General features: G+C 45.5%; 3 protein-coding genes across 5 annotated transcripts in view; all 3 read left to right on the top strand.

The window, feature by feature from the left end:
• LIN28A (lin-28 homolog A) overlaps positions 1 to 4,913 on the top strand; it is a gene marked incomplete at its 5' end in the record, with an annotated part of 12,020 nt that extends 7,107 nt beyond the window's left edge. The window contains 2 exons of the mRNA XM_081218552.1: positions 3,717 to 3,901; positions 4,632 to 4,913. Of these exons, the coding sequence (XP_081074678.1) occupies positions 3,717 to 3,901; positions 4,632 to 4,848 (402 nt within the window). The 3' untranslated portion in view covers positions 4,849 to 4,913. The remainder of the gene's footprint in view (positions 1 to 3,716; positions 3,902 to 4,631) is intronic.
• Positions 4,914 to 9,338: 4,425 nt separating this feature from the next.
• DHDDS (dehydrodolichyl diphosphate synthase subunit) lies at positions 9,339 to 38,131 on the top strand. 3 transcript variants are annotated; one of them, XM_081224146.1, is made up of 9 exons: positions 9,339 to 9,418; positions 10,128 to 10,243; positions 12,295 to 12,411; positions 14,793 to 14,935; positions 17,688 to 17,804; positions 18,678 to 18,779; positions 25,217 to 25,331; positions 28,098 to 28,205; positions 35,822 to 38,131. In XM_081224146.1, exons 2-9 carry the CDS (start codon positions 10,181 to 10,183, stop codon positions 36,056 to 36,058), a joined length of 1,002 nt encoding a protein of 333 aa, XP_081080272.1. In that variant the 5' UTR covers positions 9,339 to 9,418; positions 10,128 to 10,180; the 3' UTR covers positions 36,059 to 38,131. The 3 variants fall into 3 exon arrangements, with proteins under 3 accessions (XP_081080272.1, XP_081080270.1, XP_081080271.1); XM_081224144.1 differs by having other exon boundaries at positions 35,819 to 38,131; XM_081224145.1 differs by lacking the exon at positions 9,339 to 9,418 and adding an exon at positions 9,444 to 9,495 and having other exon boundaries at positions 35,819 to 38,131.
• Positions 38,132 to 39,265: 1,134 nt separating this feature from the next.
• Positions 39,266 to 43,063, top strand: HMGN2 (high mobility group nucleosomal binding domain 2). The gene is made up of 6 exons (XM_081224147.1): positions 39,266 to 39,474; positions 40,496 to 40,540; positions 40,743 to 40,772; positions 41,138 to 41,188; positions 41,616 to 41,711; positions 42,206 to 43,063. Exons 1-6 carry the CDS (start codon positions 39,460 to 39,462, stop codon positions 42,239 to 42,241), a joined length of 273 nt encoding a protein of 90 aa, XP_081080273.1. The 5' UTR covers positions 39,266 to 39,459; the 3' UTR covers positions 42,242 to 43,063.
• Positions 43,064 to 61,354: the final 18,291 nt, after the last annotated feature.

The following is a 61,354-nucleotide window of genomic DNA, read 5'->3' as shown; positions in this document are numbered from 1 at the left end:
AATTTCAGGCTCCTTTCGGATGCAGGCCCTGTGAGGCAGGCTCCGTGGGGCTGCACGCCGATTACCTACCTGATAAGAGAGGAATTCAAACTATGTGTTTTAGAAAGGGGCGGGGTAGGCCCCCACCCCCATCCCCGGGAGCCACCCCTGGAGACCACCAGTCTAAATCTTGACCGGTTATGGTGAGGTGCCTGCAGGGTTGGGGTTTTTTTGTTTTTGTTTTTGGTTTTTTTTCACCCTTTTAAAGTCTTAAGCAGACCTCAAATCCTCCAGTGATGGAGTGGGTGAGCTGAGAGGGCTGGTCAATTTCATATGTCCCCATTTGTACTATCCTCTGGTTCTCATAGTAAGCCTAGGAGGTGTGGATGGAGGAGAGTGCTGTCCTCAGTAAACTGGAGCTCAGAGAGGAGATGTTTTTCTGAGTTTCCACTGCCAGTTAGTGATAAAAACTAGAGTTAAAATTCCCAGTCTCTTAACACTTCTTTCTCACTGTTACCCCGCCCTCATCCAGTCTGAAGAGGTTGATGATAATTGCCATTCAGGATTTATGTGTGGCAGGCTATGTGTTAACTACTTTTCATGCATAAACCCTCAGCACCACCATAAAATTATTATTTACTCCATTTTGTAGGGTAGCACAGAAAGCGGGGACAGGCTGTCAGACTCTAAACCCTGGCTCTTAGTCACTTATCTATCTGCTGAATCACAGCGAGGACTGGGAGTGTTCCAGCCTAAGAGCCCACTAGGCAAATGGGAAAAGCTGGGTTTGCCTGGGTCAAGAATGCTCTTGGTCTGGCTCCTCCAGCACCTCCTGACTCACTGGCTTGTCCCAGCTCAATAAGAGACAAGTCAGATTTAACATCAAATTCAGTGTGGTTGTTATACAACAGGGAGGGGGAAAGAGATTTCACCTTTCTGAAATGTTTTTATTTTCTGCTTTAATGCTCCACATCAAGATTGGTGGGGGGAGTCATCACAATTCTGGCTGTTCCTGTGGGAATAAGAAGAAAGGATCCCCAAACTTTGGAATATTTCATTGATATTTATTGAGCACATATTCTTGATGTTTCCCTACCCGCGTAATCTTCATGAAAATCTTAGGTAGGGACTTCCCTGGTGGTGCAGTGGATGGGACTCCGCACTCCCAGCGCAGTGGGACCAGCTTCGATCCCTGGTCTCAGAACTAGATCCCACATGCATGCTGCAACTGAGAGTTCGCATGCCACAGCTAAGGAAACCTGGAGCCGCAGCTAAGGGGGCCCGCCTGCTGCGACTGGAGAGCCCACGCGGTGCTGCAACAGGGAAGCTGGCGGGCCACAACTGAGGAGCCCGCCTGCCACAACTAGGACCCAGTGCAACCAAAAAAAAAAAAACCAAAAAACACCCTAAGGTAGGTTTTTATCCTGTTCTCTGAGGCCCAGAGGTGAGTGACTGACCAAGGTCACACATGATGCTGGAAATTGGTAGAAACAGCATTTCATGAACCAGGTTGTGTCTGGCACCTGAGCCTATGCTCTTAACCAATGACCTCAATGGAAGTTTTGTCTTAAGCAGTACCATCTAAATTAAAACAAAAATGTAAATGACTGAGGAATTGGGGATCGCATCTGGCAAAAGAGCATGTTTCACCTAAGTCCCAGTTTGAAATATTCACCCTGCCCCATCACTACCACCAGCAGCATAACATGCCTCAAGCCAGGACTGGGTGCATGATGATCCCTTTTGCTTCTGAACCGCATTTTCAATGAGGACTGCACCTTGTTGACATATATGACGTGCTCTTTGGATGTTTTGGAAGCTATCTATAATGAAGCCTGTTCTGGGCAGGGTCTGGGAGAGGCTGTCGCTCCACTAATGTGTTGTTGACGCAGTAAGTGGCAAGGTGAAATGGGCTGTGAGCTTCAAATCGGAAACCCTGGGTTCTTCTGACCCTGGTTTTGCCACTCAACTAGCTGTGTGAATAACTCCTTTTTTTTTGGTTCAAACATGCAGTGTTTTAGTGAGATCATTCCACACATTATTCGAAGTCCTTTCCTTTAACAATTTGCTCATCTTCCCAAGTTAAATAATTAAAACCTACCTCCTTGTTCATTCATCCAAAATGTTCTAGGCATTATTTAGGTGTCAAAATGCAGCAGTGAACAAAACAGGGACTTTACAACTTTACATTCTTTTTAATGGCTTCATGGTATTTTTGTTTTCTGTTGTTTTTTTGAACAAGTGAGATACTGAACATAGGTGTCATGCTAAGTCCTCCTGCAAATTACCTGCTTATATTCTGTTCTGTGATTCTTTTTTCTTAGTGACTTATAGTAGCTTTTTGTAGTTTTATCAGTTTAGTTATCTGTCTTGATTTTTAAAAAAACTGTCTCAAAGTTTTTTCCTCTTAACACTGAAATATTTAATTCTTCCGAAATATGTTTTGAATACATATGATGCAAAGTGTAGATTTCTGGCTTCATTTTCAAATGGATAACTGTTTTCTCAATAGTATTTATGGAATTGTTTTCCTCACCTGTTGATTTCTCCACTTAATCTTGGATCTCCCAGTAGACTTTCCCTTCTAATCCACTTATCTGTCTGCTTGGGTCATACTGTCTTTTCCCTTCAACTTTCAGAAACATTGTTTTGATATAATTTCAAACTTGGGAAAAGGTTGCAAGAATAGTACTAAAAACTCCCATATAACCTTTGCCCAGATTTATCAGTCCTTAATATTTTGTCCCGTTTGCTTTATTATTCTTTTTCTTTGTACAGATAGACAGATATCAAGCATCTTTAAATATTTCAGTGTGTTTTTTCTAAAATAGGGCCATTCTCTTAACCTACTCTCGATCAAAATTAGGGAACTTAACATTGAAACATTTACCTACATTCCATATGCAAATTTTGTCAGTTCTAATTTTTTTTTCTTTTTTTTGTCTAATATTTTTTCCTGTTCTAAGATCCAATCCAGAGTCACGTGTTGCATTCAGTTTCTTTACTTCTCTGGGGTTTGTCTTTCATGACTGACATTTTTTAAGTGTATAGGCCTGTTACTTTATTTGTTTTTTATTTTTATTTATGTTTATTTATTTATTTATATTTAATTTTGGCTGCATTTCGGTCTTCACTGCTGCACACGGGCTTTCTCTAGTTGCAGCGAGCAGGGCTACTCTTCCTTGTGATGCTCGGGCTTCTCACTGCGGTGGCTTCTCATGTTGTGGAGCATGGGTTCTATGCAAGCGGGCTCAATAGTTGTGACTCACCGGCTCTAGAGCACAGGCTCAGTAGTTGTGGCGCACAGGCTTAGTTGCTCTGCGGCATGTGGGATCTTACCGGAGAAGGGCTCGAACCCATGTCCCCTGCATTGGCAGGCAGATTTTTAACCACTTCGCCACCAGGGAAGCCCCAGGCCTGTTACTTTATATTTTACAATTTTACATTGGTTGATTTCTTGTAAATGCTATGTTTAAGAATTTTTCTTCTGTTTTATTTTTCTTAGAACTTTGAGAATAGCTGCAAAAAATGCTATGGCATCTGTTTTCCTAATGATTGTTCCTAATGTGATGTAGATATTTTGTTCTTAATCGTGATGACTCTTTGAGTCACAGTTTCTTTACCGATAAGATGGAAGTGTTCTTCCAACCTTAGAGGAACATGTGCATGCAGGGTTTTTTGGTTTTGGTGTCATCATGGAGACTAACATTAAAATCTACCATGCTTCCCTCCCCCAGAGTAAGCTGCACATGGAGGGCTTCCGGAGCCTGAAGGAGGGTGAGGCCGTAGAGTTCACCTTTAAGAAGTCTGCCAAGGGCCTGGAATCTATCCGAGTCACCGGCCCTGGTGGGGTATTCTGTATTGGGAGTGAGAGGCGGCCCAAAGGGAAGAACATGCAGAAACGCAGATCAAAGGGAGACAGGTATGGATTGCAAGGCAGCTTGTGTGGGTTGGGAGGGACATGCGGAGGATGAGGAAAACTCTCCTAATTTTGCCCCTTTCTTGGACCAGATTGCCAAAGGTAAAAGGAAGCCTGCGGCCCCTGGATGTGGGAGGTGAAGAGAGGGCAGTGTGTGAGGAGGGTACTTCATGACCTAGCTCTTCTACTTGACAAGTAATTATGTTCTGTGAGCACTAGCCTCGATTGCTAAACGGGGATCACGATACTAACCTCACATGATTATTTTAGAACTAAAAGAGACCATGGATGTGAAAGTGGATGTGGTCAGTACAAGATGGTGTATCTGTACCTGTTGCTTCTTCACGTCTCCAAATGGCTGGTTTCTTCCATCTTAGTTCTGTGCTCAAACAGATCACATAGTCTGGCTCCTTTAATTTCTTCTGTATTTTTAATGAATGACAGGTACTCTTTTTAAGGGTATGGTAGTTCCCAATTGGGGTACAGGGTTTCTGTTCTTGGTATTTTCAAGTTGACACGAATCTGAAGATATCATCTAGACAATTACGTATCTGGAAAGGACTCAGAGTCATCTAGTCATGTTCCTCCTTTTGTAAGTGGGGAAATTGGTTTCTAGGAAGGCAAGTGGGTATAGTAACAACTTGAACCAGAGCCCAGGTGTCCTCTCTCAGAGGAAGGCTTGTGGTCTCTTCTCACTCCTTTCTCTCAACTTTACCATCTTGCTTGGTGCTAGGTGCTACAACTGTGGAGGTCTAGACCATCATGCCAAGGAATGCAAACTGCCACCCCAGCCCAAGAAGTGCCACTTCTGCCAGAGCATCAACCATATGGTAGCCTCGTGTCCACTGAAGGCCCAGCAAGCTCCCAGCTCACAGGGAAAGCCAGCCTACTTTCGGGAGGAGGAAGAAGAGATCCATAGCCCTGCCATGCTCCCAGAGGCCCAGAATTGAGCCACAGTGGGTGGGGGCTAATCCGTTTGTGATCAGAAAGTTTTGAGGAAGAGGCATCAATCGGCAGAGTGGAGAAAGTGGGGATAGGGTGGGTAGGGGGCAGATGGCACTGCCATATATCTCAGGCCGGGAGCCAAAGCGTCACCCCCTCTTCCCTCTTGGTGGGGGGAAGGGGTGAGGCAAAGAAACTCCAATCATGTTCTATCCAAATGCACATGAGGGCTTTGGGGGGTAACCCTTCCTGCATGCTTTATCTGAGTCTCCACCCCCAGAATCTCCAGCTTTTGAAAGTGGCCTGCATAGGGAAGTTGTTTTACTCTTCAAGAAGGATATGGGATAATATTTCCCGTGCCAGAGTGAAAAGATTAAGCATGAGACCAGATTGATGGACCCAACCCACAAACCACTACATTCTGTGGGAGGAAATATCTCAGGGGTAAGGCAGGGTTTTCCACATCTTGTCTGCTCACAACCTCCTCCTGGGAGAGAGTGCTGAGAGAACTGTCCCAAGCAGTGGGTTGTGATGATAGGCAAAAGGGGGGTTGAGGGAACAGCTGCAGACCTGCTGCTTCTAAGCTCACTCCCACCCCATTCTGGGCCAATACAATTTTATTTATTTGCTCCCTTGGATGACTGTACCTTGGGTCCCACTTTCTTCAGGATGCCAACTGCACTAGCTGTGTGCGAATGACGTATCTTGTGCATTTTAACTTTTTTTTTTCATAATATAAATATTCTGGTTTTGTATTTTTGTGTATTTTAATCTAAGGCCCTCATTCCTGCACTGTGTTCTCAGGTACGTGAGCAATCTCAGGGATAAGTCGGCAGCAGCTCCGGGTCTGCACAGCAGGAATACTTTTTGTTGCTCTATCACCAGAGAGAACAACTATTTGGAGCGTATAGCCTATTGAACTACCTCATTTTTGCCAATTAGAGCTGGCTTTTCTGCCACAGTGTCCTCTTGAAACCCCTCCATCTTCAATGTTTCATGGGAGACTAGGTTTTAACTGGGTTGCCTCATGACTTGGTCTCCTTCTACTGAAAGATTGGAAATTGGTCTGAACAGGTAAAGGTGGTACAGAGAGGTTAGGAGAGGCTGGGCCAGGTAAAAGGTGCAGAGAGGGGAAGCCAAGATTAGGCAGAGGTCATCTGTATGCGTGATAAAGGATTCCTGTTCCAGACCTCTAATCCCAGGGAATAGGACTCGCTTTACATACCAGGTCCATCCTTCAGTGGATTGGGCTAGGCCTAACATACACAACAGGGTGTATTGTATGCGTTTTTGTAAAAACTGTGAGTTGGTAAGGACAGGTTTTAAGAATGATGCCTCTGTACCCATCTTGAGCTGCCCAGAGATGGATATATGAAGCAAGGACAAGATCCTTAATCTTTAACAATTCTGGACTTTTCCTCCTTGGTTTCCAGAGAGACCATCAGTGATGGCTTCTTTGTGGTTTCCAGAGCCAGTGTCCTGCCCTGCTGCAGCAGTAATTAGTGTCATGGTAGCTAAAGGAGAAAAGGGGGTTTCGTTTACATGCTGTGAGATCACTGCAAACCTACCTCACTGTGTTGTAACGGGGCAAATGCAATAGAACGCATTGGGTGATGTGTGTCTGATCCTGGGTTCTTGTCTCCCCCAGTTGCTGCCCCCCTCTAGTTATTGTATTTGTCTGGACTTCGTAGGACTTCACAAGTAGCTGATTTGGTGATTGCTAGGTGGCCTAGTTTGTGTAAATATAATGTGTTGGTCTTCTCCGTGTTCTTTTGGGGTTTTATTGTTTACAAACTTCTTTTTATATTGAGAAAAATAGCCAAAGCATCTTTGACAAAAGGTCTGCACCAGCCAAAAAGATCGAAACATAAACTTGGGGGCCCCTCTTCCTGAAGTGGGAGGTCTTGAACTACACTTTCTTTTGTGTTCCCCTTCCCCTGCCTATTTCGAACAAGATTTTCTGTCCTAAAAACTGTATTCCTACCCCTTCTTTTTTCCCCCTTCGTGCCCTCCCCCAAAATAGTCCATACACCTATACGTTTAATTTGTGGGGTGTCTGTGATTAAACAGTTTGTGCAAAAATCCTGAAGAAGCTAAGAACTCACCATCCCTTGTTCTCAGTCTCCTGAGTCATGACCATTCCTTGATTTGATTCATGCCAAACAGACTGCTGTCTTTGGATGGATTAAAACCTACTTTAATCTCTAATCCTAGGGTTGAGAGGAGCAACGAGGGGGCCTTCCATGTAGAAAGTGGGGTTGGGAGACCATGAAGGGAAAGATGAATGTATAGCCAAGTCACTCAGGAACTTTTATGCAGGTGCAGGAAACTTATGTCAAAGTGGCCACAAAATTGTTTAATAGGAGACGGACGAATGTAACTCCATGTTTACTGCTAGAAACCAAAGCTTTGTGTGAAATCTTGAATTTATGGGGAGGGAGGGAGGGTAGAAAAGCATGTACCTGTTCTTCATCCCTTCCCCTCATTACTGAACTGCAGGAGACTGAGCCCCCTTGGGCTTTGGCGACCCCATCTGGGCAGTGTTTATTTGTTGGTTGATTTTGCTGTGCCAGGTACTTCCTTTCCCATTTGCTATCACTTTGTAACACACATGCTGACCCTTTTCCCTTCCCCTTCTTTTCCTTGGGAAAATACAATGAATAAAGACTTATTGGTACTGAAACTGTCATCTCCTTGGTTGATATTTAAGGTGCTTTCTTCCTACCATTATTTCCACTTTCTTGGATTGGGACTCAGAAGTCACAAGAAGAACCATTAAGTTTTCTGTTCAGCCATTTTGTTAGGAGTGAATCTTGAAAGTTCAGTCTTTTTAGCACCTCATTACGGTGGATTTTTGTTTCTAGTTAAGGCCTCTTGTCCTTTCCTTGGAAGCTGCCACATTCAAGAGGGGATTAAGGGCTTGGCATGCATAAGAATGGGGTTGCCTGTGCCACTGACTGGGATGAAAGGATGGGGCCATGGCTTGGGGCATGAGACCCTAATAATACTTTGTCCCTTGCTCCTCAAAGCCCTTTACAAATCTTAATTAATTAACCCCCTGCAGCAACCCAGGGATGGAAATACACGGGAAACTGGAGAAATTGAGGCCAGAGGAGATACACTGACCAGCTATAAACACATGTTAACAAGTTCACTGGCCTTCTGATGAACACTGTATTTTTAAATTTAAACATCTAGCTCCCCCTAAGGGAAGGACGGTTTAGAAAAGAAAGACTTGATTGGAGGCATACCAACTATCACACAAAGTGCATGGAAACGTTAACAGAACAAGGATAAGAAGTTTCATATATCCCTCTAGGGACTTCCTACCAAAAGTCAAAGCTGACATTGGAAGATGTTAAAAGTAGCAACCTACTACTGGACTTCAGTAAATGGTTTTCCTGCAAAATTGAAGTAATCAGCTAGGCAGAAACTTACTAACCTACATGCAAAGCAGGAAGGATGGAAAAGCTTAAGAGACTATTCATGGGTGGGTTACTCATCTCTGGAGGGCATTCTTTGATCATTTCACTCTGTTAAAAGTAACCCTTTCATCAGAAAGAGTGGAAGACAAACGTAATGAATCGGGAGTCATGACTGCAGTATCTCTTCCTTGCCTTGTTTCCTTGACACTGCAACCCAAAGTAAGAAACTACAAGAAGGTTCTCTGAAAATGATAAAGTTTTTTTTTTTTTCTTTTCCCTTCTCTAATTTTGAGAAAACTAAACTCCCAATATCTTTTGTGAGTTAGTGCCTCAAATTCCTGCAACCCTTTTCTTTAAAGGTTTGGTATAGAATGAATGCCCTTGATTTTTCTGTCAGGGTTAGTTGATGGCCTTTCTTAAACTTTAGAAGTCATTCTTAAGTTGTTTCTGGCCTAACCCTTTTTTGAGTTCTTTGGGTAGGTCCTGAGAATGCAAATCCTAAAATCTTGAGTGCCTTAAATCAGCACAAAATGGACTGATATTAAGTGCCCTGTGAGGCTAACTACGGCTAGGAACTTCGCAAACGATTAAATTCACTAAATTAGACAAAACAGTATAAAAACAGGATTTTTAAGACTTGTACCAAAAAAAAACCCAAACAAAAAGCACTTGTACCAGAGCTCTAAAGCCAGTGCTGCGGCCTTCCAGTTAGCAGGACGCTGCCTTACCCCTTTTCTCAACAGTCCAAACTGCCACCAGTGGCTAAGAAGTCCCAGCATTTCTGAGGTGGGGCTCCCCTAATTCTTGCCCCGTAACCTAGCCCGCCTGACTGTCTACAGACTTCTCGGCTCTCCCAGGTGGTCTGAACCCCGCCTTCCCCAGCCGGGTCCCTCGCACGTGGCCCGGAGCCGCGTATCCCGCGCGGTTATCCCCTTCACCCAACCCCGCCCCGCCCCAGGAGTGCGAACAGCCGAGAACTCTCGCTCATCTCCGTTCCTCCTCCGAGCGCGCAGGCGCAGGCCAGGGCCCCGCCCATTAGGTGACGGCAGAAGCGTGTCCCAGCGCCCAACGATGACGTGTTCTTCCAGCGCCACGTCGTGAGGAAGTGTCGGTCCCCTCGAGCGGTTGAAAGGTGCTGGCGGAGACTGTCAAGGTGCTGGATTCAGGGGGTGGATTAGAGAAGAGGAGAGAGATGACTGAGCGGGAGGCAGCTGTGGGAGAGACAAAGGGGTCAGTGGAAGATACAAGTGAGGGAGTAAATAATTGGGAAATCTCTGGGGTAGGAGGTAACAGGTACAACAACTGAAGGGGTTAGTGACCCGGAGCCCCGAGAGTGGGAAACAGCCTGGTGGAAGATGGAGAAGGAAGAAGGGGAAGGATCAGGATGTAGGCACTATGATGTGACAGGAAGCAGACTTACATGTTCAGAAAAAGGCAGTGCAGACTCTGAGAAAAAAGGAGATGGGAGCAAGGTCCACCAAGCCCATAGAACCAAGGAAAGGCCTCTGCCCCAAAGGGCCTATTGGCTTATAAATTCTGGGTGGTGAAAGACTAGAGACTTAGGACAGTGTCTTTTTTTTTTTGGCTGTGCCGGGTCTTAGTTGCGGCAACGGGATCTTAAGTTGCAGCATGCGAACTCTTAGTTGTGGCATGTGGGATCTAGTTCCCTAACCAGAGATCAAACCCGGGCCCCATGCATTGGGAGCGCAGAGTCTTAGCCACTGGACCACCAGGGAAGTCCAGGGCCAGTGTTTTTGGATTCTGATGCTGGCTGATCTCTACCGTTTTGGTGAATCCCTGCAAGCCAGCCATAGTTGTTTGCAGGTGTGGTGACTTCTAATTCTCTGTCTTGTTTATACAAGGTTACCTGGTTGGTGTATAATTGTTCTGTGCTTCTTCTGCTGAGGCAAGAACTATGTCATGGATCAAGGAAGGAGAGCTGTCGTTTTGGGAGCGGTTCTGTGCCAACATCATAAAGGTGAGCAGTGGCCCAAAGCACCAGTTGGCCTTTTGGTTCGTTGGGTAATCTTATATCAAAACCTGTTATAAAAACTGGGTAACCCATGATGTTTATGGATTTGTAGTAGAATTTAGCAATGGTATCAAAGAGCCTTAGAATTGCAGGTAAGTTCCAGGTCTACATTTCTGGCAGATTATTGTCCTAACTCTCACATTTTCAGGAAACCTGAGACCTCCCAATATCATTGGGCAGCATAGACTGTTAGATCTTCCTGAAATTTGTTTCCCTAGAACTTTGATCTATTATTCCTAGTACTGTCCTCTGGGCTTTTTTTGGTTTTGTTTTGTTAATTTATTTTTGGCTGCGTTGGGTCTTCGTTGTTGTGCGCGGGCGTTCTCTAGTTGCGGCGAGCGGGGGCTACTCTTCGTTGCGGTGCGTGAGCTTCTCACTGTGCTGGCTTCTCTTTGTTGTGGAACACGGGCTCTAGGCGTGCTGGCCTCAGTAGCTGTGGCACGCGGGCTCAGTAGTTGTAGCTTGCGGGCCCTAGAGCTCAGGCTCAGTAGTTGTGGCCCCATGGGTTTAGTCGCTCTGCGGCATGTGGGATCTTCCCGGACCAGGGCTCGAACCCGTGTCCCTTGCATTGGCAGGCGGATTCTTAACCACTGCGCCACCAGGGAAGCCCCTGACCTCTGGGTTTAGATAAAATAACTAATCTTTCTTTGATGTGACAGTAGAGCGTAATGGTTAAGAGGGCTCTGGAGGCAAACGTGAATGGAAGTCCTGTTCTCTCAGTTATTAACCATGTGACTTTATATGGTGATTTTGAGGATTAAATGAAACTACATAGAAAACACTCAGCACCGTGTGTAGCAGTTTTTAATTACTATCATTGGGGCTGTCTTTCAACCATTTGAAGACTACAATCACTCTGTTTCCTACACTCCACTCCCTAGATCTTGCCTCAGCTTTTTCTCTAGGAATCACAGCAATGTTATATCCTCCTCATATGAAGGGTTTGATATTGCAGCCAGTCAGCTTGGTTTTATTTGTCAGCCACAGGCTGTCAAGCAGCAAGTAGCAGTGACTTTATGAGTAAGCAAGCCTTGTACCCACACAGACACTCACACACAAATGCCAGGTGATCTCAGGCAGTCCAGGAAATACAAAAGCATCTCCTCAAGGAACCACTGCGGCCACATGTTGGGAAGAACAAGCTGCATGACTTTACCGGAATTTTTTTTTTTTATGGCTATATATGGGGGACAAAAGTAGAAAATTTTGGGAGATGCAGGGGAAGTGGTCTATGAAGAGCCCCTCCAGTGAGGAAAAATAGCCCAAGGAGTGAATTTTTGCTATGATAGACAACAGAAGTCTGCTCTAGGCCAGGTAAGAAGCTTTGTTTGCCCCCAAAATGTCTTTTTTGTTTGTTTTCCAATGGCTCCTGACATTTAAATTTTTATAAAAATCTTGATTGGCTTCTCTTGTAAAATAAGAAGATCCAACAATATGAGGCCCCCATTCCTGTGTGACAGGACTCGGATAAAACTGAGAAGCGTATGCCTCTTTTATGTGGAGGGTGCCCTTTACATTTGGCCATACCCATCAATATCCTTCCTGTGCCTTCCAGTTGAAGGCTAATGAAACCAAGGTGGTGGTTAAAGGCATATGGTTAGGAGATGAACCCTGAAAGCACATAGACCTAAGTTTGAATCCCCACTTTGTCTCTTCTTGGCTGTGTGACTTATGCAAGTCACTTGACCTCTCTGAGCCTCAGTTTTTTCACCTATAAAATGAAGATAACACTATTTACTTCGCATGTTTGTATGATAAAAAATTAAGATGAAATGTGAAAAGCTCAGCATAGTACTTGGCATGTAGTAAGGGCTCAATAAACATAAATAAAAATGAATAAAAGTGCTTAATGCTTATGTATTGAGCTAAAAGTACAGAATACCCAGTTCCCTTCCTCAGGGCTTCTATCATATAGCTCAAGCCTGTCAGCTTGGAATATTGTCTCCCTTTATCTCTGAGGAGTATGTGATGTGTTCATTTGTCTTCTTACTACACAGGCAGGCCCAATGCCCAAACACATTGCATTTATAATGGATGGGAACCGTCGCTATGCCAAGAAGTGCCAAGTGGAGAGGCAAGAGGGTCACTCACAGGGCTTCAACAAACTGGCTGAGGTGGGTACACATTGCAGAACCCAAGGTGAATGGTCTGTGGAGAATTGGATTATAGCTAGAAAACCAGGCCCTGAGTTTGCTGTGGTTTGAGAGTGTTTTTTTATAGCTGTTTGTCTGTTTTATTGCTTGCTTGCTAGCCATAGATCTCATATCAGCATTAACAGAAAATCAAGTCATCCCGTGAATCATGGCAAAATATTAGAAATAAGAACAAAATTGTCTCCTCTTACCCCTTTAATCAACAATTTATGTCTTTCTGTGCCTCATCCCAATCCTTGTAATATGTTCAACATGACTTAACATTTATAAAATTACATCTATAGCTTTGATAACCTTATTTTTTTCTTGACATTTTGGCAAGTATTTTTCTAGGTTGATCTATAGCTTTCTACCTATATGTTTTAATGGCTGTGGAACATTTTTCCTGAGGATCTGACATAGTTTGTTTAGCTGCTCCACTATTATTGGACATTATAAATGGTACTAGTTTAGAATAAATTCTTAGAAGTGACATTTCCAGAGCAAAGGTAGAGGGTGACTACCCATCCTGAGGTTGAGGTGTTTCTCAGGACACAGGCCTTTAAGTGCTTAAACTAGGAAAAGTGCCAGACAAACCAGGACATCACTCCAACCGAACGTCATCAACATTTTATGGTTTTAATGCCCACTGCAAATTGGGAAACAGTAAATTTAACAATAACGATGGAATATGGCGATCTTTGTGAAACTCTAGCCCACGGATTCCAGCTTCCTGGCACAGGAACACGTCCTGAAGCCAGGGCAGTGATATTTTTTGCCTTGAATGAGTGGTTGTGGGGTTCTCTCCAACACTGAGGTCTTCAGGTTTGTTGATCTCAGTTTCTCTTTTGTGACTAAGAGGCAGTTTTTGCCTAGTGCTTAGGAGCTTAAGCTCTGTAGTCACTCAGAACTCGTTGGCACTCCTGCTCTGCCACTTCCTGGCTCTGTGACCTGCTGCAAGTTACATAGCTTCCCTTTGCCTCAGTTCCTTCCTCTGTAAAATGGGGAGATTACATGAGGATTAAACAGGATGGCACGATGAAAAGCATGTGGCACAAGACCTGACATAAAGGATGTGCTCAAAAAATTGAAGCTGTTGTTATTAGCCTATATTAACTGAGGTCAGTGGTGGGTTCCGACCCAGGTGTACCCACCAAGTTCGCTGCCTGGTAAGATCTTCAGGGCCCAAGCCTATTCAAGTGTCAGGTTTGCTCTGGTAATTTTCCTGAGGTGGCAGTGAATGGGTTTGTATGTCTGATAAGGGATTAGAAAGGTAGCTCTTCAGCTTTATTTCTTCAGTTCTGTTTGAATGTCTTCTGTCCCTTACCTTTAACCTCCAGGCTCCCCATCTCAACACTGTTATTCTCATCTCCAGTTTGTTCTCCACCTTTAGTGGCACTGGGTTAGAGCAGTACCAAAGGACTGAGTTTAAATTTGAGTTTCACTTCTTTTTTCGTTGAGGTATAAGTTCATACAGGGAAATGCACAGATTTGGGGTTTTGACAGTTGCATTCATCTGTCTAATCCACACCCCTGTCAAGATACAGAACATTTCCATCTCTCTAGCAAGTTCCTTTGTGCCCCTTCCCAGGCACACCCTGTCCTCCCTCCTCTTCTCCTCCCCTTCCCCCTCATTTTCTGATTTCTATCACTCTAGATGAGTTTTTGCTGTTCTAGAACCTCATATAATGGATTCATACGGTAGAGCTGTGGACTTTTGACTCGTCTTCAACTTTCTGAGCCTCAATTTGATCATCTCTAAAGTAGGCATGAAAACAATAATTCCTTTCTCAAGGGGTAGCTTGAAGAATCCAATGAAATAATGTATGTGAAAACCCTTTGCAGACTTAAATGGTACACAGCTGTGCAATTGTTGCTTTTATTCTTATAACTCATCAGCCTCTCAGTCTATTGGATTAATGATGTTATGCTGTGAGTAATAATACCTTGTGTTTTTATGTATCTTTAGCCACCTTGTGAGGGATGGATTGTGATCCTATTTTACAGATAAGGAGACTTAGGCCCTGAGAGGTTAAATGATATGCCTGCAGTCACACAGCCAGTGCTTGATGGAGTGAGAGACGAGAGCCTAGATCTTTACTCTCTCAGTGAAGAGCTCTTTCCAGTAAACCACAATAGCATCAGCATAATAGTACTCATTAAGTTCACATTTTTCAGTCTCTCAGGTGGTGGCTTTCTGCGTATTTGGTTCATTATTCTGAGAGAAGCATTGGTATTATCCTAGCTTTACCCAGTTTGGGGAGGAGAAAAGTCTGTCTCTCACTGAGTCGGGGCTGAGGCATCTCCTGTTTCCCTTCCTGCTCTTTCCTTGTACCCTAGCTCCTTGCCTTCTCCCCTCTCAGACTCTGCGTTGGTGTTTGAACCTGGGCGTCCTAGAGGTGACGGTCTACGCCTTCAGCATTGAGAACTTCAAACGCTCCAAGAGTGAGGTAGATGGGCTAATGGATCTGGCCCGGCAGAAGTTCAGCCGCTTGATGGAAGAAAAGTAAGATGCTGTCAGAGGGGGAGCCTGTGTTCTTATACCACCTCCAGCCTTACCTAACCCTCAACTGTCTTTTCTGAGGCTAGTTAAGGAACTCTAAACCCTTCTACTGTTAGACCCCTTCAGTGGCAAATATGGCAAGCTAGTTTTTCTTTCTTTCTTTTTCTTTCTTTCTTTCTTCCTTCCTTCCTTCCTTCCTTCCTTCCTTCCTTTCCTTTCTTTCTTTCTTTCTTTCTTTTTTTTAAAGGGGACATTTATTTGAGGATATAGAGGTATTTCACAGAATTCAAGGATAAGGATAGCCAACCTCAGGCAAAACCGAAGCCAGGAATTGAAATCCATTAGGTAGAACCTCCTCAGACATTTATTTCCTTTGCTCCGCAGACTAACTTTGTCTGCTACAAGAGAGCTGCTCAGAATGAATTAAAACCCTTAATTGGTCCACCTTAGTTCAAATTTCTACCCCAGGACCAGTGAACTGTGACCAGGGAAGTAGAGTGAGAGAGACTTTGAAAAAGCCATTTTCTGCTGTGCAGTCCTCCCTAAAAAGTTACTGTACTTCCCTGCATATACCCTTGGACGGGACAGGATGATGCATAAAAGGCCTTTATGGGGATGAGTCAGTACTATTCTTGCTATCACTAAGTTTAAGCTTAACTTAGGGAGCAAAGCCAGAATGGGGCAAAGTGGAAGTTTGGTGGAGATTATTTGTTTCAAAGCGTGGAACCCTCTTCAGCCAGGACTGCCCCAAAGTCTTCATTACAACCATTCTCTGCCCAGCTCCTCCCCACACCAGGACCAGGAAGATGAGAGAACAGAGAGCTTAGAGCTCTAGTGGAGCTGGGCCTAGGACAGTTCTGTCATTTCCATCCCTGTGTGGGTCAGGGTGCAGGGAGCATAGCCAGGCTTCTCTCAGTCCATATTAGTCTCTGGGCCACAGACATTACTCCTTCCCATGTGGCTCAGAATTCACACCCAAGGGGCTGGGGACAGAGGTAATGGGGACACATTCCAGGTGTTCAGATTCTTCAAACTCTTCTGTACTTCACACTAATCTTCCCTTTTTTAAGTGCTTATACTATGTGTCAGGCCCTGAGCCTAACATGTACTCTCATTCAAAATTCACATTATCCTATGAGAAAGATATTATTATCCCAGTTGTAGAGAGGAGGAAAGTAAAAACCAGAGAAGTTTAGGGGTGTATCCTGGGTCATGCAGCTATCAGACAGGCAGAGCCAAAACACACAGGGTCTTTCTGACTCTAGAGCTGAGCTGTTGTCTGCTGTAGAGACAAGAAGCAGTCTTAACACTTCTTAAAAGATGAAAATGCATGGCAGTAGAGGTGCTCCTGAGATTGTTCTAGTCAGTCACGAGTAGAGAAGATGGTCTTAGGTTATTAAGTCCTAGACAGAGCAAGAAGAAACCTTAGTGGTGGTTTTCCAACAGTGTTCCACAGAACCCCATAGTTGTGAGGAGTGGGCATGCAAGGACCCAGAGGGAATGGGGTATACAGTGCTTGTTTGCATTTATCTATTTTATATATTGGGCTTCTGTTTAAGATTTGATTTGAAGAAAGACTTGTTTGGCTAAAAGAAGTTTGGAAAACCAGTGGCCTAGTTCAGTTTCATCAGTTGGGAAACTAATCCTGGTGAAGAGAAGAGAAAGGTTTGCCCATGATCACGCAGCTAGCTAGTGGCAGAGCCAGGCTGGGAGCCCAGATCTCCTGGCTCCTCGCCAGGGCTTTTACACCTCCTTCCTCAGGTCATGTGCCTGATGTCTGAGAATAAGCACTTTCACAGTATGACAGGGGTGGTTATGCAAGGTCAGATAGTAATCGGTGGCACTAGGCACTAGGGCTTGAATCTAGGTATTACTTTTTTTTTTTTGGCTGCACCACACAGCATGTGAGATCTTAGTTCCCTGACCAGGGATGAAACCCGTGTCCCCTGCAGTAGAACCACGGAGGAACCATGGAATTCCTGAATCTAGGTATTCTTATTCAAAGTAACATTTGAACAAAGTAGTTCGTTCAAGATCAGACAGCTGGTGAGTAGAAAGCCAGAAATCGAACTTAGGGAGTCTGGTTCCAGAGCCTGTCTTTTTAATCACAGCATTACACTGCCTCCATATATATATATATGTCTGATCTTGAACAAATTACTTAACCTGCCTGTGCCTCAGTTTCTTCGTCTGTAAAAGGGGAATGATAATGGTGTCTGTGTCAAAGGTTGATGTAAGGATGGAATGCATGTAAAACACTTAGACCAATGTCTGGCACTTAGTAAACATATAATTAATGTTAGATGTTACAAAAGTAACCAATAATACAACTCCTGCTGTTGAGGAGTTTATTCACCCATCAAAATGGGACAAACAGCACAGAATACATGAAATGCAACTTGTCAACAAGGACACACAAGGCGGTGTCATGTGTGGTAAAGAGGTTTGGGTTCTCAAATCAGGCAAACCTGGGATTCGGTCCCGACACAGCACTTGATGGCTGTATGACCTTGGGCAATCCCTATCTAACTATTCTCTCTGAGCCTCAGTTTCCTGCTGTAGAACAGGGAATGTAGTAAACTCCCTTCAGAGTTGTTGAGGGCATTCAGTGAAATACTACTTGTAGATCAGTGCCTGACACACAGGAAGGTGCTCAAAGACGGGTAGTTGAGTATCAGCTAAGCACTTCGCTTTCTCCAGCTCAGCAGCTGCTCTGTCCCACCTCCCAAACCTGCCTCCTTTCCCCCCCGATCAGGGAGAAACTGCAGAAGCATGGGGTATGTATCCGGGTCCTGGGTGATCTGCATTTGTTGCCCTTGGATCTCCAGGAGCTGATCGCACAGGCTGTGCAGGCCACCAAGAACTACAGCAAGTAAGTGTTCAGCTGTCCCCTTCGGGACCTGTGTTAATCTATGACTCCCTGCTAACTTTAGGGAGACGTCCTGGCCCTTCCTTGGTCTGCATTTGGTACAGGAGGTAACGAGGGGTTGGCTTTGGATGCTTGAGACTTCTTCCTCCATCTGCAGGGCAGACCAGAGATGGTTCTGCAGCACCTTGTTATATGGGTGTATACTCACACATACAGTTTCTTATCTTCCTCCTTCATGTGCCTTGCCCCCCATGTACATACGTATTTATATATATATATATATATATATATATATATATAAAAATATATATATGTGTGTGTGTGTGTGTGTGTGTGTGTTTAATGGACAGGGAATGGGGTGGGAATGTAGCAGGCCTTATCCCAGTCTCTGAAGACAGATCCTTCAAGAAATTCTCTTTCTGTCCCACTGCTTTAACCAATAGAGGGGATGACCTTGGAAGGGCATGCAGATGCAGAGGGGAACAGAGTTTAATAATCCAGACTTCATTATGTGTGGCTTTGGAATATAATGCATATTTGGCAGTGGATTTGTTTCACATCAGACTTCCTTCCTATTCTTCTTTGCTTGTTCTAATATCACAGTGAATTCACATCCTCTGAAAGCTGGGTGTTAGCAGAAGGGAAGAAGATTAGGAGAATAATAAGGGACAGTTAGTATTTTTCTTATTACACAATGTTTTTTCCCCAAGAAAACTTGGAAAACTCAAAAAATTAATAATCTCGCTTTTCAGAGGTATCCCTGGTTAACATTTGGTGTGTGTTTCTTCTACCACAGAAGGGCTGCTCTGTAATAAGTGACTCCACTCCTTAGTCCCTGTCCCCCTTTGGTAAATTATTCTGTTCTTCCCTTCTCAGGTGTTTCCTGAACGTCTGTTTTGCTTACACATCCCGTCATGAGATCAGCAATGCTGTGAGAGAGATGGCCTGGGGAGTGGAGCAAGGCCTGCTGGATCCCAGGTATCGCAGTTGTTCAGCGTGATAGGGAAAACAGGCATGCACCGAACCATAAAATCCCTCCTAAGTCATGTACTTGAGCCAGAAGTCAAGTTGGGAATGTATGTGGAAAGATTTGAGAGGGGTGGTCCCCCGCACTTAGAGCTTTGGAATGACTTATTATAGCCTGCTTCAGAATTTCTGTGTTCACCACAAACCAAGAAGCTCCAGAAAAAATGGCATGGCTTGTAGCAACACTGTGGCATTCAATACAACACCATGCCCTGCTGGCCCTTTGGCAGAGTTTTTCTAAGAATGATTTTTCAGGAATGCAGCTTGTTGGGGGTACTGGCCTTTAGCCCTCTCATGTTACAGTTCCATGCAAGATCCAGGTATTTTTCAAAAAGAAAGTTGTTCATCATTAGCAACACGGTAGAATTATTAGAGCTGGGAGAGACTTTAGAAGCCATCTGTCTGTTATTATTAGTGTAACCTTTGGTAATAATATTAGTAAACTAACAACAGCAGTAGTAAAATAATAGTAGCAAAAAACAAGCCAGGCAATGTGTTATGCTGTGTTTATTTGATTAAGTCAATATTCTCGTGTTTAAGAGATTTGAGTCTTTTCTCCATTTTATAGATGAGAAAACTGAGCTCACATTGAAATGACTGTCCCAAGGTCATTCTGCTAGTAAGTGCCAGAGCTGGGACTCCTATCAAAAACTGTCTGATTCCAGAGTTTTTGTCCTTACCTTTATTATATATGGGATTGTGGGACCCAGGAGTTTTTCTGACTCCCTTCTTGGGTGTAATTCGATTTTCCTGGGAAACTAAATTAAAAATGAAGAAGTTTCTCAGTGAGAATGAAATTAGATAAGAAGAAAAGGAGACAGTTTTTAAGGCTATCTTATGAATCCCTCTCCTCTCCAACAGCCGAGTGATCTTTCTGTGCCACATAGTTTATGCATTCAATCATTTATTCGTGTAACAAATATTTTTTAAGTGCCAACTAAAGGCCAGACACATTGCTGTATATAGGGGATACAGTGGTAAAAATAAAAAACACATATTTCCTGCTTTCGTGGATCTCTGGTAAGGGAAACAAACATTATCAACATTATACAAATTAGCATAAATTTATAATGATGGTAAGCATGATAAAGGCATTGGTGCATGGTTCAACAAGAATTTATAGTAAGAGGAATGGACCTGGTAGGGAAGGCTCCCCAAAGGAAATGATAAGTGACGTAAGAAGTGGGTGAGAGGATAAGCAGTAACTGGGGAAAGAGGCAGTATTATGAGGAGCTTGTTGGTTGCACAAATACTGTTGGAATAATTCAAGTAGAGAGTACTTGGAAGGGAGCTTGGATTATGGTGGTGATGGTGGAATAGACCAAACAGACTGCATTAAGAGCTATGAAGCAGATCAAATAGAGAGGACTTGGGGGGTGGTGGTGGGATGAATTGGGAGATTGGGATTGACATATATACACTAATATGTATAAAATATATAACTAATAAGAACCTGCTGTATTAAAAAATAAATAAAATTCAAAAAAAATACTACTGAGAGAAAAAAAAGTCGAGAGGACTTGATGGACTGACTCTGGGATAAGGATGTGTTATGGGTGACTCCAGGGTTTTTGACTTTTAAAACAGTGGATAGTGGTGCCCTTCTCTGTGCTGAGAACCCTGAGAGGCTGCAGTTTGAGGAAGAAAGTCAGGAGTTTGGTTTGGGATATATTGTAGATGTTGAACACAGATATCAGGTTGACAGTAGAGAGAAGTGGGGACTGGAGATAGCAGCATGGTACCTGAAGCAAAGAGAGAGCATGAGGAGTCTAAGGAGAGTCTAGAGTGAGAAGAAGAGAGGGCCTAGGATGGAGTTTTGAGAAACTCATAAGTTTTACTGGCTGGGTAGAGGGAAATGAGCCTTAAGGAAAAAAGAGAATCAGCAACCAGAAAGGTAGAAACAAAAGGGCTGCCAGTATTACAGAAGCCAAGAAAAGAGGGTGTTTGTTAGTACAGGTGGGGTGGCAGGTGTGCATTGGTGGGAGCAACAGTGTCAAATGCTGTAGAGTGGTCAATTAATACGTGGATTGAAAATGAGCCATTGGGGAAGAAACATTAAGATACTGGTTAAGTTGGCAGTATGGGGGCTGGGCAGGAAGATGAGATATAAGTAGATGAGGGATATATAAGTAGATGAAAGTTATTGATAATTTTCTGATTCTTGGCTTGGGGAATGATTTCATAGTTCATTTTATTCTTAGTGCTTTACGATTAATGTTTTATATAATTTTTTGTATAAATTAAATAACATATTAAAAATAAGGGACAAGTGTTTATGCTAAACAGAAAAAAAGCTATTTAGGAAGCAGATTTAATATGCATTCATGCCTGGAACTAGAACTCTGATCTTGCCTCCTAGTGCAGCGTGATTTATACTGATACCACATTGCAGTAGCCACTGACCCCCTGCTTCTTGCCCAGCTAGTTTTCTCATATCCATTTTCTCTGCCCTGCGTGGTTTAGTAACTTGCCTGTGTGGGTTAGTCATGCAGACATGGCGTGGGCTGGGTGGGTTACTAGGGTAAGGAGGCTGATGTCTCAACCCATCAGCTCAGGAAGCTTGATGTTCAACTCAGACTGGGCTGATCAGGGCCTGAGGCAGTGCTCTTTACATTATTCAGCTTTAGACAAATCCATATTTATAACAGAGAGTCAATGAGTTAATTACAGTCAGGCTCTACCCTTCCCATAACTGGAATTTTTCAATTCTCTCATCACGACCATCCAACTCCTCATTTTCCTTTCCTCCAGGGTAATATATTTTTTTCTAGCAGTCATTTTAATAGATTGTTTTTTGAATCTCAAATTATAGAAGAAGGAATTAGGTTTAGCATAAATGATAGTTAATAAACTCTCTTGAGCAGGTCTTGACCGTCTGTAGGCCTCTGTCTTCCTCTTAAAACAATAGTGTTAATAATAATTGCTAATGTTTACTAAGCATTTACTCTGTGCCCAGCACTTGCTAAGTATTCCACGTACATTATTTCATTTAATCCTTAGACCCTTTGAGGTAGATACTGTTTTTATAAATTGAACCTTGCTGTGAGGTTAAATAACTTGTTCGCACAGTTGACCAGGATTTCCAACCTGGCTCCAGAGCCTGTGTTCTCTTTCACTATGGCATACTGACTGCCTTATAAGAAGGTTGAAATGAACAAAAACACAGTATAAAAATAAAAATTAGGGGCTTCCCTTGTGGCGCAGTGGTTGAGAGTCAGCCTGCCGATGCAGGGGACACACGTTCGTGCCCCGATCCAGGAAGATCCCACATGCTGCAGAGCGGCTGGGCCTGTGAGCCATGGCCGCTGAGCCTGCGCATCTGGAGCCTGTGCTCCGCAACGGGAGAGGCCGCAACAGTGAGAGGCCCACGTACCGCAAAAAAAAAAAAAAAAAAAAAAAAATTAATAACTAATAGTTATCAGGGACTTCCATGACTGTCCAGTGGTTAAGATTTCACCTTCCAATGCACGGGGTGTGGGTTTGATCCCTAGTCAGGAGCTAAGATCCCACATGCCTCGTGGCCAAAAAACCAAAACATAAAACAGAAGCAATATTATAACAAATTCAATAAAGACTTTAAAAAAAAATGGTCCACATCAAAAAAATATACTGAAGGGGCTTCCCTGGTGGCACAGTGGTTGAGAGTCCGCCTGCCGATGCAGGGGACACGGGCTTGTGCCCCAGTCTGGGAAGGTCCCACATGCTGCGGAGCGGCTGGGCCCGTGAGCCATGGCCGCTGGGCCTGTGCATCTGGAGCCTGTGCTCCGCAACGGGAGAGGCCACAACAGTGAGAGGCCCACGTACCACACACACACACACACACACAAAAAAAAAAAAAAGAAAAAAAAAGAAAAAATAATTTTATATATATATATATATATATATATACACACACTAAAAATAAACAATAGTCATCAGATCTTATTATGAGGCAGGCATGAGACTAGTAGAAGCTTATCATGCATATTCTCATCTAATTTTCATATAAGGTAGTGACTATTATTTGTCTTATTTTGTAAGACCAGTTAACCAAGGTTTAAAAAGTTTCGTTGATGGGCTTCCCTGGTGCTCCAGTGGTTAAGACTCCGCACTTCCACTGCAGGGGCTGAGGGTTCGATCCCTGGTTGGGGAATTGAGATCTGCATGTCATTCCGATGCTGCGCGGCGTGGCCAAAAAAAAAATTGCAGACACATTTGAAATTCAGAGGGGTTATGTGGGGATCCAAAGTCCCACAGCAAGGTAGTGGGTCTGGAAATAACCTTTATTCCTCTTATTTATGTAGTGCTTTATAGTTCCCAAGGTACACTCAAATCTGTTATTTCATTTGATTTGACTCTCACAATAATCTATAAGTAGATAGGACAAATGTGCCATTTCAAAAATAAGAGAGCTGAGAAATTGTTGATTGCACAGGGTTTCACTTTTTTGGGGGTGGGGTGCTGCTCCATGTGGCCTATAGGATCTCAATTCCCCGACCAGGGATTGAACCCAGGCCATGGCAGTGAAAGTGCCAAATCCTAACCACTAGACGACCAGGGAACTCCCAGGTTTCACATTCTTAATTAAAGAATTAAGATCATGCTGTCAAGACAAGACTCAGGGAAATTATCAGGGAAATCTGAACCAGAGCCCTTCCTATTGCCCAGTCATAAGTGAATATTATTTACCATATGATGGTACAGAAAATAAAGCTCCCTCTGTGGTTTGCAAAAAGATGACTGAGAGATGGAGTAACTTACCCAAAGGCACACAGCTAGTAAGTGTAGATCCTTATTCTGAACACTCAGCCCAGATCTCTGCTTTTTTTTGACTATGCTCCCAGAAAAATGTTCCCACCCAGAAATTTTGTCTTCTAGACCCTTCCTAAGATGCAGCTGTTACCACCTGGAGATTATGAATCCTGCCTCTAGGTACTTAGCAGGATAGGTAAACAGTATTCTTGGAACCACCACACACCAGTCTTGCAAATACCCTCTTTCCATGGACAGGAGAATTTAACTTAAGATAAGTGCTGCCAGTCCCCATTCTTCCTTCATTCCGTCTCCTTTCTGAGTGTCTGCTTGGGAAAGTAGCTCTTATCAAACACAAGAGGGCTCATCATTTTGCTGTTTTTTCAAATCCTAAGTAAAGTGGATTTTTTGCAGTGTTTCACGGTCCATATGACTTAAATTTAAGGTTTTTTGTTTGTTTTTTTTTTTGCGGTACGCGGGCCTCTTACTGCTGTGGCCTCTCCCATTGCGGAGCACAGGCTCCGGACGTGCAGGCTTAGCAGCCATGGCCCACGGGCCCACCCACTCTGCGGCATGTGGGATCTTCCCGGACCGGGGTGCGAACCCGTGTCCCCTGCATCGGCAGGCGGACTCCCAACCACTGCGCCACCAGGGAAGCCCAAATTTAAGGTTTTAAAAATGTTCTCTATAATAAATTCAAACAATAACAGACGTATATAAAGTAAAAAGAGATAGTATTTCCTTCTTATCCAACCTTCCAGAGGTAATCACCATTAATAGAATGGTGTATGCCTTTCTAGATTTTGTTCTTTGTTTATATATACATGTATTCACATGTGTGAGTGAGTGTGTGTGTGTATTTTCCACACTGTATTTTTTCTGAAACGTGCTTTTTTCATTTAATATTACATCTTAGACATCTTTCCAAGTCCATGCATTTAGATTTATCTTTATTAAAAACAGTTGCATAGGGGGCTTCCCTGGTGGTGCAGTGGTTAGGAATCCGCCTGCCAACGCAGGGGACACGGGTTCGAGCCTTGGGCTGGGAAGATCCCACATGCCGCGGAGCAACTAAGCCCATGTGCCACAACTACTGAGCCCATGTGCCACAACTACTGAAGCCCACGTGCCTAGAGCCTGTGCTCTGCAACAAGAGAAGCCACCGCAATGAGAGGCCCGCGCACCACAACTAGAGAAAAGCCCGTGCACAGCAACGAAGACCCAGTGCAGCCAAAAATAAATAAATAAACTTATTTTTAAAAAAAACAAAACAGTTGCATAGTATTTCATCAAATTGCAGAGTCATAGGGTGTATCCATTTTAAAAACAAGATGTTTTAAGTGAAGGACAACACACATTCTGGTGGGTGCATCTGGTTTTAGGCTGCAACTAAATGGCTTTGGGCAAATTTTTCATCTCTGAGCCTCAGTTTCCTTATCTATAAAGTGAGGATAGAAGTACCTAATGTAGTTGTGAGGATTGAAACCATTCATTAATTTATCAAGCATTTGCTGAGGGCCTTCTACATACCAGGTAGTATTGGCTAATGTATTTGATGGTGTTCTATAAACTGGGAAGCTTTATGTAAGAAAGTTCACCATGAGAATAATCCAAAAAGAGATGTGGACTTATCTTTGTCTCTTCCCCACTCACCTTAGCGATGTCTCTGAGTCTCTGCTGGATAAGTGCCTTTATACCAACCACTCTCCTCATCCTGACATCTTGATACGGACTTCTGGGGAAGTGAGGCTCAGCGACTTCCTCCTCTGGCAGGTAGGTCGTTTCCAACCATTGTTCTGTTTGTGTCGAAACTGAAAACTGTGACTGCACCCACAAAACAGATTGGAGGGTCAGCTAAAATCCAGAGAAATGTCTCCAGGCTGTGCCTGGGTAACTTTTGCTATCCCTTCCTCATCTGTCCCTGGCTTTGTGAGCCTGTGTAGTTCTTGCTGTCTAAAGTGCCCAGGGGAAAAATCAAGGCTATCCAGCTGTGGTGAAAGCTTTACTCGTACCTCTCTTCAAGGAACTGGACTTCTGCCTTAGGTCTCTGAGCATAAGCTCCTGCCCTGGTAACCTGCCATGTCACCCAGCACCTCTGGGCTAGAACCTCGCCTTGCATTTACTAATTTCTCACCTTTAGACTAAAGGGCTGCATCTACACAAGCACAGGCCACAGGAGATATAAACTGTATGCAAACTCTTTCTTCAGGGCCTGCCATTGCCTATCAGCTCAGTTATCCCAGTGTAGGTAGTTCTCTAAAAGCCCATATCCAAATAAGTTTGTCTTTGCTTGAAAATCTCCATCATCTGTTAAGTTGGCCCCTGGGTAGCACTTGGCTGGGGGAAATCTTGTTCAAGGAGAGGCTGAAGGGAGAAACTCGGCTTGGAAGCAATTCACATGGTAAAGTTCTGGAAATTTTAATGGACCATAGTCTTAAGAGTGAACTAAGAAGATTTAGCTACTGAAGATACTTTTAGTCTTTGGCTATATTGAAAGCAGTATAATGTGCAGCTTATGGTTTTATGGCCCATTCTGCTGGTCAGATTATGTCTGGAGGGTTTACTTCTGGGCACTGGGTTTTAAGAGATTGCACTGGGGCTTCCCTGGTGGCGCAGTGGTTGGGAGTCCGCCTGCCGATGCAGGGGACACGGGTTCGTGCCCCGGTCTGGGAGGATCCCACGTGCCGCGGAGCGGCTGGGCCCGTGAGCCATGGCTGCTGGGCCTGCGCGTCCGGAGCCTGTGCTCTGCAGGGGGAGAGGCCACAGCAGTGAGAGGCCCGCCTACCGCAAAAAAAAAAAAAAAAAAAAAAAAGAGATTGCACTGGTAAACTAGAGGACTTAGCAGAAGAGGCCAACCTGGATGGCAAGGAGTCTAAAGCTCATGTCCTATAAGGCAGGGGTCCCCAACCCCTGGGCCACGGACCACTACCACCAGTCTGCGGCCTGTTAGGAACCGGGCTGCACAGCAGGAGGTGAGCAGCGGGCGAGCAAGCGAAGCTTCATCTGCCGCTCCCCATCGCTCGCATTCCTGCCTGAACCATCCATCCATCCCCCCACCCGACCCTGTCCATGGAAAAATTGTCTTCCATGAAACCGGTCCCTGGCACCTAAAAGGTTGGGGACCGCTGCTATGAGGAATGAGTGAAGAATAATGGTCTGGGAAAGAGAAGAATGGTGATAGTTTATTCTCTTGGGAAAAAAATATTGAGTTCCTCCTTTGTGCTGGAAATATGGCAGTAACCAAGTTAGAAATAATCCCTACTATCATTTATTTATTTATTTACTTACTTACTTATTTATGGCTGCGTTGGGTCTTCGTTGCTGTGCATGGGCTTTCTCTAGTTACCGCGAGCCGGGGATACTCTTTGTTGCAGTGCGTGGGCTTCTCATTGTGGTGGCTTCTCTTGTTGCGGAACATGGGCTCTAGGCGCGTGGGCTTCAGTAGCTGTGGCTAGAAGGCTCTAGAGCGCAGGCTCGGTAGTTGTGGCGCATGGGCTTAGTTGCTCCGAGGCATGTGGGATCTTTCCGGACCAGGGCCCGAACCTGTGTCTCCTGCATTGGCAGGCGGATTCTTAACCACTGCGCCACCAGGGAAGCCCAACCCCTACTATCTTAAAACTTACAGTTTGTTGGAAAAGACAAACTGAACAAGTCATTACAACCTTGGGAACAGATAACAGGCAGTTCTAAGCTAGCCTTCAAATATTTGAAAGAATGTCAGTTTGAAGAAGAAATAAAGTTGTTCCAGAGAAACGACCTGAGACCTTGGTAGGTGACATTGGTTTAACTTAATGAGCTATCTGACAGCTAAAGTTATCCCCCTTGAGGCACTGAATTCCTCACCACTAAAGGTGTCAAGCAGTGGCTGTCAAGAATGTTCCAAAAGGGAGTCTTACATCAGTGATTATTGTTAAAAGTTCACCCAGCTCTGTGCTCTGCTTTATGTATGTTATCTTGTTAAATTTTCACAGTACCTTAAAAATTAGTTATTCTCATTACCCAGTTTTACAGTTGAGGACACTGAGGCCCAGAGAAGTTAAGCAACTTACCTGAGGTCAAATAGATGGTAAACGGTGGAGCCAGAATTCAAAGCCAGGCAGTCAGGCCCCAGAGCCCATGCTCTTAACCATTGTCCCATACTCTGCTACTTAAAAATAACAATGGCAGCTACCATTTGTTCATTGCTAACTTTTATCAGACACTGTGTCTCCCAGATGACCTCTAAGGGCCAAGAGCCAGTAACATAATCTAGATGTTATTTCATAGCCCTAAAATTGGCTTAGAAAAATCCTGGTGGAAATGTTGATCTAGTCTCGCTTTAGTCCTGCCTTGCTACAGGCAGGTGATTTTACTGCCTCAGATGACCTGTCCCCCTATTAGTGAGTGAATCCGGGCTGGCGGCAGCAGCTGCAGCTCAGGATGCCTGTCCAACCTCCTCTCTGGGTGTGATCAGCCTGCTCTTTCTTTGGAGCCTGACCAAGGATGTGTTCCAGTAACATGTTATTAAACCATACTCTCTTCCTTCCCCACCTTTCCCAGACCTCCCACTCCTGCTTGGTGTTCCAGCCTGTTCTGTGGCCAGAATACACATTTTGGAACCTCTGTGAGGCCATCCTGCAGTTCCAGATGAACCATAGCATGCTTCAGGTAAGAGTTCAGGGCTGGCCTGACTGGATGGAATGGAAGAAAAGGTTAGCGTTGATTGACCACCCACAGCTATATATGTCAGGCACTTGCTAATAATCATGTTAATGATAGTGATGAGTAGCTACCACTTACTGAGTATTTACTATGTGTCAGGCACTGTGAACAGTTTATATGCACTATCTCATTCAATGTTCCCAAGAACCCAATGAGGTAGGTATTATTAGCCCCATTTGTGCAAATGAGTAAATCAAAATTATTTAGCTAAGGACACATAACCAATAAAAGACGGAACTGGGATTCAAGTTATAAATCTTTAATCTCTTTACTGTGGAAACCCAGAAAAGGCTTCTCAGAGAGATTGGCCATTACTCCCTGAAGGAATTAGCCTAATAAAAGATTGTAGAAGTGGAAGTATACAAAATCCAAGATGCTTCCAGAGGGGTTAAAAATGAAATAGCACTGTCTTTCTGTTGTATGAAAGTGTGTTCTACCAAGACTTGAAGTTCTGCTTTCAGTTTTGATCACCAGATCTTGAAACAGGTTTCATTAGGAGGCAGAGTCACCTACGTCTGATTAGGGCTCTTAATAACAATGGCAGTGCGTGTGGTGGTGGCAGCTAACGTATTGAGGGTCTACTAAGGCACTTTGGTGTTTTCATGTAAGTTTTCTCATTTAACCCTTCCAGCAATCCAGCAGGCTTGGCATCCTCGTTTTTCAGATATGGCAACAGAGGGGCAGGGTAACTGTCCCAGGGTCACAGAATTTTAAACCCAAAGCTGGTGCTGCTTCTTGAGTCTGGAGAGATAATGGCCAGGAGGAAATAATGATATAAGTCAGGGCTTTTCGGTCCTCTTGGCATCGCAGACTCCTTGGAGAAGCTAACGAAAGCCGTAGACCATCTCCCTAGAAAAATTGCAAAGATCACTCTAACACATGGCATTTTGCATAGAATTACATTAATCCCTTTAACACATAAACTGCTTCTGGGGGTTCACATAACTCCTAAAATCTTTCCATGAATCCCAAGTCCAGAACTCCTGGAATAAGTCAATCAAATCATGAAGGTTTGGTCATGTGCTTGATCATTTAGTCTCAGACTATGAGGAAATTGAAAAAGGAAGTTGAGTTCAAGTAAAAGGAAAAACAGCAAAGTCTCAATTATCCACTGTCAGAGAGGAATGAATATCAGATTTTTCCACATGACCAAGTCTCCCTTTAAGAACTAAAACTTTTTTTAATCCTATTTTGATAGAAAACTTTCTTAAACAGGTCTTGTGCATAATTCATTAACACCTTCTGTATACCAGGCACTTGCTAGTAATGATGATGATTAGAATAATCACATTCTAATGATGCTGATAACGATAATTTTGTTAGTAACTGCCATCTTGAAGGACTTCACTGTGCAGGATGGCCTTGAAGGGTGGGACTCTTTCTCTAAGCTAGATTGTCCCCAAATACTTGGCTTTGGGGTTTCTTGTATATGGTCAATGGCTAATTTTGACAGCATCCCTTCTTCCCTTCTCTTCCTATTTCCAGTTTTAAATCAGCTACAGGCAAGGAAACCAGGCAACCAAGCTTGTTAGAGTTATGTCTGTAAAGTGAGAGTAAACTGGCCTTGCATGAAGCCCAGAGGATCTTGGTGCACGAGCTTTTGTGTATGGATATTCTTGTCTCTAAGTTGGCTACTCAGAAGTCTTTTAGTAATTTCAGGTTTCTCAGATACTTTCCCACATGGCTATCGGAGGAATTACCTCAAGTTTCACTCATTTCATAAATGTCTTATTACTGAGTACCTGGTCTGAGTCAGGCACTATGTTAGTATTAGGCACAAGAGAGTCAAGCAGTTAGTTGGCCAGACAAGATCCCTGCCTTCATGGAGCTTATATTTTTACTTGAGGAGACAGATAATAAGTAAACAAGTATATACAATAATTTCAGATTGTAATAAGGCAATGAAGAAAATAGGGTGATATGCTAGGAAGTAATGAAGAGAGCAGGAGGTGCTGAATAAAGCAGTCAAGGAAGGCCTCTCTAAGGAGGTCTTTTTTAAGCCATTATATTAGAGATGAGAGATAGCCAGATGGGTAAAAATCCAGGGGGAAAGAATTATTCTCTGCAGAGGGAGCAGCAAGGGCAAGGATACTAAAGTTATAAAGTTTAGGTCTTGGAAGAACAAAGAAAGAGGCCAGCACACATGAGGGAGAAGGATGTGGGATGAGGCTGGGTAGGAGTCAGGCCTCTGATCACTGAGGGCCTTGTAGGCCATGATGACACATCTGAAGACTTTTGATCAGGGGAGTGACAGGATCTGATTTACATTTTGTAAAAATCACTCAGGATTTTCAGAGGGCAGGAGTCAGAGACCAAACTCCTACAGTAGTCCAGGTGGGAGAATGTGCCTCAAGGTGGGGTTGCAGCTGTAGAGAAGGGGAGGGCTGAGTGGACTGAGATGGAGGAAAAACAAAAGTTATAACAGAAACAAATGAAACTAAGTTGATAATATAACCCCCAGAGAAAGGGATTAATTCCAGTTACCTGAACATAGTTCTCTGACTATACATTTTTAGTAGGATATATTCTAAGGATAATACAAACTGGAAAGCTAACTTAAACATTACTTAGGAGGTTTATTAGTGGTAATGTTGATGATGTAACTGTGAAACTCTCTTATGCATCTTGTAGGATAAAACAAATGAGTACAAATGTTAATGTTATTAGGAACCAAAACATTTAGGTTTTGGCCTGGGCAGCTGGGTAGATGGCTCTGCTGTTTCCTAGGATGGGGTGGAACGTGTTTGAGGACAGCCATTAAGAGTTTCATTTGGTACCTAAGAATCATAATTTCAAACATTTATTGAGTTCTTACGTGTCAGGCATCCTTTTACTTACATTCTATGTAGTTCTATAAGGTAGATACTATTATTAATTGCCCCCATTTTTAGAGTGAGGAAACCAAAGTAATAACAGATATTGACTTCCCTGAACCTTTTTTCAGCAGACCTCATAGAGGTTTTGGCCAGATTCCCTCTACCCAGGAGCCCTCAAACTCTGTTTCTAGAAATCTTAGCACCTCAGCAGAAGCACTAAGCGTACAATCCAGACTGACAACATCCTGGCCAGTTTGACCTCAGACCAGAGAGCTGATCTTTCTAATATCTCCCTTGTATGTATCCTGTATCATCACCAAATTGGACTCTTCACAGTTCCTTGTTCCCATACCCTTTGGTATTCTGCCTCCACATCTGTGTTCTTGACCCATCTCCCAAATTCCCATTGTTAAATTCTGAGCTGCTCTGTCTCTAAGCCCTGCCCAGTATGTCCCCATTCCCTGCAGGAAGCCAGGGCAGGGAGTTGGGTTCTTGATCTATAGTAGCTCACTGGGATGAGGGCAGCTGATGGATGCTAATGGAAACAGGGGCTCAGCTACAAATTGTTGGAGGCTACACCTTGGTATCTGAAGGGACCGTGGCAGTTTCCAGGTGGTCACCCATCAGTCTTAGAGAATGGGGGTTGGCAAATGGAAGAAATCTCGACTATGACACAGTAGGACAGATAGAAAATGAGGGCAAGGAAGGGGTGGGCAGCAGTACAGAGCCACCGATCCTCAGAATATGAGGCCACAAGCTGCATGGATGGTAGGTCCATGGGGGGATCTTTGACAGAGATGAGGAATAAGTGTTCGGTCTACTTAATCTGTAATGATATAGAGGGAGAATATACATATTCCCATTAAACTTCCTTTGATGCATTTGTCAGAGGTTAAACGCCAGGGTGGAACAATCAACCATTTTATTTCTAGTGCTCTTTAGGTAGTCACTATCTTCTTCTCAAGAGAAGTTAAAAACTTCAGCTATTGTCTCAGACATTTCTGACTTTGAGTCATGGCGCTGCCTTCTAGCTGTGTGACTGACTGGGCAATTACTTAACCCTTCAGAGAATCACTTTTCTCATCTGTAAAATGAGAGGAGTAATGATAATAATAATACCTGCCTCACAGATTTGTGATAAGTCTTCAGTAAGCTAATACACTAAAAGCGCTGGAACAGAGTTCATTTTCAGAGACTGGTGGCCAATATCGTTCACAATGTGTGTGTCTGGGCTCTTCAGACTTCATCTGTCTCCAGAAAAACCACAGACACTTAGCACCCCGCTCATCCCATCACCAGTACAGTTCCCTTAGCAGGGAGACTCTGGGTGCTCGTCAAAACATCATGTTTTCAGCAAGAGGTACTGTCTCTAACAGCCCTCAGAAATGCACCCCCCATGCTACTGACCTGGGCATATTGATTGTGGCAAATGGGGACTTATGGGAAGACTTGTCATTAGCTAATGAATGTTTTGAAACCCAAGACCTGCATCCTCTCCATGCCCCAGTGAGGTCAGAGGACTTGAGGGTTTATATACTGGAGGGGCTATTACATCTTGTTCCCTAATTCTGCTGAGGAGGGAACAAGAGCAGAGAGGCTTAATGCCCAGGAGAGATTTATATTAATAGGTTAGGGCCCCATTTCTCAAAACGAGCTCCTTGGAGCCCTTACACCATAAGGTCTGCATGAGAAGTGTCTAAGGTAATTATTAACGCCCTCTCCCCTGATTGGTCATTACACAGGGAGAGTAGACAGTATGGTCAGGGAGAGAGAGATTGACTATTAGGACTTCCACTAGCCTAGATTTTCAGAGGCTGAGTACCTGAGAACTTACAACACCTTTGAGATAGGGCGGTAGATCCAGACCATGTGGAGGTTGCACAGAGGTGCCCAGATGCAGGCCACTGGTTCCCCACTCCACCCCTAGAAAGTACAGCTTATCCAGAGGCACGAAACACATTTTCCAATGATCTTTCAAGAAGTTATCTTAGGGCTTCCCTGGTGGTGCAGTGGTTGAGAGTCCGCCTGCCGATGCAGGGGACACGGGTTCGTGCCCGGGAAGATCCCACATGCCGTGGAGTGGCTAGGCCCGTGAGTCATGGCCACTGAGCCTGCACGTCTGGAGCCTGTGCTCCGCAATGGGAGAGGCCACAACAGTGAGAGGCCCGCGTACCGCAAAAAAAAAAAAAAAAAAAGTTAGTGGAGAAACCAAGGGAACTTCAACCCACTGTGTGACCTAGGCCAAGCCCCTCCCCACCTCAGCCTTGGTGTCCTTGTCTGTGCAATGAGAAGGCTAGAGCTGATGGTCTTTACGAGCTCCCCTGACTCTGTCATCCTAACAGTGAATCGCTGATTCCTGGCAAATTAGGGGCCAGGGTCTGCTTGGCTTCAGCCTCCCTGCTCAGCACTCAGTCTAGGGCTGCCATTTGGAAAAAGCCTGAGCCTCATGGAGCAATTTTAACCAGCTCCGCATTTCCTCCTTCTGTGGCTCGGTGCCCTCATCCTTCCTGTTCAGCCAGGACTTAGCCTACTTAGTCCTAGCCACAAGCAGTGGTGACAGAAGAAGGGCTAACTGTTAATAGCCAAGCACCAGATTGGGCATTCATTATCTCATGTTCCCTCAAACCACCCAGTGATATGGACACTGTCGTCCCCATTTTGCAGATGAAGAAATAGGCTTGGAGAGGTGAGGGAGTCCTCTGGACAGAAACTTCTGAAACCCCAGTATTCCAGGCAGACTCACACTGGCCTGATCACGCTCTTTGATTTCCTGAGTCTTTGCCCATTATTCCCCCGCCTGATATTCTCCTCCCCCCATACACTCTACCTTTATCTGAATCTTCCCCATTGGTTAAAGCTCAGCTCAGATTCTGCCTGACCATGAGATTTCACTGCCCCCTTGACCTTCATCAACCACAGTTTCTTTCCTCTGAACTGCATGGCCCTTTCTCTTACCTCCATGATGATCCTTACCACATCCCACCTTGTATTATGGTATTTGGGTACATCTCTGTGTCCTCCTCAGCCTGTAAGCACATGGATCGCAGTGACTACGTCCTGTGCATTTCCGTACCCCCAATAAAGTCTTGTCTGTAGGACCCAGGGTTCCTCCTGACTAAGGCCAGGAAGAAGCCCTTCTAACAAGATGAAGACCCTTAGCAGCAACTTTTTAAGCTTGTTTTAGTCTTCATGGCTCCACATGGGAGTTCATTATCATAGCAGAAGAGTACCCTTGAATGCCTTGGATCATTCAACAGCCTGGAGGGGGGATTTTCCAGATTTTTCATTTGTCATCTTTATTCATGCAGTAAGTCTTTATTGCTGAGAGACCCTAGCAAATCACTTCCCTACTCTGAACCTCCATGTCTGTCTCCAGCAGATAGAAAGTACCTCCGTAACTCTTTTGGGAGGGTCAAGTGAGACTGCAGATGAAGTGCTTGTGTACATGTAAGATATTCCTTAAAGGATTAAAACAAAGCAATCCAGGTGTTCACAGGCTGAGTAGGACACAGACAGGTACCCAGATACCACAGTACAAGGTAGAATGTGGTAAGGGTCACAAAGGGTATAGGATGCCAAATCGGCAGCAAAATGGGAGTTTCTCACACATGGAATAGGTTTGGCAGGAGGGACTCTGGTGCTAAGGTTCTGCAGCCTGTTAGAGTGGCAGGAGCAGAGAGCATCAGTGAGGCACAGCAAGGCCTTGGTTCTGCTCCAGAAGGGTTTTCTCCTTCTGTGCCAGGAGCATCCTCCTTGTCCTCCTGGGATCATACAGTCAGTGTACTGAGCATTTCACATGTACAGGGTGCCCCAAGTGCCAGAAAGGAAAAGCCACAGTCTCTGTCCTCTAGGAGTTTATGGTTTGTCTGAAGATACACACAGGGTATGAGAAGTGCTGCCAAGGAATATAATCACTTACCTGGTGTCAGAACTGGTTCCAGGAGCCTGAGGGCTCCACTGAGCCTTCAAGGGTTCATTTTTCTAACAGAAAATGTGGACTATGGACACTAATGCCTATTCTAGAGGCAGGATGAAGTAAGTGGCTTAAGAAAGCTGAAACTGCTTCTCATAATGTTCACAGGAGGGTCATTTGCTGGGCGAGTCAGCCTGGTCTCCATATGAGAGGCAGTTCTGGATCCAGACCCTGAAAGATAACTTTAGGGAGTTGGGAGGATGGCACCCTTAGAGTGACCTGGGAAACCAAAGAAATGACCCACTGATGTGCCCCAGGCAGGAATAGAACCTTCCTTGCATCAGAGTAATAACTTGTAAAATTGCTGTTTCTGTTTGAGAGCCTGCTAATATGCTGGAGGGGTTTTGCATATTTTATCTCTAATCCTTAAAACCACTCTTCAAGGTAGGCACAACGCCCCGCTTTACAGATGAAGAAGTGAGGTTAGGAGAGGATTTGCCCAAAGCCATAAAGCTAGGTGGTGGGGGAACCAGAAGTCACACCCACATTTGCCTTGTTCCCTTCCAAGTGCAAACTTGGGAAGAATTTCAAGAAATATAGAAACTCCCACCCAAAACAAACCAAGATGGATCCAGAACTGCTACTGCCCTGCCTATACAACATGGGCACCACCCATTGCACACCTACTCCCAAACCTTTCCAAATCTGCTACAGACTTCCCACTGTTCCACTTAACTTGGCCCGTCCTGTGCCCCACCCTTACCTCCTCCATCCCAATTCCACCCACGCCTAAAAATGATCTCCCCACCCCAATCCCCACTTTTCTCTAGCAGAAGGCCCGAGACATGTATGCAGAGGATCGGAAGAGGCAGCAGCTGGAGAGGGACCAGGCTGCAGTGACAGAACAGCTGCTGCAAGAGGGGCTCCAGGCCAGTGGGGACGCCCAGCTCCGACGGACACGCTTGCACAAACTCTCAGCCAGACGAGAAGAGCGGGTCCAAGGCTTCCTGCAGGCCTTGGAACTCAAGCGGGCTGACTGGCTGGCACGTCTGGGCACTGCATCAGCCTGAGTGAGGCTGGCCTCCTGCCACTTTGCCCTGCCCTCTGCCTCCAGGGCCCCACTCCCCTTTCTTTTCTTGGTGAAAGGTACCTCCCTCCTGATGATGAACTGTGTTTCCTTTGCTTGGCAAGGGAGCCCCAGAGGCCAGGTTTGCTGGCCATAGATATCTTTGGGCTGCCTGGGACAGTGCCCCTGGCGAGGGTTGAGGGTGAGAGTCTCTCACAAGTACACTAAACCCAAACTCTGATCCAGGTCAAACTCTGATCACAAATAGATTCAGAGAGCAGAGGCCCCCGCTCTTCCATCTTTGCCACCTCTACCTGTACTCCTAGGTGCACTTTCTTTTTCCACCAGCACATCCTTCAACACAAAGAATTTCGGGGAAGAGTTCTCCCCAAAACCTTAGCCCTTTACCCATCCATCTTAGTCTTCACAAAAGATGTGGACCCACCTTGGATCTGCTGGTAAATAGCTAGTAGGCAGCCAGCGTTATTTAGGCAAGGAAGGGGAGGGAGAGACAGAAGAAAATTTGCCCATCTGCTGCTCCTCCCCCTTGGCTCTCCACCTGGGATTTGCTATTGAATCTCTACCCCCTCCCACCACACAGTGCTGACTGCTCACTGAAAGCAGCGACCCCAGTGGTGCGCGGAAGCCAGGCGGGTGATTACAATCCAATTACCTATTGTCGACTCAGCCCACACAAGCTTTTCTCCTCCTCTTGCAGGGCATGGGGCCAGCCTCCACTCCCCAGTGAGACCGGTCCCCTCCATGGCTACAGGGTAACAGAAGACCTATAGGCCCTGGTGAATCTAATCCAGCACAGGCCACCTTCCCTGGATCACATCAGGACCAAGAGCACAGAAACAAGCACTTCTCCCAACTGACTGCCTCCTGCCCTCAGCATCTCGGACTCTGCTTCCCACCTCTACAGCCTTTGAGGCTTTTCTCAGCTTTTGACCTGTCCCTCTAAGTAGACCGTGAGATGATTTATTCCCAGCATGGCAGAGTCTCAGCTTGTGAGGGCCAAGGTTGCCCAGCAGGGAGAAGAGGGCCGAGTCAAGGGCCGTGTCCTTTTCCTTACCTCTCCCTACCAGGCCTCGCTGCAGAGCTGCTGAGAGGATTAGTGCCTTTGAAGAGCTGTCTGAGCAGCTCTGTGCTTCAGGTGCCCCAGAGCAGCAAGCACCAGCGGGTAATACCAACCAAAGGCTACTCTGTTTAGTCTTCCCGGTTTACTTTCTGCATACTGTTTCCCAGCACCTCCCTCTAGGGGAGAGGTAGGATCTTGCAAGCAGTGCTAAGAGCATATTCTTTAAAACCTCTCACTTCTCTATACTCCAGTCTCCTCCCCTTTCTGTGCCTGGATACCTGGCACAGGAGACCCTTTGGCCATCATCCCTGCTCCCAGAATCAAACATAAATGCCCGGCACTGCGATTGAGAAGCCAATCAATGCGCCCTTTGGCAAGTCCCCCCCTCACACACCTGGCACTCCCCACTACCAATCCCTGGCACAGGGTTCCCAGAGAGCAGGTGCTGTACATTTTCCAGCTTTACAAGGGGGCTGTTGACAGCCTTAATTAGGGAGGCATGAATTATGTGGCTATAATGCAGAGCCCTACAATTAAGGCGGGAATGAGGGGCTGGAGGCAGCAAACGGAATCTGCCCTGTGAGCATGGTTGGTGAGTCCTGTGTCCTTTCTGGATCTGACTTTCCCTACTATGATTGGGGTACAGCAGAGGTGATTAATAGGGCTGGTATCTTTGGCCTGAGGTCCTGTATTCTGGGAAATGTACACAGTGGGGAGGGGTGAAGAGTGGCTGCCTCAGGAGGCAGTGTAAGGGGTGGGAAGGAGAAGAGGCGGAGGGATCGCTGCTGCTCAGGAACAGGGGCTGCAAATAGTTGATATGAACTCGCAGTGATTGCTTTCTACCGGTGTGATTTGTACAAACCAGCTCAACCCTTGCCTCAAGAAATTAGGTGAGACCTTTTTAAATGTCCTCCCACCTGTGAGCCAACCCCCCCAGTTGAGGATATTTATCGTGTTGCGTTCTCTCGGGTGTCAAATAGAATTTTTAAAATTCTTTCTTAGATGTAAAACTTGTTTGCGAGCAGTGCAACAGAAGATTATGTTTTGCTGCAGCAATTGTCTACCTCCCTCAGGTGCACTTGGCTACCTCCAGGATCCCTAGCTTTGGGGGCGGAGGGGGGGAGCCACTGGAAGAGCCCTTTTTCCATCGCAACACCTGTACCTCTACTTGTTTCCTAATGCCCGGACGCTTTCCTCCACCCTCCTTTTCCCTCGCGCAAGTGAAAGGAAGCCAGCCAGCCTGCCAGTGTGGAAGGAGGGATTTCGCCAGTTGCGTCTGCAGCGCCCAGGGTTGGTGGCTGCATCGGGTGGGGGCAGCTGAGCTTCATGTCTCCGAAGCTGGTAAAGCTTAGAGGGAGGGGAGTGCTAGTAGGCCTTCTTGGCGGCCACTCTCCGTCATTCGGTGGCGGGGTTCTGAGGTCCAGGAATACAAGGACCTAGGAGAGCCAGCCACCCGACAGGCTTTGGGGGGGCTTCGTTGGTGTTTGGGGAGGCGGCTGAGCAACGGGTGCTGAAAGGACAGCTCCTACCTGCCCCACTGCACCCGAAAGGCACCTCTGCGTGTAAAGTCTCCCCCTGGAACCCCCACCCCACCTCGAGTGGACCGCCTTCCAGGTGATGTGCCCGAGAGGCGTCCTCCGAGTGGCAGCCTGGAAGGATGCACGTCTGGCTGCGCCGAGCTGGCTTCCCCGCTCTTTCCCCACTTCAGCGTCAGCCTTGGCCCTGGGAACTGCAGCCTGTGCCTCCAAGCCGCGCGCTTCCTCCCGCCTCCGGCGGAGAAGGGCAGTGCGGCCAGGCCTAGCAAACCCTTCTTCTGGGGCCCCCAGCGGGAACAGGAAGGAAAGCGGCTGAGATGCGCCCTAAGTGTCGCATGGCTTGGAGAAGTGGGTAGCTCGGTTGCATAAGGTGGAAGGAACTTGGTAGTTTGGAAAAGCCAGCTCTTGGCGGGAGCCGAAGCCCAAAGCCCGCCGAGTTGCACCACCCTCCCTCATTTATTGCCCTCGACGCGCGCCTCCCCCACTGCGCCCCCACCCCCTAGGCGCGCCGCCGTCTCGCGCGCCCTCCCCCCCATACCCCCCTCCTCACTCCCTCCAGAGGAGGTGAGTTTAAACCCCGCCCACGTGACCCCAGCTGGGCCAATGAGCGGCGGCGGGAGGTGAAATCCGGTTCTAACCGGTCCGGGGCTCCCAGCGCTATAAAAACTTTATAAACCCCCCGGAGCCCGAGCAGTGTGAAGAAGAGGCGAGAGCGACCCTTGGACTGGCCAAAGCCGCGCGCCACTGCATCCCCGTGTCCAGCGCCTACGTCCCGCCGCCGTCGCCACCATGCCCAAGAGAAAGGTACGTGGCGCGAGGGCCCCAGGCGCTGGGCCGCTGCCGCCGCCACCACCACCACCACCACCACCACCACCACCACCACCACCACCACCAATGCAGCAGCCGCCGCCGCTTCCCCGGCTTTGGGAAGCGCGAATCAGCGGCGAGCTGGAGCAGGCTCAGCCCCCCGGCGCGGTAGCTCGAGGCGGTGTCAGGCGGCCCCGGGCTAACCCTGCGCGGCTTGGCTGCCCGCGGGCGCCAGAGGCCATATTGGAGGAGCGGCGGCCGCGGCGGGAGGAGCCATGTTGGCGGCTGTTTATCCCGCTCCCCTTGGGCTCGACGTGCCCGCCCCGCGCCCCCTCCCCCCATCGCTAGCCCCCCCCCCTTCCCCGCGGGCGGGCAATTCAAACCCGAAAGGGCGGGAAGGCGGCATTCGGGGTTGGCGGGCGGGGGAACGCGCTGCCGCCAAAAAAAACGCCGCCGTGAGGGGGCGGGGCCCTCTTCCCTGGGGGCGGGACTTCGCAGTGTGGCCCCACCTCCACCGCGCGCCGCCCACGGCCCCCGCGCACGAGACTCGCCCCGGTGCGCGCCGCTGCCGCCCACGAGTTCCTCCGGCTGCGTGCTTGTCCCGTCTCCCGCCCTCGACGGCTGCCATGGTAACGGCGCTGGGGCCCCGCCTCCGGAGGGGTTTGTTTGCTCCTTGTGCAGCTGTTGCTTCTGCCTGGCGCGGCGGCGCGGGCTGCGCTCCGCGCGCCTCGCTCCAGCTTTGCGCGCGCTTCGCGGGGCCCCGCCGTCCCTGCGCGTTATGAGCCAGACCGGCTGTGAGGCTGACACATAACAGCGTTCCTAGAGCTTTCTGAGTACTTCGGGGATTTGCATAGGATCTGGGGATGCTACAAACTGAGGATTTGTATGTCCTAGGAAAGTTGTGTACAAGATTCCCTTCGATTTTTTTCTCCCCCTTTAGGACTTCGTTAAGTTTACTGAATCATTAAGAACTGCTTCAGAAGCTGCAACTTTCTTAGCTTTTGCTTGTTTTTTATAGGCTGAAGGGGATGCTAAAGGAGATAAAACCAAGGTGAAGGATGAAGTAAGTCTAATTCTCACTGCTTTTGGAGTCTCGCAAAGCCTTGGGCTCCTTTAGTGGTAATTAACCATATTCATAGTCCTGAATTTGCCTCAGTAAGCTCTCTTTACTTCCTATAGTCTAGAACAATTTAGCTGCAAAACTTTTTTGTGTATAAGTGGTTCAACTGTCTTATTTGTAATTTTCTTTATTTTTTTTTAAATAGCCACAGAGAAGATCTGCAAGGTTATCTGCTGTAAGTGTGTCTGCTTTAAATTTTCATATTATTCCCTGAAACTAAAAAGCATTGAAAAACGGTTCCCTTTGCTTCCCATGAATTACGGGCAGTGGCTGGTATTGAATGACTTACTCTGCTATGGACTCTTGCCCATTTGGAATTTGCTGGTTCTGAAATTGTGATGGCTGTAGCCAAAGTGGGACACTTCCGAGTGTTACTTGAGTGGGTTTCTGAAGATATGAAGTTCTAATGGAAAGCCCGCCACAAACTTTACAAAGTAGGAGAAACTTCTATGCCAGTGGTGCTGTGGTTTGGTTGTGGGTTGTTTTCTTTGGTCCATTGTACTAATGTTCTCTGCTTTCCTTTTCTCCCCCGAATAAAAGAAACCTGCTCCTCCAAAGCCAGAGCCCAAGCCTAAAAAGGCCCCTGCAAAGGTGAGTAGGACAGTGAGACAAACATGCATCTAGGATTTACATAAAAGCCTGAGCAGTTTCCCATGTTGCTGACAACATGCTATATAACAACTTCATCTGTTGACACAGAGTTGAGATTTGACAGAGTTAATAGGACTGGTCCTTAACCAAGAACTCTGTCTTCAATTTACAGAAAACTGTACACTTGGGTATTAAACAAGTGTAAGTGTTTAAGCTGTCTTGTTCTATTATTTACACTCAGATAAAGAATTCCATGTATTGAAGACCACAGTTTGGCCTTGTTTTTATGAATGGGGGAGGGTATATAGTTTATGTGTGTGTCTTATATTTGATAAACAACCCTACTTTGTGCAGAGCTTTGTAGACTTGTATCCCGATGATATGAAATGAGGAGAAACAGCTTTTTTCCCCCATCCCCCCATTTTAGAAGGGAGAGAAGGTACCCAAAGGGAAAAAGGGGAAAGCTGATGCTGGCAAGGATGGGAATAACCCTGCAGAAAACGGAGATGCCAAAACAGACCAGGTACAACTATTTTCACTTTATGTTAAGTCTGCCCATTCAATCAGTTAATGATCCCAAAAGCTTTTATGGCTTTTTTCTTAGATCTGTATCACTCCAAGTGTGCCTTTTAGTCTGGAGTTTGCTTGGTTTTTTTTTCTGTGAGTTTAATCTGGATTCTTGAAGTCTCTGCCGTCCAATAAAGAGAGCTGTGGTATGAGCCTTGTCCTGTCGTTAGGTGTTGCACTCATGCTACACCATGGTTTTCAAGTTGGGAATAACCTCAGATCTTGTAATACTGGTGTGCCCCCTTCCCCAGTTTTACAGTAAGATCCAGAGGGGAGGTGACTTAGCAAAGTTACCTGCCAAGTCATTTTCAAAAGAAGTACTGAGTCTCAGTGTCAAAGTACCTAAAACCTGAACTTTGGCCTGGGAGCAAAGAAATGCTATAAATGAAATATGAATGAAGATAGTTTCCACATCTACATATTATATTCATCTGTCTGTTTTTCTTTTAGGCACAGAAAGCTGAAGGTGCTGGAGATGCCAAGTGAAGTGTGCATTTTTGATAACTGTGTACTTCTGGTGACTGTACAGTTTGAAATACTATTTTTTATCAAGTTTTATAAAAATGCAGAATTTTGTTTTACTTTTTTTTTTTTTTTAAGCTATGTTGTTAGCATACAGAACACTTCATTGTTGTTTTTTGGGGGAAGAGCACATGTCACTAATAGATTGTCTCTGAAGCTGGATTGACATGGGAAAAAAAAAAACCTTTCCCGTCTGGTTTTGAGAGACTTCCTCTTGGTTCCCAGGAAGGAGGGGTTCCTTGATATTGACACACAGTAGCCACCTTGGCACAAATGCCTTGTGGTGTGGAGAAACGAAAATTAGTTTTTACGTCCTCTTCTCCCTCTCCACCTTCAGCATAGACTTGACTCCCTTAACCCAGAGACCTGTTGGAACCTGACCCCCAAAAATTGGTTACCAGTATGTCAGGCAATCTGGACTTTGCATTGTCACCATTGAGATGGCGTCCCTCAAAAGAGCAGCGGTTCCTTTTTTAGATTGTGGATCTTCAGATTGATACTTTTGCCATTTTCATTTCCATTTCCTGAAAGTCAGGGTCGGCTTGTGAAAAGTTGTTAAACAACATACTAAATGTGAAATGTCAACCCTCACTCTAAACTTTCCCTGTTCAGAGCATCACATGAAGACTTAATGGGGTTTTATAGTGGCTTTCTGATTTTGGTAGTCCATTGCAAAAGGGAGTTTGAAAGTTGTTGTATACTGTTAACGATTGTCTGCCCATGTCCTGCCTGAAATACCATGATTGTTTATGAAAAGTATCTTTAATAAAGCTGGATACAGTTTGACTTGGAATGCTGCCTCTAATCTTTTCCCAGGAGTGGGGGAGCCTGGTTTCTCCAAGTCTCTTGGGACAGGATGCATTCTGGTGTGAGGTGTAGAGGTTCCATGTACAGTCAGTCCTTATGGTCCATCTGTAGAACACAGTGCTACGTGGACTTGGGAAAGATCCCAGGAGTAGACAGGTGGTAAGAGGCTGGGAGCAGAGAAATGGTTTCTGTACTTGGTTATGTAACACTACCTGAAGTGTATTTTTAAATGCAGGTATTTGGTAGATCTGAGGCTTGGGTCTGGCAGCTGATAGTAAAAGAGCCTTTCCACTTCATTCACATTTAAGATCTCTGTAAAATTAGCAAGTTAATAGATACGGCTATATAGTCCTTGTGCGAGAAGAAAATGCCTGTTTGTCTACATGGTTGGCCGTAAGATTTGTAAGGCAGATGGCACCCTGCTGTTGAGCAGACCTGCAAATCTTCTGTGAATTGATTAAATTCTTGTCCTTGCTGGTAAACTGCTCTAGCTCCCAAAGCAAAGACGTTAATGGGGACTTTGCTGAGTGCCTTATTCTGGAGACCCTGCAGAGAACCCTTTTCCTCTAGGGAAATAGCAAGAAGTTATCCGTTAGGAGATAGAACTTGTAATAAATCGATGCTTGCAATTTGAATTTGTTTTCATGCGTCACCTCTATTTGAGAGGAATAAAGTAAATTGGAGGCTATTTTAACAAAAACTTAACTTTGCTTTGTTTATCCCTTTAGTCAAAACGGTGGAGCTTTCATATCAGTTAAGCTCTTCATTGATACGTTTTCTGTGTATTATCTCCCATTTTCAGTTTTGAGACAGTTGTGTAATGCAAGTGTTTAACACCCTTTTTACAGATGAGGAAACGGCTCAGATGGAGAGACTTGTTCAAGGTTATGTGTACATCTAAAGAGAAGCGGTTATGAGTACATCTAATGAGTAGCAAAGTCCTGGTTCAAGCCCCCAACTTTAGTCAAAAATAATTTCTGAGTCCGACTTTTAAGGGGCACCTTTTGGATAAAGTAAAGTTTGCCCACTGAGGCAATTTCCAGGCATTTGCTTCCATTATTGCTGAAATAGTTCTAGGATGTAGGTTGTTAATATTTATTCAGGGATGGTGTCATCTTCCAGAGTGGAGCCTGATACAGCTGTTAGGAATAGGGGTATGGCAACTTGTTACTTGCACAGAAGTTGCAGGATGTGAGGAAAGCCACAGTTGGGGTTATCTCATCAGTATTTGTTAAGAGTTCAGGTTGTCGAGACGTGTTGAGCCATGGACGATGCTAGAAGTTTGGCCAGATGCTCTCCTTTAATCTTTGGGTCAATCCTGTGTAGGTATTACCCCCATTTGATAGCTAAGAAACACACTCAGATATGAAGTGACTGCCTTGGGTTATACTCAGTAGTAACCATCTTTTTGTGTTACCTAGAAATTAGGATGAGGAGAGTGAACTTGAACTTTTTTTTCCTTCCCAGAAAATATTTGCTGATTTGACTGGTTGTGGACCATGAGAGTGCCTGGGCTTAAAAATCAAGAAACCAAATGCGAAAACCTGGTGAGGACATTTAAGACAGCCATAATAGTTTGATCGGTGGCAGTCCTGACCTGAACTAAAAATAATCAGAGATAATATAAAAATGGGTTTTCTTCCCCTTAGTCCTGTCTCCAAGCCCATTTGGGAAGAGTCGCCAGTAACCTGCATTAGGCTGCTTTGGCTCTTTAAATTAAAAATAAATCAAATGGCTAAAGCAGGAGGGGGAGGATTTATTCCCTAAGAGAAGTCCTGAGGTAGAGTGGTTCTAAGGACCCGGGTGGTCTTTTCCAGCTTTGCTGCTCTGCTGCCCTCAGAATGTTGTCCACCCACCTCAGCCTCCAAGTCAGCTGCTCCAGGCCTCAACTTGACACCAGTGTCCAGAGGCAGGAGATTGTTTCTTTTTTTCTCCTTAAGAAGAGTGAATTATGCAGGACTTCCCTGGTGATGCCTGGCCGGGGAACTGAGATCCCGCATGCTGCTTGGTGTGGCCAAAAAAAGAATAATGAATTATTTCTCAGAAGTGCCTTAGTAGCTTGTGTCTAATTGGGCAGAAGTAGGTCACCTGCCCAGTCTTAATCCAATCATGGCAAGGGGGATGGAACCACAGAATCTGTTTCGGATTCAGCCAGGATTATTGAAATTAAATTGGGGAGGGATAGATGATGACAGAAGAAGGGTTGAGTGGACAATCACTGCTACACTCAGATCCTGTGATGTCTCCAAGCCTTACCTTGCGTGGCTTGACTGCAGTATTTGACACTGCTGACCACAAGCCTCCCACCTTTATTTTAAGTTGAGAAATAATTCACACACCATGAAATTCACCATTTTAAAGCCTGTAGTTCAGTGGTTTCTGGAATACTCACAAGGTTGTGCAACAATTACCAATAATTCCAGAATATTGTTAGCACTCCAAAAAGAAACCTCATACCTATTAGCAGTCATTCCCCATTCCCCCTCCCCCCAGCCCTAGGCAACCACTAATGCACATTGTCTTTATTTTTTAATTTTTTTTTTTTTTTTTGGCTGCGTTGGGTCTTCGTTGCTGCGTGCGGGCTTTCTCTAGTTGCGGTGAGCGGGGGCTACTCTTCACTGCGGTGCGCAGGCTTCTCATTTTGGTGGCTTCTCTCGTTGCGGAGCACGGGCTCTATAATAGAGTGCAGGCTCAGCAGTTGTGGCACACGGACTTAGTTGCGGCATGTGGGATCTTCCCAGACCAGGGCTTGAACCCGTGTCCCTTGCCTTGGCAGGCGGATTCTTAACCACTGCGCCACAAGGGAAGCCCTCCACATTGTCTTTAGATTGGCCTATTCTAGACATTGCATCTAAATGAAATCTTAAGAGTAGGTAGTCTTGCAACTGTCTGATTTCACTTAGCATGTTTCCAGGGTTCATCCGTGTTGTAGCATGTACTTCATTTTATTGCCAAATGTCCATTGTATGGATGATATACCATATTTCATCCATTGATGAGTTGGACGTTCAGGTTGTTTCCACATTTTGGCTATTTCGAATACTGCTGTGAGTATTGTGTACAAATTTCTGTGTGGACGTGTTTCCAGTTCTTTGGGGTATATACATAGGAGTGGAATTGCCGGGTCATATGGTATCTCTTAACTTTTTGAGGAACCAGCAGTTTTCCAAAGTGGCCGTGCCATTTTACGTTCCTACCAGCGACGTGTGAGGGTTCCAGTTTCCCCACATCCCCGTCAACACATACTTTCCTGTTTTATTATAGGCATCCGGGTGGGTATGAAGTGGTATTTCATTGTGGTATTGATTTGCATTTCCCTAATGACGAGGATGTTGAGCATCTTTTCAGGTGCTTATTGGCCATTTGTGGGGTTTTTTTGCCACATGGCATGTGGGATCCTAGTTCCCTGACCAGGGATCGAACCTGCAGTGGAAGCATGGAGTCCTAACCACCAGACCACCAGGGAATTCCTTTTTTTTTTTTTTTTGGAGAAACGTTTATTGAAATCTTTTGCCCATTTAAAAAGTATTTACTTATTTATTTGGTTGCACCGTGTCTTAGTCGCAACATGCGGGATCTTTAGTTGTAGCATGTGGGATCTAGTTTCCCGACCAGGGATTGAACCTGGGCCTCCTGCATTGGGAGCATGGAGTCTTAGCCTATTTTATTTTTGGTTGCTGGTCCTTTGGTGTCATATCTAAATCCACCATTGCCTAGTCCAAGGTCATAAAGATTTACAGCTATGTCTTCTAAGAGTTTTAAGTAATTTTAGCTCTTAAATTTAGATTTTTGAACCATCTTGAGTTAATTTTTGTATATGGTGTGAGGTCCAAGCATTCCCTCCTTTTAAAAACTGTTCTAGACCTCTTTCTGGGCCTTCTATTTTCTAAGACACCGTTTGTCCTGGTCTTTGCCTTATGACCACTCAGACCCCTTTGAGACCCCCTTTTCTACAGTTTCTCATAGTGATGTCATCCAGTGACTCACATTTTCATCTTCCACCCACATCTCTTTTTTAAAATAAATTGATTGATCGATTGATTGATTGATGGTACGTGGGCCTCTCACTGTTGTGGCCTCTCCCGTTGTGGAGCACAGGCTCCGGAAGCGCAGGCCCAGCGGCCATGGCTCACGGGCCCAGCCACTCTGCGGCATGTGGGATCTTCCCAGACCGGGGCACGAACCCGTATCCCCTGCATCGGCAGGCGGACTCTCAACCACTGCGCCACCAAAGAAGCCCAAATTTATATATTTTTAATTTTAATTTTTGGTTGCGTTGGGTATTGTGCGGGCTTCTCATTGCGGTGGCTTCTCTTGTTGCAGAGCCACGGGCTCTCTAGGCGCGCGGGCTTCAGTAGTTGTGGCACACGGGCTTAGTTGCTTCGCAGCATGTGGGATCTTCCCGGACCAGGGCTCGAACCCGTGTCCCCTGCATTGGCAGGTGGATTCTTTTTTTTTTTTTTTTTCCTTCTCTCGCAGACCCCGGGACGTCTGTGGGCCACACTTTGAAAACCACTGCTCTATGGGCTGTGGGACAAAGGAGGGAGGGGCCGTTATATTCTGTCATTAACATCGTTTGCTCAGAGATGGCGTCAGCAATAAGATCCCCATGCCCAAAACCCACCTCCTAAACCCCACATCCCATGTTATTCTCATTGCCCGCAGCCTTTTCAGATTCCCTATGGAAAGTCTCCTTAGAGATACATTTTTTTCTCACTCCTGGGCAGCCTAAATAGCACAGGTGGGAACCCAGATGGAAGCATCACCCCCCCGCCCCCCCCCCGTTTATCACCTAACCTAACACAATGATAAAGAAAAGAGGACAGGAACAAAGTACCCTATGAGGCGAGGAATGCAAGATAAGCAGTCTGGCAGATGCTAAAAATCCCCTTTACATGGGCTGCTTGCAATCTTGGAATCTCAGTTACCTTCACCACCCAGTGCCTATTTCAGACTTACTCATCTTTCAGGTCTCAATTTAGACATCACTTCCCACCTCTCCTCTCTCCCTGTCTCCCTCTCCCTCCCCCCATCCCATTTCTCCCTCCCCCTCCCTCTCCTTCTCTCTCTCTCTATGTATATATACATATATACTTAGAGAGAAACAGTATATTCTCATAGTGCCTCATTTGTTTGTAGCTTACCTGATTTTTCCCACTAGATGGTAAACTCCCAAAAGGGAGAAGTCATTCACTCTTGCGGTTTAAAACACAGAGGGGACGTGTTTAACACGTTTTGTATTAGTGGATGCCTTTAGATGGGGCTTGCCTCTCATGTGCCACAGTTCCCCCAGCCCCGCCCCCGACTGCATCTTTTTGTCATAAGAATGCGTCATTTGTTGACCTGCCTGACCCCCCCAGCCCCCCACCTCCTGCATCCCAGACCAGAGTAGGCCCTCAATAAGCATTTATCAGAGGGATGATTTTTTTTCTCTTCAGGTGGGGTAAAGCACGGAACAAGATAGGAGTCAGTATTTCTTTAACGACCCCTGCCCCTCACTAGCCATGGCCCTCAAAACTGGACTGTCTTTACCTGCAGGAGTCCTGATGCCAAAAGCTCAGCCTCTCTGTACACCTGTGTCAAACTGAATCTAAGAGACAGAGTTCTGGGCGAAGTAGAAGAGGATAGCTTTCCTGCTTTGCCAGGCAAAGGGGAGCACAGCGATCTCCTGCCTCGAAAAACTGTCCCGGCAGGTGGATTCTTAACCACTGCGCCACCAGGGAAGCCCCCACATCTCTCTTGAGTTTAGTATTTCCACCAACTTCCTGTGCAGTCCCACCTAAACATACCACAGGACCCCAAATTCAGCGTGACCAAAATGGAACTCATTTTGTTCACAAACTGACCTCCCCTGCTGGTCCCACATCTGGTAAAAGCATTCCATCCCTCAAGCAATCATCCTCAAAGTGAGCCCAGATGACCACCTCCCTCCCCATTATCACTCATTTCCAGTGAGTGCCTAAATCATGGTGAACTTTGGGAAAAATTTTTTTCATTTTTTTGTCATGGTAAATGTTAAATATGTGCAAAAGTAGAAAACTTAACAAACCCCCATGTACCTATCGCATAGCTTCAGTAATTATCAACTCGTGGCCAGTCTTTTATTTAATACCACTGTCTGCTTACTCCTCTTACCATCACGTGACATCATGTTTCATCCATAAATACTTAAGTATATATCTTTAAAGGATATGGACTTTTTAAAATACTATACCAGTAGCATATCAAAAACATTAATTCCTTAATATTATGAAATACTCAAGTTCTCAAATTTCTAAGTGTCTTGTACTCAAGTTCTCAAATTTCTAAGTGTTTTTTAAAATAAATTTATTTATTTTTGGCTGTGTTGGGTCTTTGTTGCGGCGAGCAGGGGCTACTCTGTTGCAGTGGGTGGGCTTCTCATTGCAGTGGCTTCTCTCATTGTGGAGCATGGGCTCTAGGTGCGTGGGCTTCAGTAGTTGTGGTGCACGGGCTTAGTTGCTCCGTGGCATGTGGGATCTTCCTGGACCAGGGATCAAACCCTTATCCCCTGCATTGGCAGGTGGGTTCTCAACCACTGTGCCACCAGGGAAGCCCTATTTTTTTTAAAGTAATTTATTTGTTTGAGAATCCAAACAGGGTCTCATATTGCAATTGGTTTTAAATTTACTTAGTATACTTCCTCTCTGTGTGGCTTGCTCTTAACTGGATACACATTTATATTATTAACCTGTTTAATTTTTCCATTCTTTAAGAATTTCTTAGTTTAATTTTTTTTTTTTTTCCTGCACCGTATGGCTTACAGGATCTTAGTTTCTTGACCAGGGATTGAACCCATGCCCCCTGCAGTGGAAGCACGGAGTCCTAACCACTGGACTGCCAGGGAATTCCCTAGTTTAATTTTGCTTATGTAAAGTAATTATATAGTTCCAGGTCTAATCTACAAAACAAGATGTATTCAGAGAAGTCTAGTTTCTGTTCCTTTATCATTCTCTGCCTTATGCCCTCTAACATAAATAATGTTATATTCCCCCTTATATAAAGATAGCATACATTTCTCCACCTTGCTTATTCACTTAATATAATCTGGAGATGTGTGACTGATGCCTCACTCCTTTTACAGCAGCATTCATCATATTTTATGTTATATTTACATGTATTTCAAGTTTTTTGTATATAGTTCTTATGTAGTATATATTTTTTCTCTTTTAAAAAGTTTTTTTTTTTTTTTAGCTGTTTGGTTTTGTTGTTGAGAAAGGTGTGTTTTTGCTCAATGGTTAACTTTATATTGGTGCTTTTATATAATAAACTTAGTCTCTTCCAACCCAAACTCCCAATTCATTGACTTTTTTTCACTTTTTCTCCACCAGTCACCTCCTCTCTTAATGTCTTCATTTCCCTTCTCACCCAACTTAGGTTGCATTGTCCAGCATTGAAGCCACACTCAGCTCCCTTCTCCCACCTCCATCACTCTCACCCAGCACTTAGCCAGTATGTGCATGCAGATAGCTGAACGTTGCCGAAAACACCCACTACTGTGCAGTTGGACTCACTTAACAGTTAAGACCACATTTCAAATGGGCCCCAAACACTGCCAAACCCCCCTGTTACATTTCCCTAAAAGATTCACCTTTCCTCTCTCAGATAACCTGTTCCACACCTTTACCTCATCTCCCCTCTGCAACACCCCATCTCCATCCTCATCGGTGACTTCCCCTCAAGCTTCATAGTCATGGAAGATGCAGTCAAGAGGAGCCCCCTCATCTTCCCACCTCCTCCCCTACCACCTGCGTCCCCTCCTCTTATGGGGGTAGACCTCTCTTCTCTAAGTCCAAGCCTTCAACTTGTCATCCAGATCCATCCCTCTCAGCTCCTCTAAGATTAAACCCATGCAGGTGTCCCCTTTCTCTCTTGCCTCCTTATCCATTTCTCCTCTACTGGATCATTCCTGTGGACAAATACACCAAACCTCAAAAGCATCTTCCCTTGGCCCTCTTGAGCCACCACCCCATTTTTCTGCTCCCCTTTACAGCAAAACTACTCAAAGAAGTTGTCTTGTTTTCTCCATCACCACTTTCCCCACAGTCTCTCATCAACCCACTCCAGTAAGGAGGCTTTTGCCTCTCCCCCACTTGCCCAACAGGCCACAGTGGTGTACATCTTGCCAGAGTCAAAAATTCTCCCTTATCTCCTTTTTCCTCTCAACCAACCTCTTTTCTTAGGTGTCCACAACCAGTGTTCTGATTTTAAGTACCATCTACATGACAGTGACTCAAATTCTTATCTCCAGACAGAACCTCTCCCCTCAGATCCAGACTTAGACCACTTAATAGACTTCACCAATCTAACAAAAATTTATTAATTTTCCTAACAAGCTTTCCCCATCTAAGTAAGTGGCACCATCATCCACCAAAACCTTAATTTCTCTCTCCCAGTCCATCAGTCCATGATCAATCCATTGATAAATTCTATTGGCTCAATTTTTAAAATCTGTTTTGGACCCAACCAGTTTGCATCATCCTACCTACAGTGGACGCAGACTCTATGAGGTTCCGCAGCTGCCTCTTCAGCTCTCATTTGGATCCCACCTGCACCAAGCCAGCCCTCCACTTGCAGACTTGGATGAAAGACCACTCCTGGGCCATGGGATCTGGCTTCCTAAAAGGCAGCCAAGTGGCTGGTTGATTTGGTTCAGAACTGTGGAGTCAGCTCCCCAGAGGCAGAAGTTGAAAGATAGCAAACAGGCGATGAAAGGGGAGGGAACTGGGCTGGTAAACACCTGTCTGCCTCCAAGTTTCCTCCTTTCAGCTCTTCCAGGAAAGGCTCTTGTGCCAAACAGATACACCCTCTGAATGGCCTACTGTGTCTCTGCAGCTTGTTGGGAAGCAGTAGCCAGTGTGTAATGCATCCTATTTCATGGCTCTGCATCTTTCCTTTTCCTCACCCTCGTCATCGGGCTTGCATCTCCCAAGTAAAGGATCAGCACTTTAATTCTTTCCTCAACCTTTTCTTTCTCAAGGAAGAAGATTGATGCCAGGGTAAGACACAACCCCAGTCCAAGCCACTATTAACACTCTCTGGGGCAGTGCCTCAGAATACCTGTGAACTTGTGAGCAGTGCAGGTCTGGAGTCCTACCCCAGACCCACAGACTCAGATTGCTGGAGAAGGGGCTCAGGACTGTGATTTAAAAATCTCTTCAGGGCTTCCCTGGTGGCGCAGTGGTTGAGAGTCCGCCTGCCGATGCAGGGGATACGGGTTCGTGCCCTGGTCCGGGAAGATCCCACATGCCGCGGAGCGGCTAGGCCCGTGAGCCATGGCCGCTGAGCCTGCGCGTCCGGAGCCTGTGCTCTGCAACGGGAGAGGCCACAACAGTGAGAGGCCTGTGTAGTGCAAAAAAATAATAAAAATAATAATAATTAAATAAAAATCTCTTCAGGTGATTCTCGTATCCACTAAAGTTTGAGGAAGAAAGTTTCTAAAGGAGAAAAACTTGTTGCTGTCTTCCCCCTGCTTGGGTGGTGGCCTATGACAATGTGAATCTTGGAGTTGCAGCAACTAGTTTGTGACCATAAAGCCAAATGTTGCCAATACACAGGGGATGACAGAGCAGACAGCCTGGGACAGCACTGAGCTGGTGAGCTCACTTTAGAACTACTAAACTCCAGATACTTATGTGAGATAATGAGACGCCTTCATTTTTGTCAGGTAATCTGTTACTTGCAGCTGAAAACAGCCCTGATTCCATATATTGTTTCATTTTATCCTCACATTAATGAGAAGAGGGAATTAATTTCTCGACTTTATAGGTGAAGAAACTGGGTCTCGGAGAAGTTGAGGCCTTATGAGGTCATGCGTGCTATAGTGGCACAGCCAGGAATCCAGCACAGGCCCATCTGGCTCCCGAGCCCCTGTATCCCAAACCATGGCTCTGTCCTGCAAACTGGCTCAGACAACATTTAATCTGCAGTGTGAATGAGCAAGTTGAGCTTGGAAATGTGAATGTAAACCGTCAGCCTGGACTGAGCTCTAGACGGGAAGGCTGAAGCATTATTGACTGCCCACAGTAGAAACGTCCTCTTCGTTTTCCCACAAAAATGCAGGGAGTAGAGAATGTTTTTCTCAGTTATTCAAAAACTTTAGCTTCTTCAGGGCCACAGGTAGAACTGAACAGGAGGGACGGATCTTAAATCACCTAAGAAGTCTGGGTCAAACGTTTGAAAGAATCAGAAAGAACCCCAAGGATGACCTTCCACTCTTAATGACGCATACAGGAAATAGCAACAACTCTGCATCCTTACTGAGGCCTCTATAAGCCTGATACTCTTCTAAATTCTTTATTTGAATTATTTAATTCTTACAACCTAGTAACATCATTGTTCCCATTTTTACGGATGGGAGAATTGAGCCACAGGAAAGTTAAGTAACTTGCCCAAAATTGCATAATTGGCAAGTGACTAAATCTGACTTGAACTTGGGTGGTCTGAGCCAGAAGGCTGCATTAGAAACCTCCACACTATTCTGAGTCCCCGGGAGCTCTCCCTGGGCCACACTGATGTCAGAGTGAAGACCAGAATCTACACCTGCCTTCACTGGTCTAGTCTGCATGATATGCCCCAGCCCTTAAAGCTGCCAACTCCCACCCCACCACCTACCATTTTTCTACCACTGAACCTCTGAATGTATCCAGCTTCCCTGCTGGTGCCACCACCTCACACGGGGTCTCCAGTAACTCTGTTTCCTTCTGCTGCTATCAGACAAAACTGGCCCTTGGGACCCCATCTCTTACCCACTATGTTTAACAGAAAAAAACTTTACCCCCTCTCACTTCCTTTACCAGGGCTGGAGGTTTAGCTGAGCAAAGACTAGTTTCTGGAATGTTTTTATTCTTACTAAGATCACTTTATGCTAAATGTACGACATACATTATCGCAAACCCTCACAACAGTATTTTACAAAAAAGAACACTGAAGCCCAGAGCAGTTAGTAAGTTGTCCAAACTCCCGACCTCTGTGCTGGGAGAAGGCAGTGTCCGTGGTGCCACAGGTGGGCACTGCTCCCATGCTCCTGGCATAGCCCCAGTTGAGCCCAGCAGGCGCCATGCCAAAGCAAGGGCCCCATTTCCACTCCCAGCACAGGGGCCCAGATCCCTCTCAGTCCCTGGGCCCAAAAGGAACCTTTTTGGGTACTCTGACCTTTGGCTGCTCTGGAGCTGGGGGAAATGGTGGGGCCCTGACAGGGCCTGCATGGCAGGGGACCAGCCAGAGGCTGGATGCTTCCCCAGAGTTTTAGCAGTTGAGGACACAGTGGTCACACTGCTGGGCAGTGGAGTCAACAATGACTTTTGTTTCTTATTCTTACCTGCCTGCCCATATGTTCTAAATTTTCCACACAGCCTGTGTATTCCTTGAATGGGCTGGGAGGGAGGTGTGAGGGGAGTGTTTTCTTTGCCTTCTAAACATAAATGTATTGCCTGCTCACTATAAAAATATTCTTTGAAACAATTCAAGGATTAGAAACATAGAGGAACCGTGAAAATCCCCGTCACCTCCCCAAACCCACTGTCCTCCCAGAGGCAGCCACGACCATGTTGTTGTGGGCCCCTTGAATCCCAAGAAAGGCATGGGGGGAAAGAGGTGGACCCAAATGCGTCCAGTCTCCAGTCTCCTCCGTCTCCAGCCCTTGGTTCTACCCTTGCCGTCTCTTTTCTTTGACCCAGGTGAGAAGCTCAACCCCTTTCTGGATTCTACCCTGAAACTCATGCACCCAGGACATTGGTCAGTCAGCCAACTAGACTTCACAAAGGGTTCAGGGGTTCCTTGAAGGGTTCACATTGTACCCCATGCAGCAACCAATTTTAAGCATCATCTCTGTGATGGATTCAAAGTCCTTTCAGCCACCCCTGCCGATAAGAAATACCCCCTGCCTGGTCCTTTGCCCCATACATCCCACCATCTTGCCCCTTGCCCATCCTTCCCTGACTCGGGAAATTCAAATTCTCCTCCTTCCCTTACCCAAGCAGTTCAGCTCCCCAGCTCCTCGTGGAGCCAAGACAAAGGCCTTCCATTGTCCTGGGCCCACCCTCCTCAGCAGGTATCTGTGGTTGTACGTTTCATTTCTTCCTGCTGCTCTCACGGACTGGGATTGGAGCTCTCATAAGGAGGCTTCTGCTTACATCTGGGTTACATATTTAACATATATAAATAGTTTGGAGGTGGGGTTTTTTTGTTTGTTTGCACAAGTGAAGTCATGTTGTACCCAGTGGTCAGTGACTGGCTGGTTTCACTCAACCTAAAGCACAGACATCTTCCAGATCACCAGTAATAATGGCTGAACTTCTTAAGAACTTAGCTTGTACTGGGCACTTTATATCTTTGCTGTCCCAACCTGATAGCCACTAGCCACATGTGGCTACTCAGCTCTTGAAATGTGGCTGGTGCTACTGAGGAACTAAGTTTAAATTTTTATTTAATTTTAATTAAATTTAAAAATATTTGTTTGCTAAATACAACTTTATTTTTTGGTAGGACTATGTTTTACTTTATTACATTGCTTGAGATATTGTTGTATAGCTCAAATGTGCTATAGGTGTAAAATACCAGATTTCGAAGACTTAGTAGGAGAAAAAGAATGGAAAATATCTCATTAATAATTTTTATATTGATCTCATGTTACAATGATATTTTGGATATACAGTATTATGTTCAAATATATATTATTAAAATTAATTCTACCTGTTTCTTTTTACTTTTTTAACATGGCTACTAGAAATCTTAAAATTATGTATGTGGGTTGTATTATATTTTAGTTGGACAGTGCTCCTTTATATACATTACTTCATTATTCCACAGATTTGTTCAACAGATATTTATTGAATAGCTTCTTTGTACCAGCACTAGGCTAGGCACTGAGGATACAGCAATGAATCAAACAGACCAAAATCCTGCCCTTACAGAGCTTCCATTCTAGATTGCAAATTATTTACAATAACTATACCAGGCAGATACTATAGTTAGCCCATTTTATAGATGAGGAAGCTGAGGCACAGAAAAGTTAAATAATTTCCCCAAAGTCACAAAGCTAATGAATGGTTGAGCTGGGATTTGAATTCAAGCATTCTGAGTCCATTGAGGTTAATTTTTTTTTTCTTTATAACAAATTTAATCAGTTATACATATACATATGTTTCCATATCCCCTCCCTTTTGCGTCTCCCTCCCACCATTGAGGTTAATTTTGAAACTGCTGTGCAGCCATGGATATCCAGTATTATACAGTATTAATGTATTATAATGTATCCAACCAGGCCTCTACTGTCCTGTATACAGGACCGAAACAATAAATCTTATGCGAACAAGTAAACAGTGGGTGAGGGCAAATATAAGATGTTGAAAAGAGACAAGCTTCAGGTCTGAGATCATAAGCAAGGCCAGAGATGAGACAATGAGGGACATGTTCAGAAAAATGCTCAACATCACTAATTAGCAGAGAAATGCAAATCAAAACTACAGTGAGGTATGACCTCCCACTGGTCAGAATGGCCATCATTAAAAATCTACAAATAACAAATCCTGGAGAGGGTGCGAAGAAAAGGGAACCCTCGTACACTGTCGGTGGGAATGGAAGTTGGCGCTGCCACTTTGGAAAACAGTATGGAGGTTCCTCAAAAAAATGAAAATAGAGTTGCCAGAGTTGCTGGATTGATCCAGCAATCCCACTCCTGGACATATATCCAGACAAAACTATAATTCAAAAAGATACATGCACCCCTACGCTCATAGCAGCAGTATTCACAATAGCCAAGAAACCATGGCTGGTTTCAACCATGGAAACCATGGCAACAACCTAAATGTCCATCGACAGATGAATGGATAAAGATGTGAGATATATATATAATAACAGTAACAGTGTTTTCTATGTGCATTATTTAATCGCACAATAACCCTATAAGGTAAGCACTATTATCATCCCATTTTGCAGAAGTGAAAATTGAGGTATAGGAGGAGGCAGCAGAGCTGACTTGAACCCAAGCACTCTTAGATCTGTGCTTCTAACCACTGTGCTCTATTGCATCTCTCCTGTTAGTACAATATGACCAACCCCAGGGCACCCAGAAGAGAGCTTCGGCTAAGAGAAGCAGCCTTGATCCCCCAGGCTCTCTGCCTGCCTGCTCCGCCTTTGGGGTGCAGTGAGGAGAGTGGGCTTGAGTCGGCAGACCCAGATTTAATTCCCTGATCCTGACTGTGGGCACTTTGCCTCTGTGAGCCTCAGTTTCCCGTCTTTAAAATATGGGGTACACGACAAAACATAAAGTGGTAAAGGAGAGGTCTGTCAAAGTACCCAGCACAGGGGGCTTCCCTGGTGGCGCAGTGGTTGAGAGTCCGCCTGCCGATGCAGGGGACACGGATTTGTGCCGCGGTCTGGGAAGATCCCACATGCCGCGGAGCAGCTGGGCCCGTGAGCCATGGCCGCTGAGCCTGCGTGTCCGGAGCCAAGTACGCAGCACAAAAAATCCTAGAGGACTTCCTGGGGGAGCTGAAGGGAGGAAAAGAGGTTCCTGAGTGGAAAAGGAGGGCAGGCTTGGCTGGGGAGAGGCTGCATGAAGGCAGGGAGTGAGATGAGGCATGGGGCCAGGACAGCCTGGTCTCAGTGGCCTGGAACCCAGGCTAGGGTGTGCAGTGGTGGGATGGCAGGGCTGGGTGAGGGCTCTGCAGAGGCAGGAGTGAGCCTGAGACGCATGCCGTACTCCGCCCCTCACCCTGGGCCCCCTCACAGTTCCCTAGCCATCCTGCAAGATCCTGGTCACTGATCAGTGTATCTAAAGCCCAAGTCCCCTGCCTCTGGCTGTGGCCCCACTCTTCAGCCATTCAGCCAGGCTCAGAACCTTAGAGACCTATGAATCACTCCCCTCCTCCTGGCCATGTCTCCCTCAGCTTTCAAAGTCCATCTCCAGGGCATCCTCCTCCAGGAAGCCTTCCCTGATGCCCTCACCAGCATAGTTCATAGCTTATCTCACCAATCCTGGAATTATAGACATTCACATGCACCTGAGTCTGCAGAGCCCAAGGGGCAGGCCCAGGCCCAACATCAAACAAAGGCTCAGGGCTGGTTTCACTCAACTGGAGCCCAGCAGGTACTGAGACCTGTCACTTCCTCTCTCAGGACTTCTGCCCCTTGCCTGTGCTCTGGCTGTGCCCTCTCCTTCCCAAGTCACTGCCATACCTCCTCCGTGGTCTCCCCTTCAAACTCTTCTCCATCCCACCATCTCGGCGAGATGACACCTACTTTCATTTGGTTCCTTCAACAATTATTGGTACAGTAAATGACTATAGGTAACAATACTGTATTATATATTTGAAAGTTGCCGAGAGGGTAGATGGTAAAAGTCCATCGCAGGGAAAAAAAAATCATTGTAACTGTGTGCTGATGGATGTTAACTAAACGTATTGTGGTAATGATTTGCCAATATATATAAATACTGAATCAAATAAAACTAATATAAGGTTATATGTTGATTATATCTCAATAAAAATAAATCATTTAAAAAATTTTATCAAGCCCCCTTCTGCAGGCTAGGCTTGGTCCCAGGTGCTAGGGATACAATGGCAAATAAAACAGCCAGGTTCCATCCCTCACAACGCTCATATTCTATGGGGGTATCTGACGTTAAATCCAGAAGCCCCTCAATGGCCACACAATTGCAAACTGTTGTAAGAGGCCTGCAGAAAAAGAATATGGTTTAAGACTCAGACTGTGGGTGGGGGAGGGATAAACTGAAAGATTGTGATGGACATATACACACTACTATATATAAAATAGATAACTAATAAGGACCTACTGTATGGCACAGGGAACTCTACTCAGTACTCTGTAATGACCTATATGGGAAAAGAATCTAAAAAAGAGGAGATATGTATATGGATAACTGACTCACTTTGCTGTACACCTCAAACTAACACAACATTGTAAGTTAACTATACTCCAATAAAAATTATTTTTAAAATAGAATAAAAAAGCATGATTAATACAAAAAAAAAAAAGAATCAGACTGTGGCCTCCTGAGGCCAGTATGGGAGTGTGGAGGGGCCAGGTGAGGGGCTGAGGCTGGGGAGAAGACATGTCAGGCAGAAGAAACTGCTGGAGGGGCCAGAGTGGAGAGTGACGGATGGAAGACAGGCTGGAGGGTGAGGGGTCATGTGATACAGGTCCTGTGTGCAGGTGAAGACCTGCTCTCACCTGCTGGTCATTCCCTTACTCCCAGACCTTCTGTGGCTCCCTTTGGCCGCACACTCCACGGCCCTTAGTTGGCCTCCGAGGTCTACCCTAGAGGGAGAAAAGTCATTCTCATTTCCTCTCCCCTCTTCACCCACCCATGTCCACTCACAAACACTTATCAAATGTCTCTGGTAACCAGACAGCTGGGCATATATACACAATACGCATATCTGGGTTTATATAGAGCAGGCAACAAAATGGACATGGTGCCTGCCCTTTTCAGGTTACAGTCTGTCTACGTTCTACATGGTTCCTTCCAGCTCTACAGCCATCACCTTTCCAATCCAGCCAGCATTCACCTTGATCTCCAGTGGCTTCCTCACTGTCTCTGACTCCACGAATGTTCCTCACGTGTCTTCTCTGCACTGAAGCAAGGTGCATATTTTATTATTTTTTTTAAAGTAGACGCAAGATATGTCTTAGTTTTCTTTTTAATATTTATTTATTTATTTATTTATTTATTTATTTATTTATTTATTTATTTTGGCTGCGATGGGTCTTAGATGCGGCATGCACGCGGGATATAGTTCCCTGACCAGTGTTTGAACCTGGGCCCCCTGCAGTGGGAGCATGGAGTCTTACCCACTGGACTGCCAGGGAAGTCCCTCTACACTGAGGCAAGGTGCATATTTTATTTTATTTTATTTTATTTTTTTCGGTAAGCGGGCCTCTCACTGTTGTGGCCTCTCCCGTTGCGGAGCCCAGGCTCTGGACGCGCAGGCTCAGCGGCCATGGCTCACGAGCCTAGCCACTTCGCGATATGTGGGATCTTCCCGGACCGGGGCACGAACCCGTGTCCCCTGCATCGGCAGGCGGACTCTCAACCCCTGCGCCACCAGGGGAGCCCAAGGTGCATATTTTAAAGCTACACCTCTGCATTTCTTAGTCTGAGTCCTCTTGCCATTGTTCTTGTCTTGGCCTCATGTTTGTTTCCTCTGTAGCTCTCACAGTCTGTAATTATTAATCTGTTTACTGGTTTAGGTAAAAATGGAAGCTCTGAAAATTATGGCAAATTGAACATATGCGTCTAATTTCAGTCCCTCCCCAAACTCCACTAAAACTACAGAAAGAGGGCTTCCCTGGTGGCACAGTGGTTAAGAATCCGCCTCCCAATGCAGGGGACGTGTGTTCGAGCCCTGGTCCGGGAAGACCCCACACGTCGCGGAGCAACTAAGCCCGTGCGCCACACTACTGAGCTGGCGCTCTAGAGCCCGCGAGCCACAACTACTGAGCCCATGTGCCACAACTACTGAAGCCCACGCGCCTAGAGCTTGTGCTCTGCAACAAGAGAAGCCACCACAATGAGAAGCCTGTGCACCACAACGAAGAGGAGCCCCACCCCCCGCCGCAATTAGAGGAAGCCTGCGGGCAGCAACGAAGACCCAACGCAGCCAAAAGTAAATAAATAAAAATAATTTAAAAAGCACAAACCCATTGAGACGAGGAGAATGAGGGAAGCTGGAAAACAGATGGTTGGGTGGTAACTACACAGCAAACCCAGGGAAACTACTGCCTAACCTGGACGTGCGGAAGGAGAGCCAACCCAATTTAGATCACAGATTCCCCCAAAAGGCTCAGGTTCCTGTTTAAATGGGGGTGGGAGTATTAAATAAGGAGAAGAGGTTGGAAGATGTTCCGGGATCAGAATTGTTAGGTCCCTACGTCCCTTCCCCAATCCTGGCAGGAAACTGGAGGTTTATTCTCTAAAGAGAATTAAACAGAATCACTGGGATGGGAAACTACAGGCACAGTGGAGGTGGGAGGTATCTTTCCCAAATCAGGCGATGAAGTGACCATATACACTGTGATGGCTGAGACACCCCCCAACCTGTTTCCTCCCAGAAAGCTGGCACCCATGGCTTTGCTCTCTGGGCAAGAGGATCAGAAAAATTTCTCTCAAAGCTAATCTGACCAGGCTGAGAGGAAGGACATAAGGTCACATCTTCAGAGAGATAAGAAAACATAGTGCATCCAGGATGCAAGAACAGGATGTTACTTTAAAAAGAAACTAACAAGGGA

Source organism: Mesoplodon bidens (genome assembly GCF_964165515.1).
Source record: "Mesoplodon bidens genome assembly, chromosome: 2".
Lineage (NCBI taxonomy): Eukaryota > Metazoa > Chordata > Mammalia > Artiodactyla > Ziphiidae > Mesoplodon > Mesoplodon bidens.
Note: the sequence above shows the minus strand (reverse complement) of the source record. Positions and strands in the feature narration are given on the sequence as shown.

Coding starts and splice junctions, on each gene's coding strand:
- DHDDS (XM_081224144.1), top strand. CDS start 10,181: ATGTCATGGATCAAGGAAGGAGAGCTGTCGTTTTGGGAGCGGTTCTGT. Junction 10,244..12,294: donor TCTGTGCCAACATCATAAAG/GTGAGCAGTGGC, acceptor CTTACTACACAG/GCAGGCCCAATGCCCAAACA. Junction 28,206..35,818: donor TGAACCATAGCATGCTTCAG/GTAAGAGTTCAG, acceptor ACTTTTCTCTAG/CAGAAGGCCCGAGACATGTA.
- HMGN2 (XM_081224147.1), top strand. Junction 40,541..40,742: donor AAACCAAGGTGAAGGATGAA/GTAAGTCTAATT, acceptor TTTTTTAAATAG/CCACAGAGAAGATCTGCAAG. Junction 41,189..41,615: donor CTAAAAAGGCCCCTGCAAAG/GTGAGTAGGACA, acceptor CCCCCATTTTAG/AAGGGAGAGAAGGTACCCAA.